This window comes from Styela clava, chromosome 1 (genome assembly GCF_964204865.1).
Source record: "Styela clava chromosome 1, kaStyClav1.hap1.2, whole genome shotgun sequence".
Taxonomy (NCBI): Eukaryota; Metazoa; Chordata; class Ascidiacea; order Stolidobranchia; family Styelidae; genus Styela; species Styela clava.
Window position 1 is genome coordinate 31,001,269 of NC_135250.1, and position 60,680 is coordinate 31,061,948.

Sequence of the window (60,680 nt, forward strand, 5' to 3'; positions counted from 1 at the left end):
TTCAGAATTTTATTGTAAAAATATTAATGTAATAGTTTAAGTAGTTTTGTCACTGGTCATCTTTCAGTGTTATCTTAATAAAATCAGCATATATGGTGGGAGCTGACTTCGATGACCGTATGGTCGTATCGCTTCCTCCTGTCCATACCAAAAAAAAAATTTTTTTTGCTAGTGCTATTTTACTGATGACTATTTTTTACGTTTTTTGGTTGACGAAATAATAAAATCTCTCTCTCTCTCTCTATTAAATAGTTGTCTGTATTTGAGTCAAACTGTACTAACATTAAAAACACATTTTGCGTTATTTAGGATTGGGTCGCGAGTATTCATAAGACTCAGATTTGGGTCGCGCTCGAAAAAGTTTAAGAACCACTGATATATATAAATAGGGACAACACAACCCAAATAAATACACATACACATAACGATGAAATAGAAATTTAGACGTAAATACAGCACCCCCTGAGTGGTGAGACCATATAGTATGAAAGGGCGAAGTTTAAGAGGTAAATGTGCGGTTTTTATAACTATATGGCATGCGTCACTCAAGGGTGATAGTGTCTTAATAGCGTCTCTGATAGAATATGGCTATTTCCGGTAAAAAAGGGAACCAAACAGATTGTGGTGAAACACTTCACTGTTGCGTATCTCATTCTTATGTATTCTTGATATATTTAAAAATTAAAGCCGAATGTGGTTAAGAGTTGAAGAAAAAATAAAATCAGTGAAAAGCATTTTAACAAAACCTAATGATTGCATTTTTGTAAAAAGAATAAAAGTGCAATTATACCAATAACGTCTGGCCCAAAAAAAAAGTATATGTTGGAGTGGCTAAGGTCAAAGTTTACACTAAAAAATAATAGAGACCATTACTTTAAAAAATAGAGAGGGTTTAGAGTGTTGAAATGAGCAAGGGGGAATGTATCAAAAAGGTTAGCAATAACTGACAAAGGTTCGTTATGAGTCAACAATATCCCAGAAACTTTTGAGCATAATTGTCGAATTATCTGGGCACTTTCGAAAATGATTTAAATTTGCTCTGGTAAACACACATATTATCCTTAAGGAAACCACTTTGATAATTGCGAACTGGTACACTACACTTTAATAAGTATTTTAAGAACCCTAGGGCACACACAATGTATTGTCTAGATTGGGTTTTCTTCATACAGAAGCCGCATCAGGCTCTAAAACGCAACGGATACTGGCACTGGTTTTAAGTGTAGACAGTATAGCATAAAGCAAACCCTTGGCCATACATTGGACACACTGGCTTAAAAGGCGCATGATCGATTTTTGACAAAAAGTATTTAAAGTGAGTCTCATGGTTCGTAAAATATGGTAGTTGACTTCAAAAAAAAAACTAAACAATATATAGACTAGTCAACACACAGGTAAGTATGTGCAAATGATAAGTTAACAATTGTCTTCCATTTCTCAATGGATACAATCTTAATGTAATGAATTAATTGATAGTTCAGTAATTGGATAAGTATAACTTAGCAGTAGATAAAAAATTTGCGCTGCCCAAAGGACTAAAAAATATTATATCATGGAATACATGGCAGAAATTCTAGTGCTATTGTAGTGTGTGTGCCACGTTAGGGTTGGGAAATAATTTTATTTAGATTTTCCATATTTGAGTTCTATTACGAATTTTGGACTGTCTGTGTTAGCCAATTGAATATACCCCCTGCCCATAGGTTCCAGTCCTTTCACACAACTTGATGAACAAAATTGGTTACCTCCATATTGGTACACACACTTCTGGAGCGCTGAAATTCCAGCACAGCCCCTAACATATATTTTCCTTGAAATTTGTTTGTTATTGTTGACCACAATCATGCTGAATACACAGCCACAGTGTAGTAGAGTGGGCGCTCCAGAAGTGTGTACCAATATGGAAGAAATTTTGTTCGCCTACTTTACATCAAGTTGTCTAAAGCAGGGGTTCTCAAACTTTTTGTGTTGCGGAGCCCTTGAAAAAGTTGACTATTATTCACGGAGCCCCAAAATAAATGTTAAAATAGTTACTTTCCGAATAATATTCCTGAGTAAGTTAAAAGTACTGTACTTATTTTAAATGCTAGACCTCTTTTAATAGGGTTAATACAAGTCATAAATGAATCTAAATGTCAAAGATAAATTATATATACTAAAGCTGTAAATTTGACACTTGACAAACATGTTAATAAATTAGGGGTCGGATCTTTTTCCTTTAAACATTTTTAAATGGTCGCTAATAACATACTCGATTGCATTTTGTTACGATCGCCGATTGTTTTCGTCAGCATGGCGGTGTTTATTCTCCCTAAATCATAAATTTCCCTCGACAACAATACATGTATTGTTCCACAATGACGACGAGTATTGCTTTTTTGGTCTCGTGTGGAATTATGAGTTTAATGTGAAAAACACGTTAGCATATCATAGTCATGGAGACGAAATGCTAAAAATAATAAAAAATAAAAAGGTAAATCCGCAACTCAAATTTCTTGATTGGAAAGCGCATTCTGAAATATTAAGACTAAACCTTAAAATGGAAGATAACACTATAAGTTTTGTTTCAGCAGACTCATGTCAGATTAAAAACGCTTTCATAGACATTGTAAATCACAAAATTTGGTGTTATGTTGGGTTTTCTTCGGTTATTCGTCGTAGTAACTGCGAAACCGAAACACAGTCAATTGTGTGCGTGATGTTCCTATTTTTCCATTCAGAAACTACCGACGGAGCCGCATGCAATGAAATAAATTTTAATCTTTCGTTTATTGCCCCGACCTCATGTATATTTACTTGGGTAACACAGACGGTTCCTGAACTCGTAATAGAACTAATATAAGGAAAATCAGAATAAAACTATGGCATAAGCCTAACCTGGTACACACACTACAGGAGCACTGTAAAGTGGGCAGGCAATGCAATGATCGGCCTTTTCAAAAATAATATCTTTTCATATATATCATATCAGAGGCTGCTCGTACAGTAATGAAAAATGGAAATGTGCTTAAAAAGTTTTCAAACATTTGATGAATCCTCCATTAGCTTCAAATATGTATACGTCAGGGGCAAACTCCGGTTTGCGAGCAGCATATGGCCTGGTGAAGCATTTTAGATGGTGCTCTCCATGTGGAGAAAGTTGAACAAATTTCATTCCACTCCATACAATTCAGATGCATTTTAACATTCAACCCCACCCCAGGGATACCTGGGTGAATCCTATTTTGGAGAGGTAAGTCAAAACCTCACAGCCAGCTTTAATAGGTTAGAAGGCAATGCCAAACTGCAAAGAGTTTGGGTACTCCCGAAGACTGGAACGTAGCATGTGTGGAAGGTTAGGGTTGAGCTACAATTTTATTCAAATTTTCCCTATTCTAGTTCCATTACAAGTTCGGGGACTAGTCAAGTGACTCCTGTAGAATTTGTACCTGAAATTAGGGTCTAACCCTAACCTGGTATACATGCTACGTTCAGGTGTCCGCCATCTTGATTCACATGCTACGTTCTGGTGTCCACAATCTTGGTTCTCATACTTCGGGATACCAAATTTTGTCAGTTCCTTACTTATCAGCGGCTTCTGCTTATACAGAGCCTTGCTTGGAGTGTAGGCATGGAAACAATGTTTAAAAATGGTAGGAATTGTGTGAACTAAGATTGACTTCGGCCGCAATCTCTTAGTTTTTTGCTGTATATCATCAAGAGATCAATAACGAAAATTTTTGTGACTGAAAGTCTGCAACTACTAGAAAGCATGTGTTAAATGAAGGTGTGGCCCACGTTTTCACCCAGTTATGTGTATCTAGCCCCTGTATTAAAGGTCGCACACCCTTGAGTTAGGATAATGAAATTTATGTAACATAGCGTTTTGGTTGATCATTAGCTCAAATTAATAGTATTGCATGGTAATCACACTATAAAAAGTACCATATTTCGGTAAAATGCTGATATTTATTGCTATATACCAGTCGTTTTCAACCTTTCTTTCTCCGTGACCCATTCTTATGGCACGAAAATTCTGTGACCCATTCACTTTTTCATGCAAGGATGAAACTACAAGACAAGCAAAAAACTGTGTCTACAAAATTAGACACTTTCACTTAAATAATTAGAATGAAAATTACCCCACAGCAACAAAAAACAGTATTATCGTTCATTGCCTCTACAATCAAATGTAATTATAGTGACACAAATGAAACCGAATTTTCACAGCTCTAACAATTTTGAATATATTTGTGGCGCACCTGAAAGTGTTGCTGTGGACCAGAAGTGGGCCATGGCCCACTGGTTGAGAACCGGTTCTATATACTAACACAGAACAAATATAATTTTGTCTCAAGACTGGACTGGTCTGGTTAACTATCAATACACTGAAGTCATTGGTGCATGACTGGCCAGAATATTCCCAGTCTAACTTAAGCATGATTATGCTGCTGGTTCCAGTTTTTTGTTTTTAAGGTCAAGTTGATTTTAAATAGTATAAAGTTGACCAAACACAGCTAGACTTTGAATAACACAAATGCAGTAAAGTCAGTCACCACTCCAGCTCGCTTTACCAATGTCGCACCAATGATTTCGCCTTGTCAAGCAAAGGATTTCAATCGTCCACTTTCGTTTGGTATTTTGTCTTAATCTCCACTCTTTGGATATGAAAATAAAAGACTTGTGTTAAAATTTATAGAACGATGCCATGCCATTTATAGAACCATGTTTATGGAGTTAAAAAAAATTTACATCTTTAGCAAGTAGAAACGTAATGTATTTACCAGGTTAGGGATAGGACATCATTTTATTCAAAGTCTCCCAATTTTAGTTTTATTACAAGTTTGGGGGCTGTTTGTCTTAGCCCAGTGAATATATCCCCTGCCCATAGGTTTCAGTCCCTTCACACAACTAGAAGTTAGGTAGGTAAACAAAATTAGTTAACTCCAAATAGGTACACATACTGCTGGAGCGCCAAAACATCAAGCTATTAATAAACAACTTTTCCTACATTCTCCAGGTCGAAGGAAATTTTAACTTCAGCTCGAAGAAAAACAAATTTGTAAAGTCAACCCTCCTAATAAATTGTTTGAGATTTTTACCCCACAATTCTAACTTCGATATCACCAGTGCACTGAAATTTGACTCCTGGATCCAAATATTCCAAAATTTAGATCCCCGCTTTGACTCCAATATTGAGCAAAAATATGGTCCGACTCAACACCCCTGCCTTTACCGATTAAAGAAAAGGTAGGGTACTCCCGAAAAGTGTGAACCAAGATGCCGGACACTGGAACCTAGTATGTGTACCAGGTCCGGGTTAGGCCATAATTTTTTGAACCAAGATGGCGGACACCGGAATGTAGTGTGTGTACCAGGTTAGGGTTAGGCCATAATTTCATGAACCAAGATAACGGACACCGGAACGTAGTATGCGTAACAAGTTAGGGTTAGGCCATAATTTAATGGACCAAGATAACGGACACCGGAACGTAGCATGTGTTCCAGGTTAAGGATAGGCTATAATTTTATGAACCAAGATAACAGACACCGGAAGGTAGAATGTGTTCCAGGTTAGGGTTGGGCCATAATTTTATGAACCAAGATAACGGACACCGGAACGTAGCATGTGTTCCAGGTTAAGGATAGGCTATAATTTTATGAACCAAGATAACAGACACCGGAAGGTAGAATGTGTTCCAGGTTAGGGTTGGGCCATAATTTTATGAACCAAGATGGCGGACAATGGAACGTAGTATGTGTTCCAGGCTAGGGTTAGGCCGTAATTTTATGAACCAAGATGGCGGACAACGGAACGTAGTATGTGTTCCAGGCTAGGGTTAGGCCGTAATTTTATGAACCAAGATGGCGGACAACGGGACGTAGTATGTGTACCAGATTAGAGTTAGGCCGTAATTTTATGGACCAAGATAACGGACACCGGAACGTAGTATGTGTTCCAGGTTGAGGGATAGGCCGTAATCTTCAGTACTCCTAAAGTATGTGAACCAAGATGGCGGACACCAGAACGTAGTATGTGTAACAGGTTACACCAGCCAACACCAGCATGTAGTATCTGTTCCAGATTAAGGTTAGGCCATAATTTCAGGTACAAATACTACGGGATGGCCCAGGCCTAACCCTAACCTGGTACACATACTACGTTTCAGTGTCCGCCATCTTGGTTCACATACTTTAGGAGTACCGAAAAAAATAGATCCCAATATTTCTTATCAAGGTAACGCTATTTTAAAAAATTATCTATATTCACCATATCAAAACATGGCTTATTTTGAGTTATTACTGTACAAGGCCGTAAATTTCCAATTTTTCTATTAGAATTTTCGACACACCTTTCTTTGGTTCCCATCAAGCCAAATTACTTTAATTGGCATTGTCCTGGTATTTCCCCACCTCAGATTTTCTGATCTGTTTCCTTCAATTCTCTTCATCTTAGGTTAGGTGATTCCCCTACTTTTCAAACCTAAATGAAAATAAGCTAAAATCAGTGGCAATAACAGGATACTGCCAGGTGACGTAATTTGGTTTTATGGGAACCAATAATAAACTTAATTGTTCACAATTTCCCGCAAGTAGAGGGTGACCATAAAACCTTAAAAAATTTCAATAATTGCTGATTGAATTTATCGATACCATATATTGTTTTTGCCCTCACAGATATATTGAATGAGGTAAAAATACCTAATTAATTACTGATTAAAAAATAACAAACCTGGTTAAGATATATTGAGAACTGACTTCACAACAAAATTGAAATCGTAAAGGGACTTTATGGACACCCTGTATATTGCTTTCCATCACAAATATACACATTCAGAGATAAAATCCATTTCTTATCACTTCACTCAGGGCATAATAGGTTCGGTATACAATATACAACTAGAAAGACTGATGTCTTCAAAAGCTTTTTACACATACCGTGTTTCCTCAAAAATAAGACCTAGCCTGAATTTTGAAAATGATTTTGTTATAACATAAGCCCTCCTTACAAAATAAGAATTAGTTATTTCAGTTGAATGAAATCTTCATAGAAAATTATGAATCTAGTGACTTGAAAGATATTTTAAGGATGATGATATGGTCACTTTCAAATATTCTATGTTTAGCATTTTTTTTTTTAAATTAAAACGTGTTAGGTAAAAGTAAATGGATATCGGCTTTTCTATTTTGTATATCTGATCTCATAATTCTCTACTTAGTAATTTTATTTTTGAGGAATAAAAGATATTATCTCAAAATAAGCCTTAGTTATTTTATGAAAGAAAATTGAAAACTACCCGGTCTTATTATCGGGGAAACACGATATTGAATGTTAGTGGATGCTTGCACTGGGCCTCGTTTGAAACGTACATTGCTGATAAGTGATGTATATTAAAGTTACAGACAGACCAAAAAATCCGTCAATAAGAAAACGAGAATATCGGTTGGAAACCGAAGACTTATCGATCGATAGTTAGGGGATCCCCCAGAACAGAAACTGCAGTTTCGATTCATCCGCTCTTGTAACTTGCGCACTGCGCATCGCACACACACACTTGGCGGGTTTCAAAATTCTCTCGCTTTACAAAAATCTAGATCACTATATCAATAATTGATTGATAACTCGCTAATTATACGACATAATTCGCCCAAAATCAATAGGCTACTGGTCCGAGATAAGATGAATGCACATGCAAAATCTGGAGCAGATTCAATCTCGCTTTCGTGAGATATCGCGTGCATCTAACAGACACACAGACAGACATACATACAGACAGACATACATACAGACAGACATACATACAGACAAATACCTATCAATATACTTACCGATCTTAAGATCGATAAGTAACAATGGAGTTATCCAATTTTGTTTATCATGGAAATCAAAAAAAAAATTCTAGAAGTATCCTACTTTTTATCAAATATTTGATCGAAAAAGAACATACCGGTCCCCGGTAACCAATAACTCACTTCAGAATAAATCAATCAAATAATCCAGTGCCTCTCAAAAATAGAGGCAGTTTGAAATTTGCTGTTATTTCAGTAACTCCAATTAATTTTCTTTTCTATCTTCTTGCTCTTCTCTATCGACTTGCTCTTCTCACGAGCAATTATTAGTCAGGTGTCATGATGATGATTCTTTACTATTATTATCTAAATTACTATTTAAGTATAGTACCTGTAATATACACACACATATTAATTGACAGTTATTTTTTAAAAACATAATCAAATTTCAGTAAAATCATTTTAAAAATAAATTTCAAGTAATTCAGGAGGATTGCTGCATACTGATAAGAGCAAATATACACAATTTCATCAAAGCTAGACGGGTCTGGTAAACTTTAGTGCAATTGAGAAAAAATCATTCGGGCGTGACTGGCCAGAATAATCACATTCTAATTGAATTGCACTAAAGTTAACCAGACCTGACCGGACTTTCTCAAGCAAACACGACATAACATGAAGTGAATACTATATGAAGTTTATATACACTGATAATATGTTCATATTTAGACAACAAAACAAGTACGGTAATCTACAGATAAAATCAAGCAATAACAGTGAATCAGTTCCTAGAGTATAAAATTGGTTTTGAATTTAAAAGACAAAATGAAACTTCTATTCATTCAAATTACCAGTACTGTTGCTTGGCAAAAACAGACACAATTAACCCAATTATTTATTTATTGAATTACCAGTACCAGTAATGGGCATAAATTGTCATAATATTACAGTTATTTATTTAATCACCGCTTACCGATGACCATTGAAAACTTGTTTTAATGACAGTTGCCACACAAGTTTAAATCCTATGAGTTTATGTGTGAGAGGATCGCTGGACTACACAATAACATTCTTGCCCAATTAAATTTTGTTGTTCCGCAAGCCATGAAATGTTCAACTATTTTGATGCCAACTAATAAATAAAGCACATGCTTGGGGCTCTCTGTGCTAGGTGATCTTATTGAAATTCTTCTCATACAGGGCGAATATGCAAATCATATAAAAGAGCGGAGATAAAAAATATTAGAATGAGGGTCTGGGATTGGAAGCTTTAGACAGACATAATTATAAATAATTGCATAATCTATTATTACAGTGATTTCATTTTAAAAACTTTTAAATTTTAAGCAAAGTACCATAAAATATAGTGAATAATTACAGCGATTATCACCAGCATAACTGAAAAGCTAAAATAGTTGTGAATCTTGTCATCTATCATCCCATTTTTTTCTGACAACTCATGACTGCTTGATTCTGCTAAATACTTTTCTTTATGATCTTCTTTTAAGTCATTTTTAATGAGATTAAATAAGTGAGGGAAGAATTCTGGGAAATTTGAAGCGAAAAAGTTCCACATGCCTTTATTTCTTGACCCAAGTTTGGCTTTCATTTTTTCTGGTTTCTCATCGAAATGTGCATGAGTGTTTCGTATGTAACGAACCAGATCAGTGAAACTGTTCTTATACGATTCACTTCTGGGATCTTCCAATTTTTCTTTTATCAATTTAACCCAGTCTTCACCAATGATTTCATGAATTCTCTCCAATGCTTTTCGTTCTTCCTCTGTCCATACATGTTTCTCGCTGTCAACACTGCTATTAATGCTTTCTCTGTCAATGTATGCCATTCTTTGTTCCACAGTTCCATTGATCTCTAGTTGTCTTTTTGCTTTTCTTCTTAGAATTTTCACTTCATCACAAGGTTGGCCAAAATATTGTTGACAATCACTAATGAAGATAACTTTTTTTTCTTCGTTCCATGTAAAGAAATGCTGAAGTATTTTTGTAATTCCAGGACGATCAGCTGGTTCATGACTGAGCATGGCCTTCAGGAGGTCGATCAGCAAATACTTGTCATGAAATTCTTCGTCATTTTCAATGGCTGAGAAATTTGGTTTTTCCTTGTTCTGTATTTTTACATGCCTAACGGCAGGACTTCCTTGATAGGGGTGTTGTCCATTTGTAAAAATAAAGTAAATAAGAAGTCCTAAAGAATATATATCCGCTTTGACCCATGCTTCGAAATTTTTAGATCGGTCGTTTGAACACATTTCTGATGCAACCCAACCAAGGGTTCCACTAAACCCAGTTGATTTGGTAATGGTTTTGTTTTCATCTAATGCAAACTCCTTGCTAATTCCAAAATCAATAATTTTGATGTTCTTTCCATCTAATGAAAGCAACACATTGCTCGGTTTAAGATCTCGGTGGGCAATCGGCTTAGGATTAGTCTGATGGATATGGTTTAGTCCGTGGCAAAGTTGTAAAAGCAATATTTTTTTGTCTTCTACTAAGAATCCAGGCAGATGCGTTTCTAACTTTTCATGGTTGCACAGATCTGTGACAATAACAACAGTAGGTTCGTTGGAAAGGTAGCATGAACAATGTCTTACATATCTAGCAACGTTGTCGTGTGCAAGCAACTTGATTGCATTTTCTATTTCATTCCAATACTTCCCATCTATTTCTTCTTTCGACAAGCTTCCATTAATAGTTCGAAGTTTAACAGCTAATTTATCCTGTGGGATTGGTTTTCCAAAAATACTATGCGTTACTATTCTTCCCTCATATACTCTATCTCCCAGAACCTTATTTGTATAATAAATAATTTCAGAGTCTCCATCCCTGATTGAGTATTCTGTGAATGTAAAAAGCAAGTACCGTAACTTTTAATGATTGTGCCAGGGTTGGATATTGTTTTACCAGAGATTGTAGTCTGATGGTGACGTACTTCATACTAAAATTTTGGGAGAATACTACAAGCCACGATTATGTTGTTTAAAAAGGGTGCACAACATGAAGACTGCTCTCCAAATGCCAAGATAAATTTTTCAATATTAAAATATTGATATTAAAGACAAGATGTAGTCAGCATATAGGCAGATATTCTTCAACCACTGCAATTAGGATGTATCCAATTAGACAGGATTTGACCAGCAAATCTTAAAATTATTTAGAAGTTATGGCATGTCTGGTATTTTGTTTCCTGATTCCAGCCCTAGTTTGCTGCAATATCAATAAGAATAAAGCACAGTTCAAGTTTTTAACTTGAGGGAACGAGGTGTAATGTCAGGTACGTGACTTTGAGAATATATTTTCATTATACGATAAAGCTGGGCTACTCAACTATTTTTACCAAAGGTCCGTATACGAAAATGAAAAATTACTGGGGTTCGGTCATTCCACAGTGCGCCTAAATATATTTCAGTAAGATTGTTGTAAACAAAGTAATCCTTAATGCGCAATGTTAGTTAGCTTATCATAGAATCAAGACAGTGCTAAAACTACAAATATTGATACGGCGGTGAGGAGTCCGGCAATCCTCTCACACATAATTCCCACAAGATTTAGAACTGCGAACCCACGCAGGGTAATCAGGCGCAGTGAATGCATCAGTTTAACATTATTTTCAAAAAGAAAAAACAAGTATAGATCCCACCTAATCCTACTTTTGGAAGCGTATCTATGACACTTCATACAAACCGTTTCTCGATAAACGAGAGCAACTCTATCGACCCCGTTGCTTTGACATGAGAGATGAGAAAAAAAGGAAAAAGTTTGGTATTTCAAATCGTAATGGTATTACACACATCAGATGGACTGAATATCTGATATCCCAGACGTAGAGAATTGCGTCATCTTTCAAAAGAGAGAAGAGTGGCTACTCTGGCCCAAACGCAACGTAAAATATTCAAGAAACAAAGAGAGCATGTTTTGGCTGTCAGTTTAATCATTGTGTGTTTATTATTGTGCATGTAATGATTAGTAGGTTGTTTGCGACGCGAAAACAATTTCTCGATCGCTCAAATGACTTTCTTTCAAGTAATAACATAAGTAACAACTCTGTATATTTCTTAGCTTTCAAATACTCACAGATATAAAACTCATAGAATTGGAAATATGCCAAACGGGAGTGACGCACAACCCGGGTACAAAACACTCGGACACGCCTATATCATGCTTGAAAACGGCGCGAAAATGTCTTATTGGTTTTGTTTTGAGTTAAGTCCAAGATAAGACGTATACATAAAGAATGTTAAATCTTACTGACCAATCATATTAGAGCCATATTTATATTACACATATGTGTCATGCCGAAATAACAAGGATAAGTGCCCTGAAGACTAAACATCTTCAAATTATTTGTTTAAATAGTCTTAGACAGAAAGTCACTGTTCAGGACAGCCTACAACTAGTACATATGACACATTTTTAATTCAGCAATCCTCTCACATGCAATCACAGAAACAAAATATGTCATTGCTTTATCTAAAATAACTTATTCCAGAAGTATCAAAGACTTTCTCTAAAAGAAAAATACTTTGAAATAAAAGTGAAAATTTACCTACCGCCATCACTTGATTCTGTTTCTTGGTTTCCACCTACTGCACCAGCTTCTCCTTGTTCATTTTGCTCCTTAAAATAAATATTTCGCATCAACTATCTGATATAGCTCATCTTCATCATCTGCTAAATTAATTGAAGGTGAATATCAATCTACTACAGCAGGGGTTGTCAAACTTTCAGTGTTATGGAGCCTGTGAAGAGGTTGACTATTATTCACAGATCCCTCAATAAATGTATAAAAATAAATATGGAAAACACTTTGTTACTTACCGATTAATGTTTCTGAGCAAATCAAAATGACTTTATTCAATAACTCGGATGTATTTGCTGCTTTGTATTTTAAAAATACACTTGGATAAACATATTAATAAAGTAGTGTCGAAATGTGGCAACAAGGCGGTGTGGCATATGCCGTTATCCATTGAAACTTATTGAGAATGCAATATATATATTCGATATATATTCTTAACAATAAAGCAGGTTGTCATCAATCTACTACAGCAGGGGTTGTCAAACTTTCAGTGTTATGGAGCCTGTGAAGAGGTTGACTATTATTCACAGAACCCCACAATAAATGAATAAAAATAAATATGGAAAACACTTTGTTACTTACGGATTAATGTTCCTGAGCAAATCAAAATGACTTTATTTCTAATAAGTATTAGTCTAATCTATTTTCTGCATTGTGTTTAAAAAATACACTTAACAAACATATTAATAAAGTAGTGTCGAAATGTGGCAACAAGGCGGTAACTGAAATACGGCGTTATCCATTGGAACTTTCATATATATTTTCACTTAGTTTCATATATATTTAAATTATGCTGACACATTTCAACGCTACCATTCGTCAAATTTAATAAATGCCGTTATTACTTCTTTGGACAGTTACAAAATTAGCCAAGTCAGGATTTTTATAAGTAAATGAAACAATCGTGGAGCCTCTAGGTTTTTCTCAAGGAGAACTGGGGCTCTGTATGAAGCGTTTTGATAACCAATCAACTATAGGGTGCTGTGCTACATAAACTTCACAATCCATGTTGAAAATTCCCAAAGCTCACTAAATATATTTGACAAGTCGTTTGACACATCATATTTCCCGGCTTTTAAGTTGCTTTCCTGGACCCAATTTAAACTGATTTTCGGGAGCCATCTAATTGGGATGCTATGCCTATTTTATTTTTCTGGGAATGGCCTATTTTTCGTATATATTTCTTATACATGATTTGTGTTAACAATACATCTGGGTTGATATATTTAAAAATGGCTGCTCCTGTAGTATTTGTACCAGGTCATTTTCCCTTAGGATACTTTGCTTTACTTTACCGTACTTAATCCTACATTGGTACCAATACGGCGCTCCAGAAGTATTCGTACCAATGTGAGGATAAGTATCCTAAGAAAAAATGTTCTGGTACTTCTGGAGCGCCGAAAGGATGATATGATAGACCAGGACCTCCCAAACTAGGGGCCGTGGCCCCTGAAGGGGCTGTGAAACGAATTTTTGGGGCCGCAAAGTGAACACCAAATTTACACATAATACTATATCTATTGTACTTTTTCAGACCCTGGTTCGAAACACAATTATCAAAAATAGTGTACAACAAAAATTTCACGATTCCGAGTGAATACATCTTCATACCGTGTTTTCCCGAAAATAAGACAGTGTCTTCAATTTTCTTTTGAAAATAATACTAGGACTTATTTTATTTATTTTTTTTTTTTGGGGGGGGGGGGGGGATGTAGAGAATAACAAGATTTCTATTGTTACGTAACAGAAGAGATAAACCCTACATGCTGCAGTTTCGTTCACTCAAGTTTATCCATTTGCTGCTGGACCGAGTTTATCGAACATGAGTGATTTTTTAGCATTTTAATGATATACTATGCAGAGCAGTGTTAACTCTAAGCAAATTATGAGTGCGAAAGTGCTTTGCAGTCGGAAAAAAAAGTGCGAAAGTGATTTTGCCGATTTTAACAAGTTAGGTGCCCTAGCTTTTCATATAACCCATTTAAAACCACATAGATACTCGAAAAAGCGCTCCTCCGGTTAATATTATGAATTAAAGAGAAGCCTTTTCGTTAACCGAGTTCTCTTTAAGCGAATTCATGTTTAATTAATACAAGGGAATTCATCGGCAACGAAATGACCTCTGCTAACACCTGCCGCGGACAAAACTTTCATGCAATGTATCACGGTGTCAGTTGCTTACTCGCGTAAACAGCAAAGACTTTCACATTTGTTACTCCTTCCATCTAACAGACACGAGGCAGGCTGGAAACCATAGTAGTTACAGGGTGGATCGTTTGTACAAATCCCCTGCAAAATAATCCCCCCCAAATATAAATAGCAATCAACTAATTAGGGTTAGGTGCGCTGGAAATTCAACTTTTCGATTTATCCCTAAACCTAATCTGATAATTATTAATTTGTGATTTTGAACCACTTTGAAAGTCGCCACCCGCTGTTTTAAAAGATAGGTTAACCTACGTTCCCTCCGAAATATTAGGCAGGATACTCCCCTGTTTTAGGAGATAGGTTGACCTACTTTCCTTTCAAACTTTTTTCTCCGAAGTATTACATTACACATCACTTTGAAAATCCTCCGTTTCGTGAGCTAGCGTAACCTAATTTCTCATTTACATTCATATTATACTATTTCAGAGCTTACCCAAAGACAAGTAATTTTTAAATGTCGACATGCCTTGGTTGGCGTGTGAGTCAGTTTAAATCGGGCAGAAAACATCATATATTGGCAAAATGTTTATTAATGTCATGTACTTTCAGCATTCATAAATAGCACTCTTTGTAATGCTGCTGACCTAGTATCAAATATTCGCATCACAACGCCACTTGCCCGAGGTTTCCATATATTTCAATTACACTAATAGGAACGATGACACCAAAGAGTTTTCTTTTGCGAAGGTACACTAAATATAACGAGGGTGATTCTTGAGAAAAACATGAATATAAAAAATAAACGAATGATATGATAGTGGATCCCAAATAATTTTGAGAGTGTATCGAAATACCAATTCATTTGATAAATAATTTTTATTAGACCACATGAACGCTGATATCCTGAAAATTAATGTTGAAAGAGAAATACGCATTCTCAGATATCGGACATCCATTCGCGATATTCAATCGTTCATATGCACAAATCTCACATTAATAGTAATTGCTACCCAAGTTTGTAAAGTTTAGAAACCAACAAACAGAAAATAACTTATCCCGAAACACAATTAAAATTCAGTCCGCAATAAATTCGTCGCCAAGACGATGCCATACAAAACAAAAAAGATTTGGTCGCGAGAGTTACGTGAGATGACTGCCGTTGTTTTTTAAGCAGAATGTAAAAAAATTTATAATTAATGAACGGGAGTTAGGACGCCCCTTACACATCGTGTGTATTAAACTTCCCTGGAAAGTACTTTGGTAAGTACTATTATTATCGTACTTATACACCTGTTGGAGTATTTCGGACAATTTCGAATTTAAAATAAATGAAAACCCGACATATAATAAAGGCGCAAAAGTAAAATGAACATTTATTGAAAAAGTTATTATTTAAGAAAAACAACATGATCGTACAATTCCGCCCAAACCTCGATGTTCGCAAGTGAGATGATAAATAAATACTTTCCCTGTATTCGATCAATTAACTTTAGCGTATCGTTGTTCTGCCAACAATCAGCCGGGTGCAAAATATTTCCGTCCTGTGATATGCTCACAAATATTCTCGATATTAATATCATACCCTCGCGTATGTACTTTCTATTAGCTCTCTAGTGATCCCTTCTATCCTTGGCCAAGTCATGTTTCGAATATGTGAACATTTTATTCGACCATACATGGCCGGCGGGATGTTAAAATTGTAAACAAGAGAGAGGTAAAATCAATCGCGAATTCCGTTACAACGGCTCGTTTACGAATTGTTGCGCCTGTTATCGTCGAAAATGATTACATTTGTTGTATTTTGAGGCATTTAAGCAGTAATAATTAGGGCATGACATCATCAAAATCGTCAAGTGAGATCTTGAAATTGCAAATCCCGTAAATAAAATTGTGAATTACTCGGTAACGAGTTCAGCTTTAATGAACGTCGGGGTATTGTTTTGTTGAAAATTATTATTAATGTGAGAGCGCCAAAAACATACAGTCCATACCGATGCGACTGCAATTTATATGGTCGCAATTGGTGTGGCGCGGTTATTAATAGTGTAAAATAAATTAAACGAATATCAATTATGACCAAGCCTGTCAGCGTGTTTATTTTCTGTGGGCAGGAATCGTAAAATACCATCTTGAGACAAATTCACTTCTATTATAAAATCTTAATTTTCAGTTATTATCGTTATACAAATAAGGTGTGGCAACTTATTAATTTATCGACCAAAAAACCGCCCCACACTCGTCCAAACGTGTGTCGAGCTTGAACGACAGGATCAGATTCATCGACGACCTTAATTAGGGAAAATATGTATTTTATTGAGTATGCAAAATAAATGTAACAAAACGCATTTTTTTGTGATATAACTTTGTATTTTCGGAAACGGGTTGCCGTGAATGGTAAAATTTGATCTAAATTAATCGCAAAAAGGTTTTATTTTAAATGTAACAAAACACATTTTGCGATATAACCTTGTATTTTCGAAAACGGGTGTCCTGAAAAGTAAAATATGATCTAAATTTATCGCAAAAATGTTTTATTTTAAATGTAACAAAACACATTTTCGCGATATAACCTTGTATTTTCGGAAACGGGTGTCGTGAAAAGTAAAATATGATTTAATTAATCGCAAAAATGTTTTATTTTAAATGTAACAAAACACATTTTTCGAGATACAACTGTATTTTCAGATACCGGGTGTTATGAAGAGTAAAATATGATCTGAATTAACCGTAAATAATGTTTCATTCCAAATGTATCATATCGCATTTTTTGCGATATAACTTTGTATTTTCGAAAACGGGGCGTCACGAAAATTATTAATCTAATGTTTTATCTATCGTCTAACTAACGTCTGGAACACATCATTTTTGGGGAGAACTCTAGCCCGCAAACGTCATTTAATTTAAAATAGAGAATGTTTCACGCATTTCAAAACGGAAAATTACCAGTAAGTGGACAGGGATTCAACCCTCTGGATTTAGTATTCTATATCCCCGTGTCAGAACTTTCTGAAGATGGAACAAAGAACCCGTCAAACCGCCGCGGAAAAGGGGAGTATTTTTTTGCACTAATAATTAGGGCGTGACAATATCAAAATCGTCAAGAAACTGGTGAATTTGCAAATTCCATAAATAAAATTGTGAATTGCTCGGTAACTTTTCAGCTATAATTATCGCCGGGGTATTGTTTTGTTGAAAACACGTTGAAACTTGAGGGAATTAGTTACAATTAGCGCCTGATCTCTATGGACCTTTCCCCGACCTTTGACCCCCGAAAAATTCTTCCTATACTTTACCATTGCAAAATTTTCAGTGCTATTTTAGGAGTGCTTTTGCGAGTTGGCGCCTGTAAAATGGGGCATGTGTTTCAAACCATTTTTATGATTCATTGCACACAACAATCGGTTTTTTCAAAGTACCGGTAAAGAATTTCAGGCTAGTCTATCACAGCTATTTCTACACTAATTTTTATTACTGCAATTAAATTAAAACTCCTAGGAAGACAGAGTGATCATTGAATTATCTGATTTTTATTAAGTTTCCGAAACACAACTGAAAACTAACGAATAGAGTTCAAAAACGCGAAAACGAGGTAATGTTTACAACCACGCTTGAAAATCTGTCTGAGTGAGAAAAGTGTCTGAGCGGATGCAAAAAGGGGGCATTGTTACGTCACTTTTTTCATCTTGCTGATTGGCCAATGTCACGAAGTAAACAAGGAAGTCGATGCTCGGGGAAAGGTCCATTAGGCACTCGAGCACTCGAAAAAAAAGCACTCGAGCCCAATTTTTTTAGCATTAGGTCGCATACGTAAAATATCCTGTAAAAGAAGTGCTGTTCATTATCGTCATCTCGTCTTATGACCACCAGAAATGCCTTTATTGCCGAATTATTCAATGACTATTTTAAATCAACATTCAGGATTGGCACAATTTCAGATTTGTGAGTTTATCACCATAGTAAAACATGAGAAAGTTAATTATCGTCTTAATAAATATCTGCATCACGGTATGGACAATAACATTACCATTCGCATAAAATTGGGACGGTAAATTTACAAATCTTGATAGGTAATATTAAATTCAACGCAAATGTTAATTTGAGTCCTCAATGTCTTCAACAGCTGTTGCCGATGTGAACGAACGAGTAAACCCGAAATATAAAACTTCGATGTCCGCCGACCCACAAGAATTCATATTTGTAAAAAAGAGAGGGCGGGAATATAGATTACCCAAAACCTGGATATCGCCCCAAAACGATCGGTGACAAGAACAATTAGCGATTACAACGGAATTAACCAGTAAAAAGGCTTTGTTGCCGATTTTTTAATGTTCCACCACGTTTATTCGGTACTCCTTAAAAATATTCGATTCAAAAAAATATTGAATTTTGCCCACCCGTCCGCATATCAATGAGAAATAGTTGTGTAAATATCGCAAAATTCCGGAAAATGCTACCTCCTTTCAACATTGTGATTACAATAAAATGGTACTTAATGGTATTTTGTGAATTTGGTGATTTTGCAAATCTGTGACATGCTGCTAAAAGTTTCGTCTGATTTGAAAATCGTGCAGTTTGGTCACAATTCATCCAAAGTGACTATAACACGTTACTAAGACTTTTATAGTAATTTTGAATTCATCGATATCATTGATAGTCACATGACCACTCTCGTTCAAAGAAACGCACTGCGTAGTATTCCAACATCTGGCTGGTACACCCGGGAGCGTTTTTTGCCGGAGAAGCGGAATCGGTGTGCTTGTATAATAATCATATTATAAACAAGAATTTTGCCGTTAATGCAAAAGCTTTATCTCCTATGTCTGCATCTCATAGGTTAGAATTTCGGTAAATAACGTTATGATATGCAGAATTGAGTTACAAAAGTACTAGTATGTTACTTATTTGTCAACTTAACACTCGAAAATATTTGTTAACTTTGAATTTTTATTCCATTCAAAATCGGAAAAAAGTGCTATTTCTCTTCAAAATCGGAAAAAAGTGCTATTTCGCAGTCCCTAAAAAAAGTTGCGAAAGTGCTTCGCAATTTTCGCAAAAAAGTGCGCTAATAGTGAACACTGATGCAGAGATAATAAAGAAAGGTTAACTTATTGCCTTTATTCTTTATGCCTACATGTTTGAAAACTTAAAGGGGCATAAAGTAAATATTAACGATGACAAAATTGTATATTTTTCGTGTAGGTGCGCCATGAGTTCTTCCCTGATAATTTAGTGTGCTCAAACCGCTGCCTTATGCTAAGTTTGATTAATAAAAATGAACAATTCCTGATAAGGACCAGGCCGTCGGTGCCGAGACATCGTAATTCATCATTTGAGCCTACTTAAACAAACAATGCGCCACGGCTAGACTTGCTATGCAGCAAAAAGCATTCGCACCCATTAAATTGAATAATTGAGTAATGTTAATCTGAGTAAATATGTGCTTGTTTTTGAGTAGGCCTACTGAAGGCTGCGGATTAGCTGTGTCAATAAAATATCAAAAATGCATATTTCGAACTGTTTAGCATTGTTAACATGAACAAGGGCTGCAAAAAAATTTAATATATCAAAAGGGGCCGCAAGCTTAAAAGTTTGGGAAGCCCTGTGATAGACCCTTTGGTTACGATTCCAATAAATTTTATGAAATTGCAGCCAGAAACAAATTATAAAGTTTAATTAGGTGTAAGTTACCTCGTGAAATGAGCTGAAGAAAACAACTACAAACAAGCAAATGACAATATGGGAAACCAATGGTCCCTGTTTTCATCTGCTTGTCTTTGCTGCTTTGCATTTCTCTGTTTTATTTATGCCTAAACAGCCTGATCCTGATACTGGGATTGCAGCTTTGTGGTTCAAGGCTTTAATTGTCTTTTCACTTATCGATTTTGATCAGTAAGTATGTTGATAGGTATTTGTCTGTTTGTTTGTCTGTCTGTTTGTCTGTTAGATACAAGCGATATCTCACGAAAGCAAGGTTGAATCTGCTCCAGAAGCCTATTGATTTTGGATGAATTATGTTGTATATTTAGCGAGTTATTAATCAATTAGTGATGGGTCACGCGGTGTCACTATTGAGTCAGAGCGAAAGATACAGATAAGCCACTAGATCGATAAGTCGGCGGTCTCTGACCGCTATCTCATTTATATATTTAGATGTAATACCAATAACTCAATTTTACTAAACTGTTTCCAATCAACTGCCGATTGTTTTGTATGCTGGAAGCTACACTGTCAAGTATGTATTTCAGTTTATTGTTTTTATATTTAGGGAATATTTCGGCAGTAGAATGTTATGTAAATGCCTGTCTTTGTAATCAGTCATAACTGCTATTTTACTGGGTTAGACATGCGTGTTTATTCCAGTTCTAATTTGCATAATTTTGCTAATTTTCAATTGTTAACATTTTTCTTGTCGGCACATTGAGTGTTGTAAATATTTTTTGTTTGTTTTGTTAGAAAACCGTACTGTCGTACATCTCATACTGACGTACCTACCATCGTACCGAATTATCTGTTTATTAATTTTATATGTATGCTCGTACACCTGTACTTTCCTGACAATAAAACGACATCAACTATACCGTACGCACCTTCTTGCATTGGAATGACAAAGTCAGTTTACTAAAACAGATCGACCATCTAAGAACTAAACCCTGGTTTGGGCGCTAAGGGGCACTCCAAATTTGGCGTCTACATGCACTGTCAGCATGATATTTTGTTAGTCAAATTAAATGGAAGTCTTGTGAAAGAATATTTATAATATAAGGTTGAGTTGTGTATTATGGTATCTGTCATTTATGCATTTCAGAATTGTTATATTTGATAACTTTATTTATGTTAGATAATTTTCGTGGGGATATTATCATTTTGTACGAGGAACAGGACTGTAATTGTTTTAAATTGAAGTTTTGTCAGCTGATATTACTCAAATATCGTTTATCTTCATATTTAGGCGCTCCAGGCATATTTGCACCAATGTGTGAATTAAGTAAGGAAAAATATCCTAAGAGAAAATACCCTGGTACGAATACTACGGGAGCACCCATATTTATTGCATTTACTCACATATTGTAAAGGTTGTAGAATATTGTTTCCTTGTCCCATCATATGCATGTCCCCTGCAACACTAACATCTCCATAGAAGTTGGTAGTTTGCTGTCCAGGCATATCTAAACATTATGAGATACCCATTAGATTAATGTTAAATGATATTTGAAAACTAATGTTGGTTAGATAAAACTTGTTTCAAGTATAGAAACTGAACAAACTAATCCACACTATAAAATCTTGGTTAAATCTTCGTCAATAACATGCATCTAGTTGAGTGATGGAGAAACAACTTGAACAACCCAATAAAAAATTGTTGAGGGACCAATAGCTTAGGGAGCAGATTCATAACTGGGACATTAAGAATCATGAATATAGGAACACTGCATTTTATACAGCCCTCTACCCAGTATTACTTACCTACTAGTGCTAAGGGATAATCAAATTCTTGTATTTCATGCAAAACGTCATTTTTAAAAACTCTGCAAACGATGAGTCTTTCAGGATATTCTTGTGAAGCAGGAAGGAGATAAAATATTGATTTATGTCTCGGGGATGTTAGAAATGTGTTGTTACAATTGAATTCTCTGTGAGGCATATTGAAATGTAAATTTTCTGGACCCCGATCAATCTGTAACTCAACACGAAGTCTGTCACCAGTTTTCAAAGTGATTGGATTAAACCAAATAGGCGCAAGACATGCCCCTAGTTCTCTGTAATGGGATCTGATATTGATTTGAGCAGTCTCACTTTTCTCAAAAAATGTGAAATGAAACTTGTTTCTGTTCGAAATATAGAGACAGTTGTCCACGATAACCTCCTGCTTACCAAGTAGCCATTGCAACCACTGAATAGCGACAGTAACTGGACTAAACTCCCTGGATCGAAATTCTATGCTGTTATCCTCAGTGATTCGATCAGGTTTAATAATGTCCCAGTCAGTTTTACTTGAGAAATGTAATATGTCAATTTTGTCTTTCTCTAGACCAAAGCGCCGTGATTTGATTTGCACGATCGCATCTTTAAGGAATTCGGATTCTGCACTGATATTGAAAACTGGTGTGATACCAATGTATTCTTCTGGGCATATTGAATTGACAGTTCCAGCCGACATCCAGACCTTTGTTTGTTTGTTAAAAGTTCCACTCGGAAATGTGACTTTGCATTCGTTCAGTCTCATGGAGCCACCGGCAACTTTAATGTTTTCCACTGAAAAAATATATTTGTTTCATAATGCAACAAAAATAAATTATAACAGGTTGTTCCGAAGTTATCTAAAGAACCCTTCCAATGTCATTAAGATTTCCATATTTATCCTGGGGGAAAGGGAAGTAGACATGACGTTTCAATCGTATGTCGAACCACGGCCTACGTTCGATTACCAGTCCATGTCAGGTATGAATAGATAACCAAAAATTTGTTTCAGATGCATAAAGCCCATTAGGGAAAAGGGGTCATTGACTACAAAATGAGAAGATCGCTAATTACTGAAATAAAACGCAAGAAGTAACTTGAGCAGTAAATGGGTTCTTGGACATAAATCAAAGCAGGCTCAGCAACTGAAAATGTGATAAAATATTTGTTAACATAAATTGAGTTTTTCACTGCAATCTGGTAAAGCAGTTATTGAACAACTTATCCACATTTAGAAATGTAAAAAAGTAACCAAAACTTGAACCACCACAAATGGTAGAATAAAAACCACCATCACGCCAGCCAAATATCAAACTTATATTCCCGAATTTCATATTATCCGCGTCAAACGAAATGTACATACAACGTAAACTAATACTTTGGGCATCGCTCTATAGAGGGTTTATATTTGGATGATGATTTGGGAATAACACTGCACTTATTGTGATAAAAAAAGTGGTGAGAAATTATTTGAAGTCTAACATGCAAATATTCTGAGGTTTGAATATTGACAATTTTGTACAAATTGAATATTTTGGTAGGATAGTCGATTTTTTTTAACTTTTCCGGCCTCGGTGGAATAAATATGAATTTACCAATGAGTAGAGAACTAATATGAAAACTTACGGCAACAAAAAATTTTTGGTGATTATTTGCGATTTTTTAAACTTTTTTGGGTTCCAATATTGACAATTTTGAAAAAATTGAAAATTTTGATAATATACCGAAATTGAATTTTTCAAAAGTTTCCGTTTCCGGGGGCAAAAATATGAATTTACCAATGCATAGAGGACTAATATGAAAATTTACAACAACAAAAAAATATTGGTGATTACCTTTGATTTTTCGGACTTTTTCGGCTTCCAATATTGACAATTTTGTAAAAATTTTGGTGAAATATTCAAATTTTTCGCGATTTTCCAGTCCTGGGGGCAAAAATATGAATTTACCAATGGCTAGAGGACTAATAGGAGAACTTATCGCAACAACAAAAAATTTTTGGTGATTACCTGCGATTTTTGAATTGAATTCATATTTTTGCCCCCGGGACCGGAAAATTTTGAAAAATTCAATTACGGTATATTACCAAAATTTTAAATTTTTTTCAAAATTGTCAATATTCGAACTCAAAAAAGTTCGAAAAAATCGCAGAAAACCACCAAAAATTTTTTGTTGCGAAAGGTTTTCATATTAGTCCTCTATTCATTGGTAAATTCATATTTTTGCCCCTGGGACCGGAAAGCTCGAGAGATTCGATTATCTTACAAAAACTTTCAGTTTTTGCAAAATTTCCCATCTTCGAGCCCAGAAAGTTAAAAAAAAATGTGAAATATTCGAATATTCGATAGCTTCGTTTTATTCGTCTTCGGGTAATCACCCATTTATCTACCATCAATACACGATAAATATTGTGAAAATAAAAAAAATAAGATTTTGAAATTCTGTTCTTTAATTTATAATTCAAGGCACACCCTGGTATGACATCCGGTACAATTCTTTGAACATTTGGCTGGAATTTGGCTAGCATTGCGGTGGCGAATAAAAACACTGTGCCTTGGTCAACAGATCTAAATCATTTTCATATTACAAACTTATGAGACCATTTGGAACCACAGATTTTAGGTCCAATTGTATGCCAATAAGCAGTCCCCACATAAAAAATTACACAGGTAATGAAAAAAGCAGGAGGAGTGAGCGCTTTCATGGAAAGGTTGACTTGGTTTATTATTGGAAATAAGCTCTAAAATTATGCACAGGTTCAAATCATGTAAATCAGGCTATTCGACGAGATATCCATATGCAAAACTAGAAGTTACTGGGGTCACGTCTTTCCAAAAGACATTTTAATTAAAGTGTGCCTAATTATAGTTCAGTGCCTTCAACTTTGAAGCCTATTTTGAATTGTAATTAAAAAAAGCTAGTAAATTTACCATTTTTGATTACAACATTGATATGCATCGCAAATGGTATTTGATAGATTTTTTTCTTCTAGATTTTATTCTATTTTTTCTATTTGGGTCTCGTCCGGTAACCAGTCCATGTTGGGTATGAGATTAGTTATCCAGTAATTCGTTTTCGGAAGCATGGACTTGGAGTAGACAATAGTAAAGTTTCTATGGTTGTTAGTCGGGTTCCAATGAGTGAGTTACTAAGTTTCATCAACACTGCTACCGAGGCGCACAGAAGACGAATTAACATGTTATAGGAACAACATTGTCGGACACAAATTGCATCCATAAGTTTTCAGAATGGAAATAGGTTTTTATAGTGATGAAAATGGGTTGCTACTTCACCTAATATTTAATTGTCGTAACTTACCTTTGATAACATTCTTTGACTGTGTCTTGACTCCGATGTCACCCCATTCGTCCTTGGCCCAGACTTGGAAACGATATGTTTTACCAAGTGTAGGTGACTTCATTCTATACTGGGGAACCTCTGTAGTGTGAGTCTCTCCGAGTTTCACATCATCGCAGAAGATTTCTATGTTGTATAGAATGTTGCTGTCAGATACTTCGTCCCAAGTCAAGAGAATGTCGGATCCACTTCTTTGAGATGAAACATTTTCAATTTGTTGCAAATCTAAAAATAAAGTAGTGAGTTAGCAAGTATGATTCGCAATTCACATAAATGTGAAATATAAGCTGCAATGTTGATATCGCATGAATATATGATGACTTTGGACAAGTAAGAGAGGTATTCAAATAGAATTCTCTTGCCATAGCCCATAATTTTGACTTTTCTAGGAAAATAGGACTATATTTCTTAAAATTAACATTGCCTCTGATCAGTGTTCCCTCTAAGTAAATTTCACACTGCGAAAATGTTGTTTTTACTGAGCAAGACAATTTTAAGGCTGAGCAGAATCCTAAATTTTTTGTGAAATATTACAATAGTATATATTATCGAATTACAAAGCACACATTTTACTCAAATAGCTTATCCTTGCTTTCGTGCTTTTGTTCATACACATTTCCAGGTTTATATTTGAATCAAGCGACAATCATCTAAACATTCTAAAATACAATACTTTATGTACAATACCAACATTTTTGTTGTTGAAATATCATTGCTTTCATCAACAAGAGAGCTACGCCCAATTATATGGACACATCTGTTTGCAGTACAGTATGGTTTACCCCAAAGTGACTATAAACCAAGTGAGGACAACCATTGGTAACGTTATAAGCGCTCATGTGACGTCACACCAGCCATTTTGTGTCTAGATTTCTATCGCTGTATGATCCTAACTGAGTGATTTAAACCTGCGATCGTTATAAACAGCTGATTAAAAAAAAACGATGCTCAATAATTCGGACCAAACTTTCGCAGCGGCAAACGAATGAACATTCTTCTGAAAATTTAATTATCTGCAGATGTTTCTCAGATAATTCGGCTCGGCGGTATGGTCAGCATATACGAAGTTAAGGTTAAAGTCATCCAACTTCACTCGATAAATCAACAACCCGATAAGACCAAAATATTAAACAAAAAGATACACATTTTATTATTAAATTATTATAAAATTCCTGGTGTAATTATCGCTACTACACAGAACCTATTTTAACAAACTGACAGAACTACAAAACAACTTATACTACGGAAACTTGCACTATTTTTGCGGTACATGTCATGATATTAAAATATGCGTATCGCAAATTTTCAACAAGGTGGTGTACATTGCCAAAATAATATCCAAAAAATATACTACATGCATGGAATGAAGGATAACGGCGTATATCAAGTTTACAAGAACATATAATAATCTGGAGTGTCTAAAATAATATATTATCTATTTGACTTGAGCTCTTGCCGCAGGTCTACTAGCATACCGTTTTCAATAATTTTTTTTTGTCTCCACCTTTGCGTGAATATTTAACTTATTGAGAAAACGTTTCAAAATTTTAAAAGCGATATTGCGGCAGGATGGGAAATTATATTTCAAGCAACTTTATCTGTCAGAAAAGTAACAGGCGAACATATATTAAGAAAGGCATTAATATTTGCGCGAAATATAGTTTATACTTCGCGCAAAAATACGACTGCTTTTTTGGATGGGTGGCATAAATATTGGGTAAAACTATCAATTTTCAAATATTTATCAGGTGTGTAAGACCTGAAAAGAGTTAGTAACGATTGTGCGCATTCATCGGGATTGACACTTTCCATAGAAACAACCAAACAATTTGAACCCCGTGTCTTTATAGGGTTCCTGCGAAAACATCAAGGCTAATTTTTCACTGTCGGATAGATTCAGATTCAGATTTTATTTTCGTCATGCAAAACCAATATACGATATGAAAAAATAAAAAAAGACATATAACAAATTACGAAGACAGATATCGGCTTGTTGCAATAGACGAGGGATCGCGAAAGACTCAAAGAGTCATCCAGTCAGCGACACCTTGTAGCTGCATTGAAGCAGCAAATATAGCAACCGAACAACTCAATATTAAATAGTCACTAAATTCGACACAATCATATATATAAAAGGGACAACAAAAAGAATGCCACAATGACCACGAAAAGAGTTAGTAACGATTGTGGGCATTCATCGGGATTGACACTTTCTATAGAAACAAACAAACAATTTGAACCCCATGTCTTTTTGGGTTCCCCCGGAAACATCAAGGCTAATTTTTCACTGTTGGTTATCGATAAAATTACAATTGAGTTTTATCAACAAAAACGTAGAAGACATGATGGCGTCGCTAGATCACCTAGTAGATATTTTACATTTTTCGACGCAAAAGAATCGAAATATCCTGCCAGTAATAATTTGATAAGAGATGCAACACCAGTCGCGGCGGCTGGTTTTTAAATTTTGTACCTTATAATGTACATGCTTCGATGAAATTCATTAGGCCGCACAATGTGCTAGTCATGAGATCGTTTACATTCTATAATTTTTGGAGCAACTGTTGCAACAGCTCGTTAAATTAAAAAACATTTTTCCGAGAAAATTCATTTCATCAGCTTCTGGAATGATTAATGTAAAACGCAGGCTTTAAACTTTCGGCATGGTGTGAACAGGTATCATAATACCAGTTCAAATAGTACCTGATTTAAACGTATGCATTAGGTTAATGACGTTTCACACTTGTGAAGGAAAGCGATATGTTTTTTTCATACAGAACGTTGCTACGTTGCGACGTGATCGCGTAACGAAGTAATTAGGTAACGTTGTTGTTTTACTCAAGTTTGCGCAGTGGACATGTCAAGAATTGGAGAACATTGAATGAAATAGCTTATACAATTTTACTGGTGCACGATAAATTCCATCTAATGTCGAAAGCTATCTTTAACCTCTGCAAATGTGTCGATGTCATATTAGGTTAAAACAAGAACAAATCGAAGTTTTTGGTATTTAATTCAAAAGCTTTTCAAAAAAATTCCACGATTTTCAATTTTGCAGATTTTTGTATGATAAATGCAACATTTCATCTCCATCTCATAATTATAATTAGTCTCCTAGATTGTCTTTCAAACAATATAAAACTTATCTGCATCTAATATAAGGTTCGTGAGATATGAAGTTTCAAAGTTGCATAACTCACACGGGAAGATAAGATAACTATCGCAACTTTCACGAAACCGCACGATACCAGTATGATTCCACGAGGCAAATAGCAAAAAAAAATGATGAAATTACCCCAATAAAATGCAAAACAGTAAAAAATCTTCAAACAAATTGACGAATGAGACCTTCTGGCGAAGCTGAAACAAACCGGAGCTGTCGCGTTCCCTTGATTTTTTGGACACAAAATGGCGTCCGATATGCTTCATTGCACTCGGTGTCTCGGTGGTTTACCCAAAGTGACTATAGACCAAGTGGAGACACCGAGTGCAATGATGCATATCGGACGTCATTTTGTGTCCAGCGAATCGGGAAAACGCGGCAGCGTCGGTTTGTTTTAGCTTCGTCAGAAGGTCTCGTTCGTCAATTTGTTTGAAGATTTTTTACTTTTTGCATTTTTTTCGGGTAATTTCATTATTTTTCCTTTGCTATTTGCCTCCTGGAATCACATTGGTATCATGCGGTTTCGTGAAAGTGCGATCATTATCTTATCATCCCGTGTGAATTATGCAACTTTGAAACCTCATATCTCACGAACCTTATATTATATGCAGATAAGTTTTATATTGTTTGAAAGACAATCTAGGAGAATAATTATAATTATGAGATGGAGATAAAATGTCGCGATTATCATACGAAAATCGGCAAAATTAAATATCGTAAAATTTTTTTGAAAAGCTTCCGAATTAAATAACGAAAACTTCGATTTGCTTGTTTTAACCTAATATGACATCGACACATTTGCATAGGTTAGGAATAGCTTTCGACATTAAATATAATTTTTCGTGCACCAGTAAAATTGTATGAGTTGTTTCATCCAATGTTCTCCAATTCTTGACATGCCCACTGCGCCAACTTGAGTTAAACAACGCAATTATGTCGCAACGTAGCAACGTTCCGTATGAATATCGCTTTCCTTCGCAATTGTGAAACGTCATTAACCTAATGCATACGTGTCAATCAGGTACTATTTGAACTGATATTATGATACCTATTCACACCATGCCGAAAGTTTAAAGTCTGCGTTTTACATTAATCATTCCAAAAGCTGATGAAATGAATTTTCTCGGAAAAATGTTTCTTAATTTAACGAGCTGTCGCAACAGTTGCTCCAAAAATTATAGAATGTAAACGATCTCATGGCTAGCACATTGTGCTGCTTAATGAATTTCATCGAAGCATGTACATTATAAGGTACAAAAATTAAAAACCAGTCGCCGCGATATCTGTCTTCGTAATTTGTTATATGTCTTTTTTTATTTTTTCATATCGTATATTGGTTTTGCATGACGAAAATAAAATCTGAATCTGAATCTATCCGACAGTGAAAAATTAGCCTTGATGTTTTCGCAGGAACCCTATAAAGACACGGGGTTCAAATTGTTTGGTTGTTTCTATGGAAAGTGTCAATCCCGATGAATGCGCACAATCGTTACTAACTCTTTTCAGGTCTTACACACCTGATAAATATTGAAAATTGATAGTTTTACCCAATATTTATGCCACCCATCCAAAAAAGCAATCGTATTTTTGCGCGAAGTATAAACTATATTTCGCGCAAATATTAATGCCTTTTATAATATATGTTCGCCTGTTACTTTTCTGACAGATGAAGTTGCTTGAAATATAATTTCCCACCTTGACACAATATCGCTTTTAAAATTTTGAAACGTTTTCTCAATAAGTTAAATATTCACGCAAAGGTGGAGACAAAAAAAATTATTGAAAAACGGTATGCTAGTAGACCTGCGACTAGAGCTCAAGTCAAATAGATAATATATTATACACTCCAGATTATTAGATGTTCTTGTAAACTTGATATACGCCGTTATCCTTCATTCCATGCATGTAATATATTTTTTTATTATTATTTTGGCAATGTACAACCTTGTCGAAAATTTGCGATACGCAAATTTTAATATCATGACATGTACCGCAAAAATAGTGCAAGTTTCTGTAGTATAATTTGTATTGTAGTTCTGTCAGTTTGTTAAAATAGGTTCTGTGCAAGTAGCGATACTTACATCAAGAATTTTATAATAATTTAATAATAAAATGTGTATCCTTTTGTTTAATATTTTGGTCTTATTGGGTTGTTGATTTATCGAGTGAAGTTGGATGACTTTAACCTTAACTTCGTATACGGTGACCATACCGCCGAGCCGAGTTATCCGAGAAACATCTGCGGATAATTTATTTTTCAGAAGAATGTTCATTCGTTTTGCCGCTGCGAAAGTTTGGTCCGAATTATTGAGCATCGTTTTTCTTAATCAGCTGTTTAACGATCGCAGGTTTAAATCACTTAATTAGGATCATACAGCGATAGAACTCTGGACACAAAATGGCTGATGTGATGTCACACGAGCGCTTATAACGTTACCAATGCATGTCATCACTTGGTTTATAGTCACTTTGGGTTTACCGTACCATCAGATCACAGTTCACAAATATATTCACACCAAGCGAAGCAGTACAGTCGGACACAAAATGGCGTCCGATGTCCGCGGAACGTCACAAGGTGTCGCTATTTTTCATTCTGACACATAAATAACGAATATCTTGAAGTTCACAGAAATATTTGAAATAAGTAAAAGTAATACCCTTCTGGCAAAAAAATCAATCTTTAACCACTGAAAATTTCAAAGCAATTGGTCTAGTTTTTGAAGAGAAAAGCGATTTCATCATGACAAAGGAGAAAAAGAATAACAAGAACAACTACATAATATTGAAACGATCGCTATGTCCACTATGTGTCCAACAATCAGGGTATGAAATTTTGCTTGTCTTGTGCTCTGCATGATTTCTTCCCTGACGCCAACGTCTATGCTTTTCAGAAATTCAAAGCCGATATTTTTGCTTCAACATGGCTGTGGCAATTTAGTGTATTTTCACATACGTCTATTTATTACTTCGCGGGACAATATTAATGAATTTAGCTTAACGCGTGGTAGAACACTATCTATGAGAGGCTTCATTTCACTTGACGAGTTTTCAAAACTTCATTCTCTTCATTGTGGTGAAAAAGTTCAAACTACCTCCTATTGATTCAAAATATCGCTTCTGAGTTAATGCACCTAGTGCGTCAATGTACTTTTTATGATTCAAAAGGTGTTTTAGATTAGGGTTGCCATACCGTCTGGAAAATTCCGGACATGTCCGGAATTTAGGGTTAAATTTTGCGTCCGGGAAGAATTTAAAAATGCTCAAATGTCCGAAATCCGGAATTTTACTGCATCTGCAATCGTGCTGTGCACACTGCTAATAAAGAACATTGTTATTTCGTACCGTGCGCATATTTTTTACTACGAGGTCATGAAAATAGTCATGAACTGTCCGGAATTTTGCTTTTTCAAATATGGTGACCCTATTTTAGATAGTCATCTTCCCATTACTCCTATGATTTACCTTTTCCAAAATCACTATCAGGTGCCACTATCTGACAAACTCTGCAGATTATCACATTCCTTGACGCGGAATAGCAATGAATTTCGGAAAGTTAGCAGTTTTTTTTTACTTATGCATACCGGTATCACGATTGCAAATTAGTGTCTCACGGTCCACTGTTGTATTTATCCATTCCTTGCCTTGCTTTCTCGAATAGACATTTTACTAAGATAAAAACGCTAGTGTATTGGATTTGGTTAAATAATAAACCACTCATTCCAGTAAACTGCTAAATATGAAAACGCTTGAAACTTTTTTAGTAATTTCTGATAAAACACAGTCTAATTATTATATACCACCTGTATCATTTAGAAAAACCCATGGCCCAAGAGCCGACGGCGATAGCACTCCCTCCTTCAAATTCCAACTAGTCTAGCCATGAGGCTATGAGCAACAAACTGCCTATAACAAAATTGGACACCAGCTTCCAACCCCAAATACCTATTTAAATACTAAACATTCCAAATATTTTTTATGTCGACTACGCAACGGAAAACAAATAAATTATACCGGTGCAGCAACACGAAATTCGGGGCTCGTAAAAAACTTCGAAATGCGAAACGGGCCCTCGCTGGCATAGAGAAATCAAGGTGCTCAGGCGTACCAGATAAGTTTGTGACATCACAATGGGCCGTGGCGTTCAGATTACGCGTGAAACAAAAAACGGACATTCTGACTAGGCGTTAAAAAATATGACGACCCAGGACACAAGCTTTGAAAACATAATGTTGCAAGTGCGCAAGAATGAGATTTTACTGCGCAAATTGTCTAAATTAGTAATTAGTATGTGTCCGACCGTTGTCGGGGGCGGACGTGTCAGCTAGAAAAGACTAGTGAATGCTATGCGTTATATGTTTCGGTATCTGTATCGCGTAATATCAACAGGCCATATCAACATGGCCAAAGCCCATCGACCGGAATTAAAGAAGTTTATGGATAAAAGATTGGATTTGAAGTTGAATGGTGGACGATCTGTTACGGGTATATTGCGAGGTTTCGATCCTTTTATGAATCTAGACGTGGATGATGGAACAGAGCGTAGAAAAGGTGGGACCATTACACCTGTTGAAATGGCTGGATGGTGGTTGTTCGTGGAAATTCGATATTGGTGTTGGAGGCATTGGAACGGATACAATGATTTTAAACTGAACTAACCGAAAACGACAGGAGAACCCAACACCCCAATCCATGATTTGTGCATAGATTGCTATGGAACATTCAATCCATTTACCAAGATTGTTTTTTAGTAAAATAAATTTGTCACTGTGTTACTTTTGCAATATAATTGAACTAGGCCTACAGCATCACCATTTTTCGGCAGCGAGTGTTCTTTTATCCATATATCTATAGGAAAAGCACATACACGTCTCACATTTTAATTTGAATTTATAAAATATTGCCCGATGTCACATCGTGTTTTTTTTATTGTGTTTTGACTGTTTTTGGGGGACGGGCATTTACTTGTACGTATTTAACTTTATTATTAAGTTACGCCCGTCCTCCAGGTCCTCTGTATTTTGTTTTGTTTGTATCAGAGTGACCACATGAAATTGATTGAAATTTACTGCGCAGTTGCACAGCTTAGAGGGAACCTTGCCTCTGATTTCATATTAAAGATGTTAGCTATTTGGTAGCTCGTGCATTCTCAATGACACAATGCTGCAATAATATTGAAATATGACACATTGCTGCTATAATATTCAAATATGACTTATCAATCAATCATTTCTTTTTGTTTCTTTGCACAAAACATAACGACACTTTAAAACAGGTCAACGAGGAATGTAAGCATAGTCTAAAATAAGGTTAAAAACGTACATGAATCCGTGGTTTTAGCAACATCTTGTGAAATATCTTCGAGTCTGCCAACATGAGTGGAAGCAGTCTGTTGTTCTACTTCATAATATTGTGTTACAAGATTCCTTATTCTTTGTGCAGTTGCATTCGATCTGTTTCTTTCAACCCAAAGCCAGAACAATTTCTTCTTCAGTTCTTCAACAGACAATCTGTGGTTTTCAATGACCGTAGTGACATCTTGCACACTGAGTGCGAGTCCGTTCCCAGATTGTGCAAAGGTTGTGAAATCAACAGTTGAGGCAAATTGTCTCACACATCCTCTGATCACATCTTCTAGTCGGTCACTCATATCTATACAATCTACCGTACATACACAAAAATGATAATTCTGTATAATACGAAATATATAGGAATTTTAGGGTAAGGTAAGATAGGTAACTGGCATGAGTGTAGGTATATCCATCACATAATAATAGATAACATATATATATAATAGCAGTGGCGGCGCGTTGTCATTTTGACAACCGGGGCAAGCTACTGCGGGACCAAGTCACCTCCATCTACGGGGACAGGATGAGCGCTGTAAGTTCTCCCATCATTTTATGAGTATAAAAACCATTCCATCGGTAACAACCAATAGGCAAAAGCGACAATTTTTAAGGATAAGAAATTGTCTTTAAACCCGGTCCAAGTCAAGGGATTAATAAATATAGACATAGTTTATTTTGAAACCTCTTTCAAAAGGAAAGGCAATATTTACCCAGATAAATACAATGACATATTAACAGAAACTTCGGGAAAGCAGACAAAACCTAAAATAAGGTTTAAAACGTTACTATGAAGAAAGGAAAGGTAATGCAAAGATAAGGACATGCGTCGCTCACTCATAGATATATAAGCTGCTAGACTTCTACTGCTTGAACATATATGCAACGCGCCGCGGTTTATTGGAAGCAAAATGCTCAATAAGGCGCTGATTAAAGTCATGCATTCCAGAAATAACGTCTCTGTGAATGGATAAAACAGCCAAGGAATTTAATCTATCTTGCTTCATTGTGTTTCTGAGATACGTTTTAATACGCTTCAGCGTGCTGAATGTTCGCTCTGCGTCGGCGGAAGAAATAGGCGTCGTCAAAATGATGTCCAGAAATTTTGCAGACGCTGCAAAGGTAGTTACTAGAGTGTTATCTATGAGGAACCCATAGAGCGCGAAAGTTGATGTGATGTTCAAAAAAGTTTGATTGGTGTATATACATCGCAATTCATTTTCCAATTTACCCACGTTTATCATGGGGTAAAATTTGGAGACAGTAGCCAATAAATGGATGGGAAATTGACGTGCAAATTTTGAAAAATTTTTGGGGTTCATCAAAGAGAACGCGGCAAGGTGTTCAGTGCGCAGACGATCGCCTATTTGATTCACCAGAATGTCACAGCATTCCTTTGCAGACAAAATCAAACGCTGCGTTGTTGCCCGCGGCGTAAAGAAGCACTCCATGTGTTGTCGTATTTTATTGTTTCCCGGATACGAGATACAGAATCACAGAAGTCTGAAATACACGACTGCGCAGACGCTCCATCCATTAGCCTTGACTGCAATGCGCCGTATAATACATCCACGTGATAGAATATTGTGGAGAAAAAAGCGAGAAAAAATGAAAACTCACCATCTTCTAGCAGACGCTTTAGACCTGCCGCCTCCCTCACAGAGCGTTCGTCCCAAACCGGAGAGCTCTGAATGCCATTGAAACACTCGATGAGCTCAGACCTAATTTCGGACACGCCCTGCACCACGCGTGATTGGAAGTTCCAACGTGTTGGTGCACAAGCTGGGAGACGGCGGCTACATATCTGGCGAAGGAGGTCAGAGCGCTTCGGCGAAACGGAAAAAAATGAAGAAAACCCCGAAACATTTGCAAAAAATATACGGACGAGAGGGGTATCAAAACACATATTTTTAATAACGAGGTTAAATTGGTGTGCATAACAATGTAAAAAATGCGCATGAGGAAAATCTTCTTTTATATAAACTTGAACACCATGTTTCGACCCACTCATGACTGCCGCGCCGTCATTAGTTTGAGCTATCAATTTTGACTTCGCGTTGTAAGGCTGTAACACTTCTTTCAGTACAGCAGATATCCCGCAAGCCGTGCGATCAACGATTGGTACAGGTTTACCATCTTTCACAAACCGAAAAATCACAGCCAGTTGGGAAACGCACGTGATGTCAGTTGTCTCGTCAGACTGAATCGAAAGGAACTGGCAATTCTCAATTTCCAGAGCCAAATGTTGTAAATAAATTTTATACATTGAGTCGAGCAAATCATTTTGGATATCCTTAGATGTCCCTTTCGAAACAGTTGCGGCATCAAGATGATCTCTCAATACTGTATCTAGGGATGCGGTGTATTTCACCATATCCAAAAATACCCCTCTATTAAAAGAGCCAGTCCGTTCATCGTGCCCACTGAGGGACAGCTCGTGACAACCAATGAACTTCAAAACATCTATCAATCGACCGAGAACATGGCGGTTTTTCTCGACGTTTTGGTTGTGCCGACGAATAGAAACCGCGCGTCCTTCATCCAACTGTGCTGCAATATTAACATTTCCGAATGTTCGGTATTTTACTGCATTGTCCAGATGCTCCATAGAAGATTGATGATCCCTGGCACGCTCGGAAAGATGTTTAAGATCTCTAAAACTAAATTTACACCAACGTGAGTCACGGGCGGTAGCAAAAGGTAGGCAATAAAAACAAAAAAGTGCATTTTTGTCCTCGCTGTAACACAACCATTCGTGTTTTTTATACCAAGTTTCTGCGCAGAACGTACGCCGACGCTTTCCTCCGTCATGGGATTGTTCCAGTGAACAATTTTTTGGTTGATAAGGCCCAAGACGTTGTACCTCTAATTTTTGTTCCAGCGGCAGCTGCAAAAACGGAGTGCGAAGTAGTGCATCAACCTTATTCATTATGAGGTCTAAGACTAAGAAATGCGAAGCCGGAAAGAAGTGAGGAGCTCAAAAGGAATGTGAAAAATCGAAAGCAAATGGACTAAAGGTCTCTAACTGATTCAAATAGCGAAACAAGCGACAAAAACGAAGGCGAGGAAACTATCAACTCTTCAAGCAACCAACGAACGAGAAGGAATGCGTGAATATGTCAACACGTTGTTGTAAGTCACGTCGGCATTGTGTCGTCATAATTTCGATGCTAGCCCCGATCGGCCCCGATGATTTAGTAAAAGAAACAGAAAACAAACGAGACAAACGCGGCGAGTGGAAGATAAAAGAGAGAATACGATATACAATGAGCAACCGGGGCAAAATCGGCGTCGCCCCGTGGACGTTCGGCGAAGGCTTTGCGAGCGAAAAATGAACCATGTCGGGAGAATATGGCTAGTGTAGACAGTCTGTGCAGCCGATATTGAGGTATTTTTCGAATATTTTTCATTATACCGAAAAAACATCCCGGGCATTGCCCCGGTTGGCCCTATTGACGCGCCGCCACTGTATAATAGTACAAATATTAAGTTTTAGTTTTACCCGCGTACAGTTGAACCCATGGATAATTGCAGGTACTCCCGAAGTATGTGTACCAAGATGGCGGGCACTGGAACGTAGTACCATATGTGTACCAGGCAGGGGCGCAGCCAGGATTTTTCCTACGGGGGGATTACGGTGAAATTAAAACAGTGGATCAAAAGTGCAATTCACGACGTCGTGAGGCGTTTAATGAATTAAAAAGTAGGCGTCGTTCACGGCGAAAATCCACAGTTACATCTTACGTGTAGCTCGCCTCTCTTTGCCCGACGGTGTTTGGTGAATATTGTACAAGTCCTATTTCAAACATCGACCATTAATCCGTAGGCAGCTGGTACCCGAATTTATCGCAAAAATTAATTTTAAAGAGAACTATAACTCGCAGATGTCAGTAGCGTCATATTTGTTTATATATCCAAAAACACGATCGCATGTAGAGCCGGTCGAATGCATGAGATGTGAAACTATTGCTTGGAATATAATACTATTCAAGTTGATTTTTCATTGCCATTCAATGAATAAATATTTACATGCGCCGCGATTAGTGGTGGGCTAAATCGTATTTTTTTATTTGAAATATTTTGAATATTTTAACGAACATCGAATAATGAGTATTGTAATTTTGGCACCCATGAGCATTTTCACCCACGTAAGTTGCACCCACATACAGTTGCTGCACATAAAGTTGCACTCACCTACAATTGCATTCACGTACAGTTGCACCCACATACAGTTTCACCCACTTACGATTGCACCCACGTATAGTTGCGCCCACTCATATTTTCCCCCATGTACATTTGCAACCACATACAATTTTACCCACTTAGACTGACTGTCTTCCAATATGATAAGATGTAAGATTAATTTTAATTGTGAAATATTTTCAATATTTTTGGACGGCGGCGCTCAGATCTGTGCGCGATATTCACTAAATAAACACGAGAAACTCTAAAAGGATATTAGGAGGTCATACAATTTGTATTCAAGTGCGCAATTAAAGTGTGATGTCACACCTCAAAATTAAGGCGTGTTAATCACCAATTTGATAAGAAGCATTGTTTCCAGTAGAGTTTGCTAAAATGTTATAATGTAGAAACTTATTACTGAAATGCTCAGTGCAGATTACAAATCAAATATACTTGGGAGAGTGTCATATAATGGTGGTTACAACTGACAAATGTGTTAGTCCTTTGTTATAAACCCTATTATTACCCTAAATTACCTATAATTGGGCTAAATTTGCCAACAAAGTAAATCGGCGGAGAGCTCTTTCAAGTTATCGTTAGATATCCATGGCAGTTTTTCCCTGGCTTTGTCAGAGCAATACATGAGAGTAAGCGCTATATTACATCACTAAAAAAGCTTGGCCCCACAATTTTTGAGCTGGCTGCGCTTTTGATTTTTAAATTTGGTTAATCACAACTTAGTTTTATAATTTGTATAAAAAATTGTATTATAAAATGAGAAGCGGTCTGCTGATGTGTTATACTACCATAAACTACCACTAAACCCTGTTGCTCCTAAATCATGGGCAACTATTGTCTGTTTGGTTTTCAAATGTCGGACTAAAAACTAGACGACGACCAGCAATAAATATTCTGTGAATCAATAACATGGATATACAATCTTGCTTCCCGGGGCGAGTTTCTTAAAATGATTATAGATGTTGTTTTGATAAAATAAATTAAAGGACAAGTAAGAGTGAAATGTTTGTATTATTATCATTTAAATCATCAAGTTAAGCAACAAAATCTATCCTGTAACATAGCTGCCCGGGGCAGCCCCTTATGCCCAAGACATCCGATTACAAGCACCCAAACAAACGTTACCATGCTGCGTGCTAGGTTCCTGGCCCTGTTACTGTTGCCATGGTAGCTGGGAACAGTTTTTGAATTTTACCTATAGCAGACATGGGAATTAGACAAATCCTGTCTTAACTGGCCAACTCATGTAGAACATAGGCACATTCACTCCAATATCAGTCATTTTGAACAAAGTGGGGGAGTTTCAAAACCTGATGAATCATATTGATTTTATTTGTTATGTCCCCCCGCCCATTATGTCATACTCATTGCTAATTTTTCCAACAATTTTCTGGTGTCTAAATTGGTTGTATCAAATTTTGCCAATATTATTTATCTATGTGAATCAATTTTTCATTAGCCAGTAATATGAAAATGATGTGATAAAATTATTTCAGTATTCCAGTTTGAAAGCTCTGAATGGTAATCAGTAACCAGTAGTTTATTTTCTCACCATACTAAATGCACACTTGATATACAAATTGCAATAAATAAATAAAAAGGCATTTCAGGGTGAGGGGAGCCGCGAGAAACCAAATTTGGTTATCGAGCAGCGGCACCCATAAGCAAGTCTAACAAGGAAATAATAACAAAAAAAAAGTCGAACTGTGTATATACAGTATCATATATACGTTAATTTGAAAATAAATATAAATACGTCAAGGCATTCCAACCAGGTATGCCCAGTAATCTCGCGTTTCAACAACAACAAAACAAGAAACGACTCCGTGCACCAATTATCTAAGTAGCCATGACGATAGCTGCAAAGTAATAATGGTACCATTGTGAAGTGACTGTGGTCGTATGTAGAACATTGTATGGTGCAGGGCTACAGTTGTTTAGGTATCAATGGTAAAAATGAAGTTTCACGAACAGGAAGCCTACCAGTAGTATGGTATGCATGCAACTGTAAATAATTTAACCTTTTATGGTAAGAAAATTGAACTTCAGTGTATAACTGGAAGGCACATGATCAATGAATAAATGGTATTCTACAAGATCAAGGTAGGATTTAATTTCACGTGGAACTAACCACTTCATACAGAACATGGAAAAAGCAAAGGTAGGTAGATTGATAAAAATCTAATGTCAGTCAGTTTATGACATAACGATGCCAAATGTACAAAGATAAAAAAAAAAAAAATTTACAATCGAATATGGTTTAACATTAAAATGATGTTATTAAGGGTGCCAGAGACCAAGATCTTAGTAACTTAGATCAGGCTCAAATATTACCAATATATAACTGACTATATTACATGACATCACAGTGCATGAACTATGCATGGTTTCTTCCTACATGATATCCTCTCATTCACACAGTGGGTCAATCAGAGATGAATCAAATATGTAAAAAGAAACAATTCATAGTAGTAAATAGGTAATAAAGAGGTCATGGTCAGAAAAGACAATATGAGCTTTGCATTGGAAGCATGACTGATTGTAAATGCATATAGCAGGACAATTGTCATTTAATAAGAGAATGATACCTAAAATTTTTGATTTAGGTCAATATTTTAGCAAAAGCTCGCCCTTTGATATATTGGGTGAAATTAAAAATACAGTAAATACTTTTTGTAAGGCTGGGTCCATGTAACATACATAGGTAAAAATATTTGTTTGATTACACGATAAATTCCAAAATTATATATTTCAGGTACTCTGGATCACTGGATCAAGTCGACAGTGGAGCTGGCAATGGCGAAGAAAGTTCTGGGTCCACTTTAATCGGATGAAAAGGCAGCAGAATGGTAAAGGGAAAGCATGAATTTTTTGTATTTAAATTTAAAGGTGTCATAAGATGAATGACGAAGGCTTTGACCTATGCTATTCCAAATTACAACTCCCCTGTATTTCAAGGAGTTTTGGCATTTGCTTGATGAAAATCGAGGGACAAATAAATTGGATTTAGTCGATGAGCGTGTATTATGCTCATGCACGTTACTAAGCATGACGAAATAGTCAGCAAAAGCTGGGGGCAATTGGTTGTTGTTAAATTGGTGCATAAGTTTAGAAATCTCTAGTTTATAGATGTCGGACAATTTTAGAACCCTGGTCTTGTGGTATAGGATATTCAGGTTAGAACGAATAGATGCCCTACAGAGAATTCTAACAGCCCTATTTTGTAAAATCTCTAATTTATTCAAGTTTGTTTTGGTAGCGGAACCCCATGCAGCTAAGGCATATTGGATATGACATTGGAAAAGAGCCAAATATACTGTTCGCAGAGTCGAGTCGTTTACATAATTCCTTAACTTCCCTAGGATCCCGACTGATCTTGACAATTTCTCATGCAATTCATTGGTATGAAAGTTCCATTTTAATTGATTGTCAATAGTGAGGCCAAGGTATTTATAAGAGTGAACAATTTCAAGAGGGATACCTGTAATTTTGATTGAGATGTTCGCATGTCTGGCTAGAGATTTGTGGCCGAATAACATGACTTTGGATTTTTGTATATTCACAGTAAGTTTATATATAACAAATGGTCATATCAAACTACATCATAGTGGCTGAGGAATCAAATTAGTGTTGCGACAGCTTACATGGTATGTTCTGATTTAGAATAGATATATATATTGTTAGGCGAACAGTTGAAGTAAACATATAAAGTAGTATTCGTGCTACGACTGGGTTACGATATGCAAACAATCCAGTTGCTATTCCAGGTTAGGCATGGGGATAGGATAACAAGTCAATGGTATCAGAAGAAAAACAATGAATCAAGAGTAACTTAACTATACATAGGGACACTTGTGATTTTTCTCTACTAGACAAAATATTTAATAAGGGCAACATGTAAGAGATACATACGCTCTATGCTACGTTTTACAACCTCATAACAGCCTGTTTCGGTCTATTGCTTTTTATAGCAAATCCTAATGTTTGAGTCGTAACAACATTCATTGAAACATAAAGTTATTGAAAGGACCACATAATAGATACTCAGTTTACAACCAAACAGTACCCTGTTTTTGTCTATTGCGTTTGTTGTGTAATATTTCATTACACTCATGTGATTTATCAGACATTACATCATACTATAATATAACCATCTGAAATATTTTCTATATGACTGACAAATGAGCGAAACTGGCAAAAATCAATGACACCAAAAGTGAAAACTCGGTGAAACGTAGTATGGACAAATATTAACCCAAGTAAAATCTGACTCACACAAAGACTTAATATGAACTACAATAACACTAGTTAAACAGGGCTGTCGTGGCTATACAGAATATTATTCTGGAACGGCTTGAATTCAATTCCAATTACATACTCTAGATCAGGGGTTCTCAAACTTTATTGGACGAGAGCCAAATTTAGAATCGGGAGAATGTTCGCGGGCCGGAAGAGTTTAGCGCCCGAAAGTTCGCGGCGGTTTAGCTGGGGTTCAGTGGATTCACTTTCATTTGACATTTTTTGCAATCTGTTTGTTTGACTCACAATGGCGCTTAATGTCGTATTCCTTCAGAACTGGAATATTTCATTGGCAAGGAAGACAAATCGCTGAAGTTTGATTCTTTGCAATACAGAAATATGAAAGCTACCATTTATCCCGGAAACGTCTATTTGCAAAGTCTAGTTTTGTTTGTTTCTTTGACATCTGTAAGCTTTCTTATAGGGCTGATAACTTAATTACTGCTCTTTGTAATCCTACCGTGTTTCCCTGAAAATGAGACCAATCCCGTAAATAAGACCTAGCCTGAATTTTAAGAACGATTTTAATATAAGCCTCACCGTAAAATAAGACGTATAGTCAGTAGCACCTAGTCGATAGCAGGAAATCTCCCCTACACGTTGTAAATGATTAATCTAACAAGTGTGAAAGAGGAAACGTGCCATTTAAGTAAATGAATATTGGTTTTCATATTTTTTATATTTGAAAATCTTTGTAATTTTTTTTTGACTCATGAAAATAAAAGACACGCCCCGAAAATAAGCCCTAGTTATATTTTTCGAAAGAAAATTGAAATAATCTGTCCTATTTTTGGGGAAACACGGTAATACCGGTACGTATTATTGAGATATCGGCATAATTGAATTGTTACGTGATAAACACATGCTTAAACTGTGGTAATGACATAACAACATCGTTTTACTCAAGTTCGGCGGGCCATTTTAAATTGTTACGCTGGCCGGATTTGGCCCGCGGTTTGGGAACCCCTTCTCTAGATAGTTTGGATCTTCTTTCTCATCAATTCAAAATGTCAAAACAGTCTAAATCCAACATCAGCAAAACACTACAGATTATGAATGACCATTGGAACTATTATAGGAACTTTTTTTTACTCATTTCTCAACTACACATAAAACTGCATTTGGTAATCAGCGCTACAGAAATGTGTGTACCAATATGGAGGTAACTAATTTTGTTTGCCTATTTTATATCAAGCTGTGTAAAGGGACTGAAACCTATGGTCAGAGGATGTATTTACTTGGCTAGCACATACAGTCCCCGAACTCGTAATGAAACTAAAATAAGAAAAATTATGGCCTAACCCTAATCTGGTACACATACCACGAGAGTACCTGTTGATCAAACTTTAACAGAACATTTGGTCGCGGTGTGTGCAAATTATATTCTGGCCTTGGTACATTTTGAATAGTTCATAATGTGCAAAAAATATGTGCATTACATTAATACTAATTAAGTTGACAAATGACAATACTGCACCATCACCACTTGTACCATGCATGAGTTGAACTTGTTTTACACTCGGCCTTGTAGTGACAGAAAAGCAATTAAACCAAGCTGAATTCTAAAAAAACAAGTTCCTTCGAAAACTTCTTTGAAGTTTGCTTCAAATTATGACCATTTATCTATTTATCACTGATTTGTGACTAGCTCAGAGAGAGAACTACTATATTGTTATGTCATAATTATTATATGTTAATTAAAAACTCATATTAACATCTGACATTAACTGTACTGCCTTTCAATTATTCAAAATGCTGAAAGAAATGGCACGTTTTCCAATGATAAGAATATTCCAAATTAAATATATTTCGGAATAATACCCTGTTATTACCCTAAATTATTCATAATTGGGTCATGCCACTTCCCCCCAAACAGAAATTATGTTGTATGTTTTCTTTAAGGACATTTTTCAGTGCAAGCTAGCATAGCTTGGATAACTTTGCCAGAAAAGTAAATCTTCTTTAGGTTATCGTTATATATCAGTAGCAGTTTGCACCTGGCTTCGTTCATAGCGAGATGTGTGAGTGAGTGCTATATTACATCGCTTGGAAAAGCTTGACCCCACAATTTTGCTGCCAGGGGCAAGTTTTTGAAAATGATGCCCCTTATACCTAACTTCAAAAAAAATTGGGAGGTAAACAAACATGTTGTTATACAATGACAGCATAACAATTGTCTAAAATTTTGGGATATTATGACATAATAAATAAGTTTCATGTGTCACCTTGTTGCATGCGTATACACATATTGTTGAGACCAGTGATTCTCAAAGTGGGCAACATCACAGCCACCCCAAAATCGTAGTGGCTGATGATTCACATTAGTGTTGTGACAGCTTACTTTGGTATGCTCTGAGTTAGCAGAGATATTTATTGTTAGGCGAACAATTAAGGTAAACATATAAAGTAGAATTTGTGTTACGGTCTGGGTTACGGTATGCAAACAATCCAATTGCTATTCCAATTTGGGCATGCGAATGGAATAGCAAGCCAATAGTTTCAGATGAAAAACAATGGACCAAGCATAACAAAACTATACAATAGAGACACTTGTTTTTTTACCAAATAACTAGACAGTATTTGTATTTCTAAACGGGCGCTCCAGAAGTGTGTGTACCAATATGAATGTAACTAATTTTACTGGCCTACTTCACATTAAGTTGTGTAAAGGGACTGAAACCTATAGTCAGGGAGTATATTCACTTGGCTAACACAGACAGTCCCCGAACTAGTAATAGAACTAAATAAGGGAAATCAGAATAAAATTATTGCCTAACCCTAACCTGGTTAACCTAACAAGAAATTTATCACATTCACTTATGGATCCTGAAAAGCAAAAATAATTGCGATATTGTGTCAAAACAGCTGTTAAACAAAGAACACATATTACGCCACACTGCAAAAGTGTTGATTACCGATGGTCAATCGTGTTGTGCAATCTGTGACGTCAGTCCCGTTTCATTTTAGCCGCACCTCATACTATTTATTTTTTGAATCTCTAATGGGCTGCTTTACGATTTAATGCGTAAGGTGCATTCTCATTTTTATACAGTTTAAGTAATTTATCTTAAAAAAGTGATTTGATATTTGTGTCACGCAATATGTATTCAATGCGAAGTGCTCATGATATGTATATATATATAAAAGAAAAAGTCTTTACTTGGGTGGAATTCTTGCCGGTTGGGAAGCATTACAATAAGTGTCTCATTTTAACACATGTGCGTTTGAATATTATTTAACAAGAAACTTTGTGGTCGCAACAGGAAATTTTTGTAAAAGTGGCAGATTCAAAATTTTCTAAAATCAATTCAATAGTCGGGAATTGGAAGTCTACAGAAGGCAAACTTTCTAGCAAATGAGTATCATGGAAGGTATGTATTTTCATTACCGTATTTTCGGGGACCGTCATGGTCGATTTTGACTCCCGGTATTTTCTGGACAAAAGCTAATCTAACCCCAGTAATTCAGTTTGAAAAATGCAGTCCTGTAAATCAGCATACTAGCCGGAAATTTGATACTCAGCAAATAGTACTGATAGTGCACTTAAATATAGTTTTAATTTAAAATTTTAAAATTTTAACGGGGTAATTTAAAAATTGATAGTATTTAAATTAATTCAAGATAATTATTTTACAGAAACTGATTAAACCTTAATATCCATTTTTTTGAGGGACCTATTAATTTAAATTCAGCATATATTGTGGAATGGGTAGCGGCATGTTAAAAAAGATCCGAAGTGGGTCGCGACGCAAAAAGGTTGGGAACCACTGTTATAAAGTTATGATTCGGCTGCTTAACTTAGATGACAAATACAAGTTTAAACTACCCATCAGATATTGTTGGCTGTATGAGACACCAAATGTTCAAAAACATAACTTCAATGGTATTTCAAGCCTTCAGGGTATTAATGAAATTCTATTTGTTATTGATTGCCTCTACACTAAGTCAAGCCAAGTTTATTTTTTCCAACCAGTAAAAAAAAATATCACAAGCACAAATTACAAGAAAATGATAATTTACAAAGTTTTACTGGGGAAGGGAAGTCGCGATGAACCAAAGCTGGTTATTGAGCAGCGACACCTGAAGTTCTAATATCTAATTCAAAAAGTTAGAATTGTAGAGTTTTGAAACTATTGATATTGACGGAGGGTAGAGTATGAAATTACATTCCGGTGTCGGCCATCTTGGTTCACATACTTCAGGAGCACCGAAATTATGCCCTAACCCTAACTTGGTACACATATTACGTTTCGGTGGTCGCCATCTTGGATCACATAATTCCGGAATACCTCAAATTTTGGAAAGTTAAATTGTGAACCAGCCATAATAATGCAGCAAAGTAATTTTACCTAAATGATAAAAAGCTTTTATTATTAAAAAGAAGGTTTGTGAAATGCCAAACTATTCAGATATGAGCAATGATACATTTGAGATAAAGCAGTTAAATTCACTGTTATTTCATGTTGCATTAAATTCACTTTCCTTGAACTAGATTGACCGAAGGCTGTTGATGAATTGCACAAATATGGTATGATTTACTTACTGACCATAACTTGCCAAGAAAATTTCATTTGTTATAGACCCACCCTCTTTGTACACAGCTTTATAGGACTAGGGAATATATTGGTATTTCAAGAAAAACAGCATTTAAATCACCTGCCTGTCGTCATCTGTTTACTTAGCACTTCAAGATCTGGTACAAACTGGCATTTTATCAAAAAAACTAATAATCATTAACTAAGAGTAAACGAAGGGCGCAGTAATATTACACAGGAATTTCACAACAGAAGCGCAATAAACTGAACACAATATCCAGCCAATACAAGGGAAACTTGCTTTGGCATTTTCATCACGAACTAAAAAACAAATCAGACAAAAACAGTCAGACAAGCAAGAATGAAAACATCGAGAACCAGAAACACCTTAAACTGACAAATATTTAGCAAAATCATGAAAACTAGATAATGTTTATAACCATGACTACAAATGTGTCTTAGCGACTACAAAGATTTCGATTATCATTTCACACTAAGATTTTGTTGTTGGATTACTGTTAAATATCTGAATATATAATACAATAATAAGATATTTTATATAGAGAATCCGTCCATAATATATATCTTATTTATCAGACAGATATTTATATAATATTCTAATATGACCTTAAAGTCTTACTGTCGTGATATACACTGATAGGTAAATAAATATCCACTTTTAAATTACCCTAAAAGTAGATAATTGTAATGCATCCTAAATTCAAATTTGGTATAATATTAAAAATCAAATTACCGATATATAAAATTATAAATATATCAACAAAATGACAATAACTCTTCCGATAAGGAATTTGAAAAGAAGTTTGCAACAAACATTCAGCAACTTCTTTCTAAACATTTATGCCGTTTTTATTACGTTGATAAAACAACAATAAAATTGATCCATAGTAATGTAGTACAGCTGCAATACTCAATTCAAAAGAATTTTAAAATATAAATTTTTGAATGTCTCTGGCCAGGTGAATACGATAACAAAGGTCAAAAGAAATCAAGCCCAGGCTTCAATAGATTGGTTAGCCAATTCCGAATTAAAACATTATATTTCTCCAAAGTTAATAGCCCCTACGTATTGCTAGACATCAGTGGGAGCTTGTACCAGACCTTGTTCAACATTAAAGGCAAAGGCTTCATATAAAAAAGTCATAGAATTGTCCATCATAAAGTTTTAATTTGTTGAAAATTTGGTACTCCCGAAGTATGTGAACCAAGATGGCAGACATCGGAACATAGTATGTGTACCAAGTCGGAGTTAGGCCATAATTTCAGATACAAATACAACGGGAGTTACTTGGCTAGTCCTCGAACTCGTAATAGAACTAAAATAGGAAATATTGAAATAAAATTATGGCCTAACCCTAACCTGGTACACATACTACGTTCCAGTGTCCGCCATCTTGGTTCACATATTTGGGCAGTACCAAAATTTTAATCACACATATATAAATGTCATGAAATTTAAAGTGAAAAATTGGCAACAAAATTTGATAGAATGAATTGTATGTTTTATCAAGCTTGCTGCAGGCCAAACTACATTAGTTATGACTAATAATGAACTAAAGGCAAACCATTTCTGTTCTTTTTTTTTCAAAAATCTAACCAGTTAATTTTCAACCTTGGTGAACTATTGGCAATGTTTATAGTAATTCCATCCCTGCATTGTTCATGTTATTACATTACACATATATAGTGTTCATAAATAGTCCATGTATGCATCAGGCCAGTTTTTGGTAACTTTGATTACAAGCGATAAATGCCTAATTTAGTGCCAGCGAAGCTTCCTTATTTCCTGTACTTTGTAGATCTTTTTAAAAAATACAACATATAGCTTATCGACATATGCTCAAAAATAATTTATATAAAATAGACACACTGAATATGATTGTTCACCAACATTTTGATTCAAAAGTATAGAAATAATTGGATTTATTAGCGTAAATACCAATCAATTAACCAATGGAATTCTGATTCTAAATTCATTTATGAAACCTTTAAAACCTTTGGATTGCTCAATGAACAATGCCCCTAATAAGCAAACACTTAAAAATATTGAGTTATTCAAAATTTGCACAATGATTCACATGCTTTTCTGTCCACAGACTTTTTGTATACTACCACAATTACAGAATAAAATACATATTTGTATACCAGATTAGGTTAGGCAATAATTTCAGGTACAAATATTACGAGAGTCACTTGGATAGTCCCCGAACTATCAAAACTAAAACAAGATAAATTGAAAAGAAATTATGGCCTAACCCTAAACTGGTACACATACTACGCTCCGGTGTCCGCCATCTTAGTTCACATACTTCGGGAGTACCCTTTTCTGTCCACAGACTTTTTGTACAGACTACACTTACAGTATAAAATACATATTTGGTAATTGAATGTGGTAATTGATTGAAACACTTTAAGGAATTTGTAATAGTCATAGTCTATTTTTTATTTTTTTATTTTAAGATTTTCTTTATGAATATTCTAATTTGGTATTCAGATTCTATGCTCCAATATGTACTGATTTGTTAGATTTTACAAGCCCCAATTAAAAGAAAAGTAATGGAAGTGTTAATATACTATAATGGATGAAGATGCAAAATGAAATAAAAAATATCTTCTGAATTTAAGAATTGAAACAAAAATGTGAGGCACACAAACAATATTCAGCCACAATTCCTCATGTTCTAATCAGAAACAAATATTGAATTGGTTAATCTTTAAAAAAATCTTCAAATGTCATCCCTATTGAACTTAGCATTGAGGATTTCATGGGCTGACCTCAAACCTCATTGGGTGTAAATTTGTTTGAAATTTCCTTCAGAAATACATACTGAAAGTATTCTTAGAAAAAACTGACATGGTGTTCAAGTTGTATTTCCAATCTAGCTTGATTCAGAATAAAGTGAATTGGGTACACCAGTTAATATTGCTAATGATAAATCTAATCAAATTTTGGTTGATTATATTTACTACACAGCGATAGAATGACTAACAAATATCTTGGGATTTGCAGGAAGATAGTTAAATGAAATCTGTGGATAAACTGCTTGATTATAGTCCAATATAAGATAAATTTTGTGATTCCAGTCAATCCTTCATCCAATTTCTAGGTACTTCTAGAAGTAGGTATGTGAATCAAGATGGTGGACACTAGAACGTAGTGTATGTACCAGGTTAGGGTTACGGTTACGTCAAAATTTTATTTCAATTTCCTTATTTTAAATCAATTACAAGTTCGGGGACTAGCCAAGTGACTCCTATAGTATTTGTAACTGACATTATGGCCTAACCCTAACCAGGTACACATACTAAGTTCCAGTGTCCGCCATCTTGGATTTACATACTTCGGAGGTACCAATTTCTTTGATATAAAAAAACAATTTCGTCGCAACGTAAGGGTAGATATATATTGTTAGGCAAACAGTTCAAGTACAATACCGCATTTTATGACCATAAGACGGTGCACCATGCTATAAGGCACAACTTCAATAAAATTCCTAAATTGGATTTTCATTCATACATAAGGCACACCGGACTATAACGAGCAAGCAGTACTGGTACTGGTTTGAGTACAGGAAATAAAGCACAATCTGATCCATACATTAGGTGACAATATGTTCTGGGCAAGGATATGCAAACAATTCAATTGCTATTCCAGGTTAGGCATGAGTATAGGATAACAAGTCAGTGGTATCAGATGAAAAACAATGGGCCAAGCATAATAAGTTATTACAAAGCCATAAGTATAATAAGTATAAGCTTATTTCGACTCCATAATCAGCAATAGACGATAATAATAGATAAAAACAAAAATAAAAGTAACTGATTATAGAATCGGGAAAGCGAACAAAACCTCGAGTAAGGTTTGAAACGTACAGATTTTAGATGGAAAGGTATTGGTAAAAGTAGTAGTACGTGTTCGCTCACCCAAAATTAAAAAAACTAATTGAGGCACACACACACACAATCATCGAGACATGATACTGTCGGAAGTGAAAAAAGCGAGACTTAAAAGTAAAAAGATTTTAATTACAAACTTTGAATAGTTTGGAATATTCCCTTTAAAACTTTAAAACCAAGTCTAAATGAATCATCAGCAAAACACTACAGATTACGAATAAATATTGGAAGCATTATAGCAACTTTTTTTTAATTCAATTCTCTCCAAATACGTATAAAAAATGCATATGTTACGTTTATCAGAACATTTGCTTGCGGTATCTGAACACTAACACTAAAAACTAATCACAGTAAAATCTCATTCTCGAAAATTTTATCACATGCTTTAGATTTCGTGTTACAATTTAAATTATTGTCGTTGCACAATAGCCTTATTATAAAAGATATCAGTCTAATTCAGAATATCCAAACTTGCAATGTAGTGCTCGTCAGTTGATGTACAATGCACGCAATAGAATATTAAAAAATGAAACACACTTTGGTAACCACTGTCTTATTGCAACTAAAAATTTTCTTACCAATAACAAGAACATCTATTGCCTTTCACCCTGAACTAGGCTCTGTATAAGCTTCCACTGATATACAATAAAATGAAATTTGAACAGTCAAATTTGTGAATTTGTTGCAATTATGATGATTTAGAATAAATAAATAAAAACCGATTTGGTTAGAGAAAGGTCGTAGAATAACTGAATCCAACTCATGAAAAACAAATAAGAAAACATATAGGAAAATTAATAGCAAGCCCTAATTGATTAATTTGCTCGGCGGTGTGGCACATTGTGCTAAGCGTTAGAAATACGCTCGCCACCGCACCATTGATTACCTTGCGTGGGTTTGCAGATTTGAATCCCTTGAAGGAAAATTATGTGCGAAAGGATTGTTGGACTCCTCTCCACCATAACCGCTGGTCAGTTGCGGCTCCCTCCATCATCAAGTCCATGCTTTCAAAAACAAATAACTGGGTAATTAATCCCATACCGACATGAACTAGTAATTGGTGGTTCGCCATAGGATTAAGATGGCTTGTTCTTCCTCAGGATATGTAAATTCTCTTCTAATCTATCCTAATAATAATCTTCATTTTAAAACAAAATTAAGTTGTTGTATATCACGATCCTCAAAAAATAGTGAATTTAAGCTATATCTCCAACGTTAGGAACCCCAAAGCCTTGCCTTCCATATACCTACAAAATTACGAACTCAGCCCGGAAGTTACAATTTAGTCGTCATGGTTACCTAAATGGATATTGCTCATTGTTGCCTCATAGTGGCTGCAGTTGAAGTTCCAAAATTACCAAATTGAATGGGAGACGGGTTGATAGTTGCATAATATTGTTTGATGTACTACTAAAAAGTTCGTCGTAGGTGTGTTGAGTTTGCATAATATTATTTGATGTATTGAAACAAAACGTCGGAATTGGGTTGAAATTAAATGAAATGTCCTGATCCTCAGATGTCAATCATCGGAGACCACATTCATGAATTTTGTTGTTCTATACTGTCACCTAGCGTAGACTTTTTCAAATGTTTGCTCGTGTCAATCATGACTATTTATCCATACATTTGCGGTGTCTCAAAAATGTCGTGTCCTAGTTGTCTCACGTGACCCCTGTGTCGCTGTGGTCTCACATGTCCCCATTCCCCCACTTGTCCCAGGCGTCCGACATATTCCACTCGTCGCTCTTGTCCCACGTTTCGCACTCGTCCTACGTGTCCCACTTGTTGCACGTGTCTCACTTGAACCACGTGTCCCAATAGTACCACTTGTCGCACGTGTCGCGCTTGTCCCACGTGTTCCACTTGTCTCACGTGTCATACTTGTCCCAAAGGGACAAGTGTCACACGACCTTTTTGAGACACCCCAGATTTTGTAGTAATTTTTGGACACGTAGTGGACATAACGATCGTTTCAATATTATGTTGTTCATGTTGTTTGACACAGAATAACACACCTGGTGGAAATATTAAAAAACCGTTTTTCTCTTCGAATACTGGACCAATTGCTTTGAAATTTTCAGTGGTTGAAGATAAAATTTTTCCGCAGAAAGCTATTACTTTTATTCATTTCAAATATTTCTGTTAGCTCTGTGCGATTTGTTTTTGTTTGCTATGACGTCATTAAACGTTCTGCGGACATCGGATGCAATTTTGTGTCCTACTGTACTGCTTCGCTTAGTGTGAATATATTTGTAGACTGTGATCTGACGGTACGGTAAACCGTACTGTACTGCGAACAGACGTGTCCATATATTTGGGCGTAGCTCTCTTGTTCAATTACATAATCAAAAAAATTTTACATTGAATACATGTACAGTACTTATGAACATTGTACTTATCTTGGGCAGTTTTCAGGTCTAATGCAAGACGGTTTTACGGCTAAACTGACGACTGATAATCACCTAATAAGGATATTCCAAATAGAGACAAGCATTAAACAAAGTCGTTCAATAATCAATTGGTAATTTTTGACTGAGGTATTGTTGAACTTTTTGGCATCGAATAAAAAGTTCAATCTGGATGATTCCAACGTCCAGAAAGTAGAATCGCATTATAAAAATTGCAAAAAATTTGTAAAAAGTCCGGAGGAAATAGGTCAGAAAAATTCGTCATGTGGAATATAATTATGCAATTCGGAATTTTTCGTAGATTAGAGCGGCTTGCACTTTTTTTAATCGCTTTTGCAGTTATATAAGTTGAAACTTCCGATATCGAAATGTTAGGACTGCATAAATTGGTATTTGCCGTTATTTGCTGGCTGATTCTGTTGTTCTGAGCTGACGCTGACACTGTATATGCATATCTCCGTATACATGTTTTGAAATGATATATATTTACGCATACAATGAACAGGTCCAAAGCACGGCTGATAAGCCAGACGAAATCAAAGTTTCACTGCAAACACGAGTTACGTTAATTGTACAACTATTAACCAAAAACAGCTAAATTACCCAATATCTCATATTTGTATATCAATTGTTACATAAAATTGGCGTTTACCAATCTTTGACGGCCTTGTTACATGCATACCGCCTCTTGGGTTCATAAGGGTGACATAGGAAAGGTATTCTACCAAACACATTTCGTCGCTGCGGAAGTATGTGTACCAATATGGAGGTAACTAATTTTGTTCGTCTATTTTACATCAAGTTGTACTGAAACCTATGGACAGCAATGACACAGACAGTCCCTGAACTCGTAATAGGACTAAAACAAGAAAAAACAGAATTAAATTATGGCCTGACCCTACCTGGTAAACACACTGCGGGAGTATCCACATTGCTATCAATATAATTGGAGATTGGAGACCGATGTGAGAAGTGCCCAGATTTAACATTTTTAATAATAGTCTTCTATTGTCTCTGAGTCGTATGATATCGATATATAGGGACACTGGCACAATTCATCATATTCCAATTTCCTAATCTTGCAATATCAAACAATAATTTTATAAAAGGTAAAATATATTTCAAGTGGTCTACGTGGTTCGAAACAGTGGTCGGCAACCATCGGGGAACAATGCAATATCATACTGTTAGAGGCAATATGACCATGATATCTTAAATTAGAACACGGTATGATGAAATGTTTACACAAAATGATAGTCAACAAAGTGATTTAATAATCAATATCGAACATTAGAATTTTCTGCATTAAAGTTGGAGTTGGACCATCAAGTTAAGTAAAATAAGCGTTTTTGAAGGGCGGTGCGCACATGGCGAATTTTTCTGGCTTATTTCCTTGGTACATTTTACAAACTTTTGAACTTTTTACTCGATATCGAAAAGTTCAACAATACCTGAGCCTACAAAATCAGGGGTGTCTCAGAAATGTCGTGTGACACTTGTCCCATTGGGACACTTGGGGCAAGTGGGAAACGTGGGACAAGTGAGACACATGGGACAATTGCAACAAGTGGGACACGTGAGGCACATGGGAGAAATGCGACAAGTGGGACACGTAAGACAAATGGGGCACGTGGTCTTATTGGGACACGTGGGACAAGTGGTACTATTGGGACACGTGGTTCAAGTGGGACACGTGCAACAAGTGGTACTATTGGGACACGTGCAACAAGTGGGAAACGTGGGACAAGAGCGACAAGTGGGATATGTCGGACGCGTGGGATAAGTGCGACACGTGGGACAACTGCGACACGTGAGACAACTGGAACAAGCGGGACCAATAGTACACGTAGGACAAGTGAGACACAATTTTTCTGAGACACCGCAAATGTATGGATGAATAGTCATGACTGACACAAGCAAATATTTGAAAAGTCTATGCTAGGTGACAGTATAGGACAACAAAATTTATCAATGTGGTCTCCGATGATTGGCACCTGATGATCAGGACATTTCATATCATTTAAACTCAACTACGACTCTTTGTTTCAGTACATCAAATAATATTATGCAACTATCAACCCGTCTCCCATCCAATTTTGTATTATTGGAACTTCAACAGCAACCACTATGTGGCAACAATGAGCAATATCCATTTAGGTATCCATGGCGACTAAATTGTAACTTCCGGGATGAGTTCATAATATTTTAGGTATCTGGAGGGCAAAGCTTTGGTTCCTAACGTTAGAGAAATAGTTTAAATTCACTATTATTTGAGGCTCTTGATATACAACAACTTAATTTTGTTTTAGAAAGACTAGTCCATGTCGGGCATGGAATTAGTTAGCCAGTTGTTTGATTTCGGTTGCATGTACTTGATGATGGAGGAAGCCGTAACCGACCAGCGTATACGGGAACCACTCCACTGGCCCACGGTGAGTAGGAGTCCAACAATCCTCTCACACATAATTATCCACCACAGAATTTAAAACATGCAAACCCACGCAAGGTAATCAGTGATGCGGTGGCGGCGAGCGTATTTCTAACGCTTAGCACCATGTGTCACACCGCCGAGCAGACTAACCAAATAGGACTTGCCATTAATTTTCTTTTACTTTTACTTTCCTGTTTTTGAGTTGGATTGAGTTATTGTCTCACCTTTCTCTGTTTATCTTATAATCCCAACCCAATATAAACACAAATAAATCAAATAATTAATGGTGGGGCAATAACAATAAATTATTTTGAAAGTTACCCAGAGTTGAACCCAAATGTTTGTGTTTAAAAAACTTCAGTTTTTATAATTTATCGAAAACACGATATTTATGTGTAATCATTCATTTCCACTTATTAGTAATTGCTTGCAAAAAGTCTTGTTTAGATTACAGCTGTAAGCCTAATACACCATTAAATGTTTGAAATTGCAAAATTGGTTTTAATTTATTCTAAATTATCATAATTGCAACAAATTTTTTATGTGCGCAAAATTTTACTGTTAAAATTAGATATTATCATGATTTTAGATTAAAAATAGAAAAATTTCCAGGCAACAGTAAAAATTTTGATAGAAATTTGACTTCTTGTAAAAGTCTTTTCAAGCCAAGTGGCTAAGATCTACCTATGTTGGCATTGCAGGTTATAAATGTTTGGTTTAAATCATTCACACTTTTATATAGTAAAGATTTTAGACTTTAAAAAATGTATATCAGTGGAAGCTTATACAGAGCCTAGTTCAGAGTGAAAAGCAAGAAAAAACATCAAATAGATGTTCTGGTAATTGGTAAGAAAAGTTTTAGGAGTTATAAGACAGTGATCACCAAAGTGTGGGTTGTGACCCCAAGTTGGGTCGCCTCAAATATTTTGCGTGTTGCCAATTGACCGTGCATTCTACATCGCGCTGACTAGCACTACATAGCAAGTTGGGATATTCTGAATTAGCGTGATATCTTCCATAATAAGGCTATTTTGTAACGACAATAATTTAAATTGTACCGTATTCCTCATTTTTTTTTTAAATTCAAAAACTTATCTGGAAAAATAAACCCAAATGTATAATGTCAACTTGCTGTAAAACATGACAAAAATATACCTATACCTTGCCTATTTACTTACACGCAAATTAAATGAAAATGTTTAGAATTCACAACATGGGAAACAAAATTATTTCAGAGGCAAACTACGCCACTTTCAAACATGGCTAATGGAATGTTCAACATCTAGTTTATTGATTATTTTTTTCTAATGTTCAAATATATAAAATTCAAAAAATTGAAATTTGCTGAAAATTTTATAACCAAATAAAAGCCAGTTTACAGGCAAAATAGTCCATTTTTCGTTGTTGCAAATGTTCAAAACATAATTTTTCGATCCCATTACTTTTCTATAATAGCACTCTAGTATTGAAATGTAAAAAATACGAACTTTCTAATTTTGAAGCAAATAATAATTAAACATAAACCATTTTTGGGGCAAATTATATTATTTTCGGTTATTGTTTATGGAGCATTTAATCCATACATATTCGATTATATTCCTAGTGCAGGTGTTGAAATGAAAATTTTTGTTTCCACTATTAGTGATTGCATGTTAAAATCTGTTTTAAGAGTGAATCTGTAATTCGAACATTTCGGTGGTGTGGCGCATCGTGTTAAGCATTAGGAATACGCTCGCCACCGCACCTCTGATTACCCTGCATGGGTTCACAAGTTTGAATACCATGCAAGGAATGTTATGTGGAAGAAAATTGCTGGACTCGTGGAGCCGTCGTAGGGTGGTTCAAATAACCATTCGTCGGTAAGGCTTCCTCCACCATCAAGTCGATGCATCTAAAAAAATATCTGTCTAACTAATCTGATACCTGACACAAGTCTCACAAGTGCTGCCTCACACATGTAAATCGTTGCAAAAGGCAATGAAATTTTAGTTACAACATTAAGTTGTGTAAAGGGACAGTAATGCCTAAGGGAAGGGTGTATATTCACTTGGCTAACACAGACAGTCCCCCAACTCATGATAGAACTAAAATAAGGAAAATCAGAAGGAAATTATGGCCTAACCCTAACCTAGTACATAACCCGGGAGTACCGATTTTTGTCCATATTACGTTTCTCTAATGCTATTTTTTTTAATGATCTAATGATTAATGAAGTTTTTTCGTCTGTTGTTGTTGATTTTTGCCAGTATTTGGTTTTATTTGTCTATAATTTTATTTGTGAATAAATTTTTCATTCATCAATCACATGAAAAAAATTGAACGTAAATACCCACAGTAATACATACAGTTTGAAAGTTGAATGTCTTGACAACTCAAACAATGAGCTTTGTTAAGAAAAGCAACAGACTGAAACAAGGCATTGTAAGGCTGTAAAGTGTAAAAGGGAGTGTAAATATTATGTGTTATTTTTACAAACATTGTCTGGCAAGTAGAGAAAATCACAAGTTTCTCTATGTATGGTTAAGTTACGCTTGGTCCACTTTTTTTATGCCATTGACATGCTATCCTATCCTCATACCTGGAATAGCAAATAAATTGTTTGATGAAACTGAATTGTACGTAAAATCACAAGTGTTCCTATTGTATAAGTTTGTTATAACTTTTCTAAGTAAGGTTTTGTGGGAGTTAGACATTATTGGATTTTTTACATTTTAGATTCAAGATTTATTTTATTTTGTCCATTCTACTTTCCACCAGCGATAATTTTTTTTAATGATTCCAAGTTTTTAATTCTGTTGGCAATGAATTTCCTCAGTATTTCTTTTTACTGTAAGAAAACTAATTTTTATTGACAGTCATTTGTTAAAGATGGTAAAAAATTATTACAGTACGTATTATATCTGGAAATTTCAGAAATGCTCCTCTAAAATTAGTAATGTATGTTGTGACAACTCAAACATTGAGCTTTGCTAAGAAAAGCAACAGACCAAAACAAAGCATTGTGGGTTTGCAAAGCTTAACAAATGTGTTTCTATTTATGTTAATTTTACAAATATTGTCTGGTAATTTGGTAAAATCACAAATGTCCCTTTTGTATAATTTTGTAATAACTTGTTATGTGTGGCACATTGTTTTCATCCATTTTTTTTTTCAAACCATTGACTTGTTATCCTATCCCCATGCCTGGAATATCAATTGGATTTTTAGCATATCCTTACCCAGAACATTACATGAAGCCCACTTCATGTTTACTGTATTTTACAGACTATAAAGCGCGCTTAAAATAATTTTTTTCTTTAAAGTCTGTCACTCGCCTACTAAGCTGACGCTCCTAATGTATGGATCAGATTTGCTTTATTGCCTGTACCCAAACCAGTACTAGTACTGCATGCGCCTTACAGTCCGGTGCGCCTTATGTATAAAGAAAAAATCAATTCAATTATTTTATTGATGTTGTGCCTTATAGCACGGTCCATTACGGCTTCCTCCACTATCAAGTCCATGCTTCCGAAAACAAATAACTAACTAATCCCATACCTGACATGGAATGGTTACCGGACGAGAGGCCGTGGTTCGCCATATGATTAAGCCGTCTTATCGGCTTTCCTTTCCCCTGGAATAAATTAGTAAATCCTATTCGATCCACCGCCTTATGGTTGTAAAATGCGGTACTTGAACTGTTCACCTAACAATATATATTCAGCACAGCGGATCAAGTATGGGGCCCAACATTTTTGCGATACAGTGTCATATTTTAGTTACCTTATATTTAGTTTTTATCCATTCCATTTGTTTAGTCTTGTCTTGGCTTTGTCAATTTGAATTCCAGCTTCTCATGGTGAGGCAGCTATAGGCTTTTTATATTTATAAGTTGTGTTGCCCAAAACTAATTTACCTAGGAGTGAGGTTTTCTTTACCTCAGACACATGACCTTATAATTCTGCTGACTTAATTCAGCAACCATGTCCAAACCAGACTTGGTGTTTCATTTATATGTTCATCTTTGACGCAGGCAAATTTGTTTCAATTTTAATTCTTATATCTATCACTGCAAAGTATATATATGTTAGGAAAAATTTCATAATGGAGAATAAGGATCACATAGTATTAACTTATATTAAATATGACATAACAACATAATAGTTCTCTCTTTGAACTAGTGAAGCTAGTTACAAATCAGTGATAAATAAAAAAAATGAAAAATATATTTTTAATGACATTACCGCATAACTGGGACATTCAAGTCTACTGGTTGGTACGTCAGGACTGTCCCGACAAAGCAAACTTCTGCTTTTGAAGAAAGTTGTTTTCATTCAAGTTTGGGTTTTAGTATGGCTTTTTGTCAGAGTTTAGATTTTGTCCGTCCTTAAATTTCTGTTCTGTCACTTGCTAGGCCGAGTTTAAGACAAGTACATGACAAGCAGGTTACAAGTGGGGGATGGAGAGGAATTAAATATTTTGGGGAAGAAAATTTATTTTAATTTTGTGTACTAATATTGTTTAGTATTATTGTAATGCCTACATATATACACATTATGAGCTATTCACAAAGTGAAGAGGCCTCAGTATAAGTTCTACATATCACAAGCTAAGGTTCTGTTAAAGATTGAATAACAAATGCAAGCATTCTTTTTATGTGAGGAATTATTATTTTTTTATTGTTCCCCGAGTTTTTAATTGTGTCGATTTTTGCCAGTATTTGGTTTTGGTTTAAGTGAGGATATTTTTAATTTGTCAGTCATAGGGAAAAGATTTTATTGAAATAATCACAGTATTACAGTTTGGATGCCTTTATGGTTATATTATTAGGTATGGTGCCATGTCTGAAAATCGGCGTTTTAGAAGTGTGTGTACCAAGATGGAGGCAACTAATCTTGTTCGCCTACTTTACATCAAGTTGTGTAAAGGGACTTAAACCTATGGGCAGGGGTTATATTCACTTGGCTAACACAAACACTAAAAATCGGAATAAAATTATGGCCTAACCTTAACCTGGTACACACACTACGGGAGTACCGATGAATCGCACAAGCGTTAAGACATCTTACA

The 60,680-nt window shown here is 35.6% G+C and overlaps 2 protein-coding genes and 1 long non-coding RNA gene across 3 annotated transcripts; all 3 read right to left on the reverse strand.

Annotated features, from left to right (window-relative positions):
- Positions 1-313: 313 nt before the first annotated feature.
- LOC120334831 (uncharacterized) lies at positions 314-8,157 on the reverse strand. The gene is made up of 3 exons (XR_005568564.2): positions 7,954-8,157; positions 6,333-6,463; positions 314-4,637 (listed from the first exon to the last, which is right to left on the reverse strand). It is a non-coding gene; the product is annotated as an uncharacterized LOC120334831 (long non-coding RNA).
- A 28-nt stretch (positions 8,158-8,185) lies between these two features.
- On the reverse strand, positions 8,186-11,321 carry LOC144427287 (serine/threonine-protein kinase/endoribonuclease IRE1-like). Its single transcript, XM_078116263.1, has 2 exons — positions 11,277-11,321; positions 8,186-10,654 (listed from the first exon to the last, which is right to left on the reverse strand). Exons 1-2 carry the CDS (start codon positions 11,319-11,321, stop codon positions 9,113-9,115), a joined length of 1,587 nt encoding a protein of 528 aa, XP_077972389.1. The 3' UTR covers positions 8,186-9,112.
- Positions 10,561-28,693, reverse strand: LOC120335058 (uncharacterized). The gene is made up of 5 exons (XM_078113365.1): positions 28,625-28,693; positions 25,291-25,554; positions 21,979-22,767; positions 21,577-21,680; positions 10,561-12,404 (listed from the first exon to the last, which is right to left on the reverse strand). Exons 2-5 carry the CDS (start codon positions 25,391-25,393, stop codon positions 12,330-12,332), a joined length of 1,071 nt encoding a protein of 356 aa, XP_077969491.1. The 5' UTR covers positions 25,394-25,554; positions 28,625-28,693; the 3' UTR covers positions 10,561-12,329.
- Positions 28,694-60,680: the final 31,987 nt, after the last annotated feature.

What these genes read in the sequence shown, in the direction of transcription:
- LOC144427287 (XM_078116263.1), bottom strand. Translation starts at nt 11,321, where the DNA reads ATGTGTGAGAGGATTGCCGGACTCCTCACCGCCGTATCAATATTT. An exon ending in TCACCGCCGTATCAATATTT is followed by an intron (nt 10,655 to 11,276) that starts GTAGTTTTAGCA and finishes AATCATTAAAAG; the next exon opens with TTACGGTACTTGCTTTTTAC.
- LOC120335058 (XM_078113365.1), bottom strand. Translation starts at nt 25,393, where the DNA reads ATGAAGTCACCTACACTTGGTAAAACATATCGTTTCCAAGTCTGGGCC. An exon ending in TTATCCCTTAGCACTAGTAG is followed by an intron (nt 21,681 to 21,978) that starts GTAAGTAATACT and finishes CATAATGTTTAG; the next exon opens with ATATGCCTGGACAGCAAACT. An exon ending in TTCTACAACCTTTACAATAT is followed by an intron (nt 12,405 to 21,576) that starts GTGAGTAAATGC and finishes ATTTATTTTAAG; the next exon opens with GAGCAAAATGAACAAGGAGA.